Consider the following 72,089-nt stretch of genomic DNA (forward strand, 5'->3'; position numbering starts at 1 on the left):
GATCTCGGTTCGATGGTGCTGCTCCAGGTTCTGTGTGGAAAAGAAATGAAAAACATTACCACAAAACAATAACAATTGTAAAAGTGCCAACATATCCTGTGGAATAGAAAAATTCAGATTATGGAGTACAACACAATGGAATACAAGACAAAAATACTTACGTTCGCTGAGCAAGCACAGGCCTCAGGAAATACAGCATCCTATGGTGCTTGTATTTCCTGATCTTTTGAGCAGCACCACTTCGAACTTGGATCTCCCGTCTCAGGTCCTTATTGAAGCAATCCTTCATCGAACGTCAACAGGTTCTGACTTTGTTCACTGTGAAGGGGGGAAAAAAGAAATTGTTAAACAATGCACTTTAGGCCAGGATCACAAAACCGTGTGTAATACGAGAAACTGGCAGCAGTTTCTCACATCACACATGGTTGTGTGATCCCGGCCTTACGGGTTCACTGCCGCGTTAGACCACATTGCAATACTTACAAAAATGCTTTCGGACTTGTGACGTGGCGTTGTCCCAGTCATCCATCAGTGATTGGGCCACTTCATTCCACATCCGCCGAATCACCACAGCATCCGAGTGCTGCTGATCCCAGGTGTCCCACAACGGAACTCCCTCCTCCACCAATGTGATGAGGAGGTCATTGTCAGTGGCTTCTTCCTCCCGTTATGGAACCTAGAAATAAAAGAAAGACATTAATGTTGTAAAGATAAAACACTTAAACCAAAAACAGTCAAAAATAGCCAAAAACAGTCAAGAATACTTACACGCCGTCTTGCCACCGGAACTTGGGCCTGAGTCTGCTGCTCCTGCTCATCTGCACTGAAATGGTTCTGTAAGGAAAATACATGATTTTACCACATGTGTCATATTGACAGTCAATACTTACCAATCAGTAGCATATGTACTCACTTCAGTCTCCTGTCCACTCTGTGAGGTCTGCTCTGCACTGGAGGACATGATGAGGAATGCTGCAAGAGAGACAGAAGTGATTACAGATTGCATTGAGATAAACAGACAGACATTAGCTTGTATAGTCACATTTTGATAATTCAGAGTCTTCAAAGAAGATGCAATGGCTTCTAATCACGGGGACTTAAATTACGGGGACTCCCTGCAGCCTCAGTGACGTCAGCGGGAGTCTCCGCAATTTAATACCTCGAATTAACCCCTTAAATGAACCCCTACAAGCCCAAAATTTAACCCACAAGCCCTCATATAATTAATAGTGATAGACATAAAAAAAAACAAACATGAAATGAAATGGTTAACTATATGTAACCCATGTGTCATTTCATGTCGGGCAGGAGAATGTTATCCAAAAGCCGGCAAATGTGTCAGTGGCTATTCTGCAATTAAGAACTGTATGAACTAGAAATATATATATTAATGTGTCTCTATAACATGTATATAATATATATATATATTTATTTAATGTGTCTATATCTATTAATTAGTTTGTGTGGGGAGACCTGTCATTGGGCTCCATTATATGTCCATTTTGCTTTCCTGCGAGAAAATCTCGCCAGACGGATGTCAAAAGGATGCTTACATGTGATTAAAATCGCATCAATGAAGATAAATCGCATCAAAAATGCATCACTGGTTAAGATAACTTTGTGCGATTTCGGACCGTTAAAATGGGACCGATTTTTTATTCGTTGTGTGTGACTCCAGCCTTAGATTAATATTTGCCTTCACATTCTGATTGGTTTTTTTTGCCAATATGTTGAGAATGGTAGGTCCTACCTTTGGAAGCTCTTGATTTACCCTTATTCTGTGTTTCTTTTTTTACCAATATTTTGAGAACGCTTTTGCATTTAGTTTTTTGGGATATCCAAGAAGTAACATTTCTCCTTGCGGAGAATGACATGCTAAGCATGTCGAGATGAGGAGACTTAAAGCCGCAATGCTCCTCTGGGAAATATGCTAATTATGCAAATTGTCTCTTCAGAGAGGAAGAGGACTAGAACTCTAGTGCCACCTATTGGAAGTAGCAATCCTAAAAGTCAATGTCGACCCTTTAACGAGCCTTGTTACATGACTTAGGATAAAAGCCAAGCCAGAATCTCAGTTCTAGCCCTCTTCCTCTCTGGAGACAATTTGCATAATTTGCATATTTCCCAGAGGAGCATTGCGGCTTTAAGTCTCCTCATCTTGGCATGCTTAGCATGTCATTCTCCGCAAGGAGAAACGATACTTCTTGGATATCGGTCAGAGGCCTCTCTCACAGCCAAACCAGATCTCACACTTTGCACTGACGAGGGGCAGTACCCCGAAACACAGCGTCTGCAAATTGAGATTCTGGCTTGGCTTTTATCCTAAGTCATGTAATAAGGCTCGATAAAGGGTTGACATTGACTTCTAGGATTGCTACTTCCAATAGGTGGCACTAGAGTTGTAGTCCTCTTCCTCTCTGAAGAGACAACTTGCATAATTAGCATTTTTTTTGATGAATGTATTGATAATGATAGGTACTACAAAGCAGAAACGCATCGTAAAACCTTCGGAAGTGCAACATTTGGGTAAAACTGGTTCAGCTTAATATTTGCTTTTGAGTTCCGCTTTTTGACGAATAATTGGAGGATGTTAGGTCCTAGAGAGCTAAAACCCGGTGGCTTTTGTAAAATGTGAAGCAGCTGAGTCCATTTGTTCAGTCTTTTGGCCATGCATAAAGAACAGAGAACATAAATTCATATATATATATATATATATATATATATATATAGGTTCACACAAGTTTATCAAAAAAACATTCGGCGATTCATTCAGCGTGGGATGATTTTTTTTCCTCATTTGTCACCCGTGTGCAATCCGTTTTTGTAATTATTTGCATGACCATTTCCAGTTTTACAAAGTGTCTCTAAAGTTACAATGTATCCATAAAGTTACAATGTATCCATAAAAATCGGATGCTTCACTCTGGCTGTGTTTGGCATCTGATTTATTTTCTACGCACCCATAGACTTGAATGGGTGAGTCTCATCCGATTTACAAAAGAAACTAGCGCAGGTTGCAATATTTATTCACACATTAATTCAGTGAAAAAAAAAATGCTCATCTACTCTGCCCCATTGAATAACAATGGTCCTAGTGGGTTCCTTTTTTTTTATTTTGACGTAGACAGAACTCAGACTGAAAATGTAGTTGCGTGAAAGAGCCCTCAAGAAGAGAAGGCGCCTCAACTTCTCAACTTGCAAGTGACATGCTAGGAGAGTAGTAGATTATTTGCTACTATATCCTATATCCTGAGCCTGACCAAAATAAATGGAATTGACAAAATAATTTCCTGCGACAGTTTTAACATTTTTCAAAAAAAATAATAAATACATTCCACTAATAATCTGATTTTGTTTCCCGCTCTGGGGCGGATTGTGCCTGCGGGGCAGATTGCGCCTGTGGGGTGGATTTCGTCTGTGGGGCGGATTGTGTCTGCGGAGCGGATTGTGTCTGCGGGGAGGATTGTGTCTGCGTGACGGATTGTGCCTGCGGGGCGGATTGCGCCTGCGGGGCGGATTTCGTCTGCGGGGCGGATTGTGCCTGCGGAGCGGATTGTGTCTGCGGAGCGGATTGTGTCTGCGGGGAGGATTGTGTCTGCGTGACGGATTGTGCCTGCAGGGAGGATTGTGTCTGCGTGGCGGATTGTGCCTGTGGGGCGGATTGTGCCTGCGGGGCGGATTGTGCCTGTGGGGCGGATTGTGCCTGCGGGGCGGATTGTGTCTGCGGGGCGGATTGTGTCTGCGGGGCGGATTGTGTCTGCGTGACGGATTGTGCCTGCAGGGAGGATTGTGTCTGCGTGGCGGATTGTGCCTGTGGGGCGGATTGTGCCTGCGGGGCGGATTGTGCCTGCGGGGCGGATTGTGTCTGTGGGGCGGATTGTGTCTGCGTGGCGGATTGTGCCTGCGGGGCGGATTGTGCCTGCGGGGCGGATTGTGCCTGCGGGGCGGATTGTGCCTGCGGGGCAGATTGTGCCTGCGGGGCGGATTGTGCCTGCGGGGCGGATTGTGCCTGCGGGGCGGATTGTGCCTGCGGGGCGGATTGTGCCTGCGGGGCGGATTGTGTCTGCGGAGCGGATTGTGTCTGCGGAGCGGATTGTGTCTGCGTGGCGGATTGTGTCTGCGGGCGGATTGTGTCTGCGTGGCGGATTGTGTCTGCGGGGCGGATTGTGTCTGCGGGGCGGATTGTGTCTGCGGGGCGGATTGTGCCTGCGAGGCGGATTGTGTCTGTGAGGTGGGTCTCCTCTTGCAGGGTCCCTCTATAAATGTAGAGGATGTTATACCCTGGTGGTACAAAGACCTCAGTTTCTTCCAATTTTGAAGCTCGCGCAGGTCTGAGGTTTTCTCTCCTTCCTGCATTAGGGACCCAGATGAAATATTTATTTATCAGAGATGTCATAAACATCACTACAAATGCATCAAGTCACTTCGAGTCAGCAGCTTATAATTATTTCAGATCCTATCCAAGGACTCAATATTCCCTCTCTCGCCTGAGATCACTCAGCCCCAGCAGATGCTAGATAGTTGTTTTTTTCCCTATTCACTTGCTTAGGAGAAGGAAGAAGAAGCAGCAGAATCAATTGCAGCTGAGAGTTAAAGATGCTTCTATGCTAAGATCCTACAAAAAAAATACAGTGTCCTCCTATCACTGACCATAAGGTGGAACAATGTGCAACAATCAGTTCCACCATAATAAAGCCTCCTCCCTACAGAAAATGAAGAGGTAGCACCAAGGTCCCATTCTTTGCAGTCCTTCACAAGGTCTGTAGGCAATAGGTGATGAGATCCTGCTTCCAAGTGCCCAGACAAACACATGACACCTCCTCACCATCATAAACTGTGCCATCCAGGAGCCAGGTGATTATCCTAATTAATGCCTATCTAATTAAATTACTGTCAGCAGTTAACCAATGGCAGGAGCTGTTTCATCAGGTCTTCATGCAGCAGGATCATAATGTTGTCTTTACTGCTCCATTGGAGTCAATTGGCCAATCTGTGAGCCCCCCAGAAAAAAAAAGTAGATGTGAGAGGCTGCAACCAAGGGTTGGAGACTAGGAGGCATGAATTGTTCCCCTGGATGGGTGCTCTCTGTGTCAGGGCTGAGGGGTTAGTGTGGTGCCAGCAATGCAGTTGGATCATTGCATCTCTCCCTCTATGATGCTCTCCAAGAAATTCCTGAGTGTGAACAGCAGCTACCCCCATCCAGGAGCCTCAGATCTTGCTTTGCATGAACATCCCATTATCTCCACTTCTGACAACCTGGAGAGAAGTTCACCTCTGAAAAAAACTACCAGGGGGATGACGAATCAGTCAGATCCAGACAATTTCCCTGACTCCAAGGAGGCACCAGGGGATGGACAGAGGAGTAAGCTGTCTCCTGTCTTGGATGGGGTCTCTGAGATTCGTCATAATTTCGATGGATCTGCAGCAGATCGCTATCTCCTCCCTCAGTCCAGTCAGTCCCAGGCTTCTGCAGCTCCAACTACAATGTTCCCTTACCCAAGTCAGCATGGACCGGCTCACCCAGCCTTCTCCATCGGGAGCCCCGGCCGCTACATGGCTCACCACCCAGTCATCACCAATGGAGCCTACAACAGCCTCCTGGGCAACTCGGCCCCTGGCAGCGGATACCCTGGCAGCGGCTACCCCTACCCGCAGCAGTACGGGCACTCCTACCAGGCGGCCCCCTTCTACCAGTTCTCCGCCTCGCAGCCTGCACTGGTCCCGGGCAAGGCGCAGGTCTACCTGTGCAACCGACCACTGTGGCTAAAGTTCCACCGGCACCAGACCGAAATGATCATCACCAAGCAGGGCAGGTGGGTAGTGCCAGCCGGCATGGGGACGCTGAGCCTGCAACTGCCGCTCTGCAGGATGCTGCTGCTGCCACCACTGCTATTATTATTATTATTATATTATTATTATTTTTTTTTATTATCATTCTTCTTATTACTATTATTATTATTATTATTATTATCATGATTCTTATTACTATTATTATAATTATCATGATTCTTATTACTATTATTATCATTCTTCTTCTTCTTATAATTATTATTATTATTATTATCATCATCATCATTCTTCTTTTTCTTGATATAATTATTATTTAATTTGTTTTTTTGTTTTTGTTATTACTACTATTGTGTTTTTTTTCAATAGCAGCATTATTAATATTAAAGAATATTACCTATCATACATCTAGACATGAAAAAAATAAATCTTTAAATATTGTGACACAGGCAGTACTATATAATAATAATAGTGATTAAATATATATATATATATATTCCTCATACCTATATTATTGTATCATCCGTATATCTATCTGCCTGCTTTACACACTTTTATATTGTATATTTTTTTATATATTTTCTGTTTTTGTTTTTTTTTATTTTCATTTTTTAACTTCTGTGTTGTTGTTTTGTTTTTTTTTGTTTTCTTCCCATAAATAAAGAGGATTAAAATTAATAATTTTAAATATACCCATCTGGTTGGACCTATTCATATCTCCCTTGTTTCATTCACTTTTTTTTATATTATTTTTAATTACAATACATATGCAGCTTTACCTGTCCACCTTTTTATATAAATAGTTAAACAGTGTTTACTAAGCACCCTATGTTAGTTATATGCCCTATTACTATTGGCTGACTTAGAGCAGGGTATAGGCTCATTTTGTTTCTATCTTGGGTTATTAGTAGTTTGAAAAAAAGTTAATATATATTATAATAATAAAGTAATATACAAAATGTTATTATTATATTTCAGTTATTAAAGTTAATAAAAAATAACTATGTATATGTACACTCAAAAACACACAGATATATATATATATATACACATATACACACGAACACACATATATATACACATATATATATATATATATATATATATATACACACACCACAGACTCATACACATCATACATATATATACCCAGACACAAGCACACATGCACATCACATATATATATATACACACACACACATCACATGCACAGACTTTTTTGTGTGCCTTCCTCCCTCTCCTCACTGAGCCTCTGCCCCCTGTTTCCTCTGTGCATTAGGCGAATGTTCCCCTTCCTCAGCTTTAACATCTCCGGTTTGGACCCCACTGCACATTATAATATTTTTGTGGATGTGATTCTTGCTGATCCCAATCACTGGAGATTTCAAGGGGGCAAGTGGGTTCCTTGTGGCAAAGCGGACACCAATGTACAAGGCAAGTCCCAATTAACACTTTCCCTGTATAATCTCTGACACTCTTTTAGGTGAGAAACCTTAATTAGAAGCTTTTGTAATCTAGAGAACCAGGGCTGGGATTTTATGAGCAGATGATAGAGGAAAAGGAGCTGGAGGAATAATATGCAAATGCCGGGATTCATGTCGCTGTAATGAAGGCGCAGACATCACACCATGTATATATATATACACCTTATGCTTTTGGAACAGGTAACAGGGTCTACATGCACCCGGACTCCCCCAACACCGGAGCGCACTGGATGCGGCAGGAGATCTCATTCGGGAAGATGAAACTTACTAACAATAAAGGGGCCTCCAACAATAATGGACAGGTCAGTGCGATCCTCCTCATTAAAGTGGTGCTGAGCAGCAGCACTGATCCCATCCTGCTATCATCACCCAGCATGGGTTATATTTAGAGCATGTGTGTCATTGTACACCATCTGCAAGAGCCATTCCAAGCACTGCAGATACACAAATTAGCCTGGAATAAATTACTGTGCATGTGTGCATCGTGCAGGATCTGCTGCAATTATATCCTCTCTTCACATAGGGGATATTATTTGTGAGTAATGTGAAATAGATTTATAGAGAATGCTATGCACCCAAACATATCTATCTATCTATCTATCTTATCTAGCTATCTAATCTATCTATCTATCTATTATCTATTATATATCTATCATCTATTTATTATCTATCTATGTATCTATCTATCTATCTAGAAATAAAAAAAGATGGAGGCAGCACACCATATGAAATTTTAGAAAGAAGTGTTATTTAATAGCCCATATGGCGACGTTTCGGTCTTGAATGCAGACCTTTCTGCACTCAAGACCGAAACGTCGCCATATGGGCTATTAAATAACACTTCTTTCTAAAATTTCATATGGTGTGCTGCCTCCATCTTTTTTTATTTCTATTTACAAGAACTGGTACGTGCCTGGGAGGCTCTGCACCCTATTTTTTCCTGTGCTGTTGTTTCTTATTTTTTTTATCTATCTATCTATCTATCTATCTATCTATCTATCTATCTATCTATCTATATTATCTATCTATCATCTATCTATCTATCTATCTATCTATCTATCTATCTATCTATCTATCTATCTATCTATCTATCCTCTATCTATTATCTATCTATCTATCCTCTATCTATCTATCTATCTATCTATCTATCTATCTATCTATCTCTTTACCTATCTCTCTATCTAACAGTGTAATGTGTATTGCTATCACAGAGTTATTCCATTGTCTCTCTATATACTGCTTTCCTATGGTATGTTGGTAGATGGTTGTGTTGCAATCCTTACACAAGTACCAGCCCAGACTGCATGTGGTGGAGGTGAATGAGGATGGCACAGAGGACACCAGTCAGCCTGGCAGAGTGCAGACCTTTACCTTCCCGGAGACTCAATTTATTGCCGTCACTGCCTACCAGAACACTGATGTAAGTACACCCTTATGTCATTTACCTCCTAAAACAGGAATGATAAATGAGATTTGTGATAAACCAATGTAATAATATATGTAAAAGTATTATTATCTGTCTCTGTAGTAGTAGACGTAGTGCTGGAGGTAGAAGCAACAGTAGTAATATCATCATCATCATCATCATCATAAACAATGGAAATACATCAAGGTCCATTAGAAAGAAAAGCACTGTTTAGTATAAATCATATTATATAGGGATCCTGCTAAGTCAAAAAGAATGTGTAATGAATGGAACTTATACTCACCATCCATTATTATTATTATTTTGTAAAAATTTGCATGAAGATTTTGTTAATTCTCCTTGTTTGAATGATGTTGAATTGTGGCAAAGGAAAAACAACCATAATAATAATAATAATAATAATAATAATAACAATAATAATAATAATAAATGTATACTATATTAATAGATAGATGATAGATAGATATTAGATAGATGATAGATGCAAAAAAAGGCAGACAGCACACTATGTAGACATAAAAAATTTAAACAAAGTTTTATTTTGCCATGCAAAGCAACGTTTCGACTCCCCAGACCCTTTATCCAGCGGTAATTTATTAGACAGATATATAGATTAGAGAGATAGACAAACGATATAGATAAATAAAGAGATAGATAATTGATAGCTACATGACATTCTTAGTAGAATAGATTTAGATTTATTACCATATATTCCATATATATATATAATTATAGGTGTCCAGTTTTATTCACATAAAAAAAAATTGAAGAAAACAATGGGCCAATTTACCTTATCAGTCCACTTCATTAGTTAACTCCTGTTTTGTTTTAGACCCTAAACAATTTTTAAAAAATGTTGCAGTTTATTTTTTCATATTTGTAGATATTTTGGAAATACGTTTGTTTTAATAAACAGGTGATTTTGCCTTTATAGATAACCCAACTAAAAATTGACCACAATCCATTTGCCAAAGGATTTCGGGACAATTATGACACGTAAGTAAAAGTATAATATATACTACTGATAGTGATAAAACATGAATAATCTGATATACCGAAAGAATGGGGAGGAAAGCATCTATCATCACAGTGTGCAGGGGAGTCTCTCTCTGCAGGATAGAGTAGTCATCAATAATTTTGAATATTGGATATAATAGAGTGTAAATCAACATGGATCGTGAATGTAATATGTTCATATAGAAGATCATGGAAGATAGTTATTAAAAACATCTACAATAGCCATAAAAGGAAAGGTCTCTATATTAACAGTTTGAAGAATGTGGTTCATAATCTATAAAATGTTAAGCAAATTAATGTATTATATATATATATAACATATTATTATAGGTTTTTACAAATGATCTCGTTCTTTGTAGCAATATCTCACCTTAGTAAGTTAGAAGTTAAAGAACGTTATTTCAAAAGAGAAGAATGAGCGAAAAATAGCATCGTCCTCAAAAAACTCCTTACTGTACAACTGTATCACTGTGCTGACAGTAAAATTATTATTACTATTATTATTTTTTTTTACACACTGGGTATTTTTGAATATGAATCTGTTGGAACTTTCTCTCTATATGTAAATCTGCAGAGGTCCAAATTTTTGGTTAGGTTCTTTATAAAACGTTATGTGCAATACAGACTGCCATAGGGGCAAAATGTAGTAATAGAAGATAATAATAATAATAATAATAATAATAATAATAATAATAATAATAATAATAATAGTAAAACTGCGCAGTACCCTAATGAAGGATAGGGGATCTTAAATAGATAAATAGGGGATCTTTGGCTTCATCAGACGTAGAATTCCTTCCTACTGGAATATTATATGGTATTATTATCTGTGTTTGTTATCCTTCTAAACAGTATGTGTCTATCTATCTATCTATCTATCTATCTTTCTATCCATCTATCTATCTAGCCGTCTATCGATCTATTATCTATCTATCTATCTATCTATCCAATATCTATCTATCTATCTATCCATCTATCTATCTAGCCGTCTATCGATCTATAATCTATCTATCTATCTATCTATCTATCTATTGAAAAGTAAGTGCAGCACCAGAAGTAGAAAAATACAGTGCCAGTCCTCACATGCATGACCAGAGAAAGGTCCTCAGTTGGACCGAAACATTTCTATTTCCACTACAGGCTATTAAATATTTTCCTACCTCCCTATATTGGAGTGCTGCGTCTATTTTTTTTCTATCTATCTATCTATCTATCTATCTATCTATCTATCTATCTATCTAATTTATTCATCCATACAACAGATCAGTCAATCAATCAATCAATCAATCTCTCTGTCTTACAGGATCTACACAGGTTGTGATCTGGATCGCTTAACTCCATCACCCAATGACTCCCCTCGATCTCAGATCGTCCCCGGTGCCCGGTACTCTATGGCGACCTCCTTTCTCCAGGACCAGTTCGTCAGTAACTACGCTAAGTCTCGCTTCCATCACCCGGGATCTGTGCCTGGACCTGGTACAGATCGCAGTGTTCCTCATACCAACGGGCTCCTTTCCCCTCAGCAGGGTGAGGACCCCGGGGCCCCTTCTCCTCAGCGCTGGTTTGTAACTCCGGCCAATAACAGACTGGACTTCACAGCCTCATCTGCCTATGACACTGCCACAGACTTTGCCGGAAACGCGGCCACTTTACTGTCTTACGCGGCTGCGGGAGTGAAGGCTCTTCCTTTGCCTACGGCCGCCTGCGCGGGGCGCTCCTTGGGTTATTACAGTGATCCGACTGGTTGGGGAGCGCGGAGCCCACCCCAGTACTGCACCAAAACTGGATCTGTGTTGTCTTGCTGGGCCCCAGGAGCCAGAGTTGGGTCTTCAAACCTCTACTTATCTGGTACAGACGAAACCGACACTCTAGCTGCAGATAGGTCCCCCTTGGGAGAGGACACAAAACCCAAAGACCTATCTGACTCCAGCTGGATCGAAACACCTCCATCAATAAAATCTATGGACTCCTCCGACTCGGGAATTTATGAACAAGCAAAGAGAAGGCGACTTTCCCCCTCTGACCCAGCTGTGTCTGGTAGCTCCTCACCTCTCAAAAGTGAAGTTCTGCCCTCTAGAGACTGTGAGAAGAACTGTGCCAAAGATCTTGGTTATTATGGCTTCTACACCCATACCTAAATTTGCCACTGCTTAAAGTTAGCCTATCAGCCAAGGTTTGCCACCATGAGTACAGTTCATGATCAAGTCCTTTGCAGTGGTCTTTAGAACTTCACCTATGTTTTCTGAAGGAAAAAAAACAGAACCTGCACATATCAAGAATTGAGTGCTAAATGGTGTTGAAGACGACCAACCATTTATGTTTTGCTGCCAAGTTAGGAACAGGTCCTAAAAACTCTTTCAAAATTTTTAATCCTAATTTGGGTTTAACTCTCCACTCTTTAGTTATCTACCTTGAATCTTATTCCAAACCTCAATTGAAAGTGGCTCAGCACCATGGTCATTATTAGGTTCCAGCACCATGAGCAATGGGTTCCTGCACCATGGACATGGTTAGATTCCAGCACCATGAGCAATGGGTTCCAGCACCATGGACATTGTTAGGTTCCATCACCATGGACACCAGAGGTTCCAGCACCATGGACATTGTTAGGTTCCAGTACCATGGACACCAGAGGTTTCAGCACCATCAACATTGTTAGGTTCCAGCACCATGGACACCAAAGGTTCCAGCACCATCAACATTGTTAGGTTCCAGCACCATGGACACCAAAGGGTCCAGCACCATCAACATTGTTAGGTTCCAGCACCATGGACACCCAAGGTTCCAGCACCATCAACATTGTTAGGTTCCAGCATCATGGACCCCAGAGGGTCCAGCACCAACAACATTGTTAGGTTCCAGTACCAAGGACACCAGAGGTTTCAGCACCATCAACATTGTTAGGTTCCAGTACCATGGACACCAGAGGTTCCAGCACCATGGATGGTGGTTGGGTCAGCACAAAGGAATGCATCTCAATGGAGGCTCAATCTAATTTGGAGGAATAGGACCTGGTAGTACCTTCAGCTGTCTTCTTATGGCAGGTTTAATTTGTAGCAAGTCTTGGAGATACTGTCTGCTCCCAACGTTTAATCATATGGCGCTTCCTTTCGTGGTAAATATCATTTATGATAGGGATGTTGAATAAACTGTTAATGATCCACTGATATTACTCCTTTTTTTTGTTAATTTGTGAAGTCACCAGCAAAATACTTATCTTCCTGATTAATGAACGAATTCATTGACTACATTGATGAATTGGATTCTTTCCTTCTTGTATGTATGTGTGTATGCGTCTCCTGCAGCAATCCTGGTGTATTGACCACTCGCAAAGAATAATGTTTACATAGTGGAGATCACCGAAGTCTTGTATTCCACCGTTATATATGGAACTTGCACATATTTGTGTCATAATTTTCTTCCCCCATCACCCTTTTCATACTGCAAATTTGTGTCATAATTTTCTTCCCCCATCACCCTTTTCATACTGCAATATTTATACTTGATTTATTGTGCCAAACGCAAGAGTTTGCCAAACACAGACCCACATGCAATCATTTCTTTTTCTTTTTTTTTTTTTTATTTTAATACACCATCATAACTTCATTTTTTAAATATTTTTATTATATCTCTTAAATCTTTCATGTTGCTTTTATTTTATTGATTAACTTTACATTCCTATAAGTTAATTTTTTGCTTAATGATTTTTTTTTAGACAAAAACACAATTTTTCTCTCAACTGCTGGTGACATAGTGTAGTGGAAATAAAATGTGAATTGTATATTAATACATTCTAGGGACATTTTGTCTTTTTTTTTCTATTTAATTGGTGTCGGGAAAGAATAGTCTAATTGTATTTATTTTTTATGATTAATTTGAATATTTTAATTATTTTTCTTATTTCTGTCATTTGTTTAAAGGTGTATTCAATAAATAGCACAATCATCATTTACCCCAAATCACACTCATTTCATTATATACAGCTATAAGTGGTTACACTGGCGAGAATGATGATTGTTATTATAATATCCATAAAACAACCAGTGGAAGACAAACGTCATTCTCTCTGTACAGATCCGCCTGCTGGAGCGACTCATGATTAGTATTGCTATTTTTTATTTTTGATGTCAGTTTGTAAATATCTGCTTTTCTGTTGTTGTCTGTATGATCGGTACGTGGAATAGATGTGCTTCTCTGGTTTGTATTGTCTGTATCTCGACTCCTGAAATAAAATCAGAAAACACCTGGGGAAATGGCTTATTATAAGCTGCAGCTGTATGCGGAGCTCTTATCTATTGTAATGGCAGAATGGTGGCGACAAGAACGAATTTACTGAGATAAGAACAGGTGAAAGAATCTGCTCCTTTCCATATGTATAGAGCAGAATGGATTGTAAAAGGCAGAATAGCTACACGTAGAAACACTGATTTAGGGAAAGAAGTTTATCTATCTATCTATCTATCTATCTATCTATCTATAATTTATGTATCTATCTACCTATCCAATATCTTATCTATATATCTATTTATAATCTATCTATTCAATATCTATCTATCTATCTATCTATCAATCTATCTATCTATCTATCTATCTATCTATCTAATACACTATGTCTGTAATCTCATAGCTAATTTCTATCATATATCTATCTATCTATAATTTATCTACCTATCCAATATCTTATCTATATATCTATTATCTATATATAATCTATCTATTCAATATCTATCTATCTATCTATCTATCTATCCATCCATATCTATCTGTTTATCTATCTATCCATCAATCCATATCTATCTGTTTATCTATCTATCTATCTATCCAATATCTATCTATCTATCTATCTATCTATCTATCCAATATCTATCTATCTATCTATCTATCTATCTATCTATTTATCTATCTATCTATCTATCTATCTATCTATCCAATATCTATCTATCTATCTATCTATCCATTATTTATCTATCTGTCCAATATTTATCTGTCTATCTATCTATCATTTATCTATCTATTATCTATCATCTATTTATTTATCAGTCTACCTAATCTTACCTATTGACTGTAGGTCAATTTCAGCATTTTTTTTTATTTATTTATTTTTTCCTTTTATAAAGATATAGGTTTAGATATTTTTTTTTAATTTGAAATTTGAAATTATTTGCTGTACTAATTTATTTTATTGAACATCATTACTTTTTTTTCCCAGTTTCTGTACATTTTTTACTTTTCTGCCTATGTCAGGATATAATAACCCCACAGACCAATGTATACAATGGTGTGTAGATTTTTTGTGCTTTGCAGCTCAGCACTATGAGTGTAATTTTTTTTCTTTTTTGTGTGTGTGTTTTGGAGCAGTATAAGCTAATGCTAAGGTGATGCAGAAAAGAAAAATGCGACTCTGTTATGGATAAAGAATATTTTCCATTTTCACCTCTGGCTTCCAATGTGTTGGCGATTTATGATTAGGGGGTGTGATACGTGGAGTCACTTGCTTTCTGGATGGGACCTCTTCATTGGGAGGCCGAGGGTGCAGGTGATGTTGAGTGAGCGCCCAATGTTCCATTTCCAGGTGAGACTGATGGCTGAGCTGCTGATAATGACATCTGCTGCTCAATACTAGATCTTCCAGTGTGCAGCTTGTGAGGTGCTGCTGACATCTTACATGGGGCTTCTGCAGAGCTGCTGACATCTTACATGGGGCTTCTGCAGAGCTCTCTCTGCTTTTACATTTCAAGCAGTCAGGGAAGAAGGGATCAGGCCACAGAGACCATCGAGTTGCCCCACAGCTGTGCCCAGGAGTGGGGTGAAGGAGGGAGGAGGCCAGGCTGTGTGACTGCCAACATTCATGGAGGAGACCTGCACAGAAAGTCCACACCAAGGGCAGCTCTCCCTGACATCCATTGTACAAGTAACAGGAGGACTTTTAAAAAAAAAATTACTTTAACTTTATGGTCATTCCATATCTTACCTCAGTCACATTATTTTGGGAGTAATTTTATTTATAGGAAGAATAAAATAGAATGTTATTTCTTTCAATTTCACTGATGTGAAGCCCAAACGTCAAAGATATATATCTATATATATATGTAAACATGTATGTGTGTGTGTATATATATTTATATGTGTGTGTGTTTATGTGTGTATAGTTATATACAATGTATGTTTATGTGTACATAAGTGTAATATATACGTGTGCGTACATATACATGTATTTACACATACATTTATATAAATATGCACACACACATATATATACATACATTTATAGATATAGATATATACACATACACATATATACACACACATACATACACACATATATATATATACACGTATATATATATACACACTTATATGCACATACACACATATATAGAGAGGCTCAGACTGGCCCACAGGGTAACAGGGGAATCCCCCGGTGGGCTCCTGTGCAATGTGGGCCCCCAACCCCACTATATGGGCAGTACTTGGCATAATTCACATGATTTACTCTGTATGGAAAAAAACTGCATCTTATTCATTAACCAAACTACCAAGTTCATTATTATATAGAGATATGGATAAATTTGTGAAGGAGGGTAGTGTAACATTTGTATGCAGGTGAAAAGTGGTTCCCCCCAGAGTCAATGTTACTGGTGGGCCCTTAGTGCCCCAGTCCAACATTGTATAAAGATATATACATATATATATATATATATATATATACTGTACACACACATGTATACTGTATACACACACATATATATATACACACACACACAAATATATACTGTACATACACACACATATATACATACACACATATACTGTATACACACACACATATATATACATACACACACATATATACATACACACATACTGTATACACACACATATATACATACACATATGCTATATACATACACACACATATATACATACACACATATACTGTATACACACACACATATATATATACATACACATACTGTATACACACACATATATACATACACACACATATATACATACACACATATACTGTATACACACACATATATACATACACACACATATACTGTATACACACACACATATATATACATACACACATATATACATACACACATATACTGTATGCACACATACATATATATATATACATACACAAATATATACATACACACATATACTGTATACACACACACATATATATATACATACACACATATACTGTATACACAAACACACACATATATATATATATACACACATATACTGTATACACACACACATATATACATACACACATATACTGTATACACACACATATGTATATACATACACACACATATATACATACACACATATACTGTATACACACACACATATATATATACATACACACACATATATACATACACACATATACTGTATACACACACACATATATATATATATATATATATATATACATACACACACATATATACATACACACATATACTGTATACACACACATATATATATACATACACACATATACTGTATACACACACACACATATATATACATACACACACATATATACATACACACATATACTGTATATACACACACACACACACATATATATATATACATACACATATATACATACACACATATGCTGTATACACACACATATATATATATATACATACACATATACTGTATACACACATATATACACATACACACATATACTGTATACACACACATATATACATACACACACATATATATATATACATACACACATATACTGTATACACACACTTATATACATACACACACATATATATATACATACACACATGTACTGTATACACACACACACATATATATATATACGCACACATATACATACACACATATACTGTATACACACACATATATATATACATACACACACATATATACAGACACTCATATATATTATGAAATAAAATTAGAAAATCCATGGGAATGATAAGTGAGAATGATGGTTCACTGTGAAGCTCAGCCTTCTCAGCTGTGATGTATTGTCACTGGGTAACTAAATATGTACAAATAAGCGTTGTTGAATTTATTAATGACTTTTTTGTTGTTTATTACTGTTACTTGGTTATTCTAAAATAATTATGGAGAAACAAAATCTGATTTTTCAAAAATTAAAATTTTCCATCCTGCGCGATTGTACCGGTGACAGCGATGCAATGGAAGAACTTTCCCTCGGTAATCATTTTTAATTACAAATATAATATATTGCTAAGTCAGAAGTAAAAAAAAAATGTATTCCTATTATTTAGTATTTAAGTTGTTAAATTTGACCTGCGCACTTCCTAATATCATTTTAGACTTGGTGGTGAATTTATATGCTTGATATTTAAACATATGAACTCTAGGTTCCTGCTTTATGGAGAAGTATGTGAATTGTTTTCATCTTATTCTTTTATATCTTGTGGATGTGTAATTTGCTATTTTTTTTTTGCAGTAGCATTTTGTTTTGACATTTTTAAGTATAACATGGCTGTTAATAGTTTTTTTTTACTACTATAATAGACTTCTGGGCCATGGCTACAAAATATTCTTCTATCCGGAATGTAGATTTAATCATACGCTGTGATGCATTATTTATTTATTTATTTAATCATGGAAACAAAAGGACAAATATGTTTGATACATTTCGCTCTAATAAGAAACCGTCCTCTATCCATACATCCTATTCCTGCATAGAGATGTCATAGAGGTGCTTGACCAATGGGGATCCCCTCTGCATGCTAGATTAGAGAGCCATTTATTGTGATCTTACATGTCATTACATTTTAAAAGATGGAGAAAAAGAAGCAGGGTCTTTGTCCTGGGCTCAGATTCCACCAACGACCACATCTGCAAAGGGTTTGTATGTTCTCTCCGTGTTTTCAAAGGTTTTGTCCGGGTTCTCTAAAGGCAAACTGATAGAGAATGTACATTGTGAGCCCCAATGGGGACAGTGATGATGATGATGTCTGTAAAGCGCTGTGGAAATTAATGGTGCTATATAAGCGAATACAAAAAAAAATCTACATGAGAGTAAGGAGCTATATATTAGAAGCCAAAATGCACCAATAAATTCAAGAATACCTATATAGAAAAGTGCAAAACTCAACATCAATAAAACATATATTTATTTATTGGATAACAATTATTACAAATATTAACGTAAACGTACAAATACTAAAAGCAATGATAAAACTTCCTTGTGTGAATACTACAAATCATTGCAGAATTATATTGGATACTCAAAAGTTACAAGCCAAAATAGCCAGTGCTGTATAAGTTAAGACCCTTTAATGTAGATACAGATAAACAGGGAGAGAGTGATAACATATGAAGGTACACATAATGATAGTAATGCACAGTGGCATGGAGTTCACTTTACCTATCAAAGAAACCGCACTTGACGCGCGTTTCGCATTAAGCTTTGTCAGGAGGTGTGCAAAGAATATACATTTTACTGATTTTGAGCCTTGCAAAATTCTATATAGGGCCAACTAATATTCCAATAACCAAAAAGTATCTGGCTGTATAAGAGAGATGCCCTTAAATATCACAAGCTAAACCAAAATAAAAATGGTGCTACAATTTATCTAAAAAATATATCAACTTTATTAAATACTAGCGTTGCCCGGACATAGTAACTAACTGTGGTTAGTTATATCAAATTATAATGATTATATTGCACATACTACTTCTTCTGCAGCACCACACTTTTCTCGTTTAGACCTTGTTCACACATTATTTGGTCAGTATTTTTACCTCAGTATTTGTAAGCTAAAACTTGGAGTAAAACAATCAGAGGAAAAGTATAATAGAAAGACGTCTCCACGTCTGTATTTTTCTCCCACTTGTGGTTTTGGCTTACAGATACTGAGGTAAAATACTGACCACATACTGAACGTGTGAATGTGGCCTTATACACAGCCTCCCCCTGCAGCGCCTCACTCTTCTCTATACACAGCCTCATACTGCAGCAGCACCTCACTTCTCTCATTTTCCCATCATGCCTCTCATTCCCCCCCCCACATATCTGATTTTCCTCTGAATCCTGGCAGCTAAAGGTCCGGTGATGATGTCAAGACCATGTGACCAGTCCTGTGCTTGAGAGGAGGAGTCAGATGCAGGGCTGTGCTGGTGCTGGAGTAGAAATGTCAGCTCACATGCCACAGAGCAGAGTCTTATAGCACATCACTGGGGGAAGTATAGTAACCCCGTCCATATACATGAGATCAGAGGGTCCCTGCAGCAGAGCTGTGTGTCACAACTGTTGCCAGGTGTCCCTGGACCAGGATCTCTTTCCCTGTGGCTATGTGGAGTGGGCGTTGCTCGATACATACACACACACACACATACACTCACTGGCCACTTTATTAGGTACACCTGTCCAACTGTGTGTTAAGACTTAATTTCTAATCAGCCAATCACATGGCGGCAACTCAGTGCATTTAGGCATGTAGACATGGTCAAGACAATCTCCTGCAGTTCAAACCGAGCATCAGTATGGGGAAGAAAGGTGATTTGAGTGCCTTTGAACGTGGCATGATTGTTGGTGCCAGAAGGGCTGGTCTGAGAATTTCAGAAACTGCTGATCTACTGGGATTTTCACGCACAACCATCTCTAGGGTTTACAGAGAATGGTCCGAAAAAGAAAAAAAATCCAGTGAGCGGCAGTTCTGTGGCCGGAAATGCCATGTTGATGCCAGAGGTCAGAGGAGAATGGGCAGACTGGTTCGAGCTGATAGAAAGGCAACAGTGACTCAAATTGCCACCCGTTACAACCAAGGTAGGCAGAAGAGCATCTCTGAACGCACAGTGCGTCGAACTTTGAGGCAGATGGGCTACAGCAGCAGAAGACCACACTGGGTACCACTCCTCTCAGCTAAGAACAGGAAACTGAGGCTACAATTTGCACAAGCTCATCGAAATTGGACAGTAGAAGATTGGAAAAACGTTGCCTGGTCTGATGAGTCTCGATTTCTGCTGTGACATTCGGATGGTAGGGTCAGAATTTGGCGTAAACAACATGAAAGCATGGATCCATCCTGCCTTGTATCAACGGTTCAGGCTGGTGGTGGTGGTGTCATGGTGTGGGGAATTTTTTCTGGGCACTCTTTGGGCCCCTTGGTACCAATTGAGCATCGTTGCAACGCCACAGCCTACCTGAGTATTGTTGCTGACCATGTCCATCCCTTTATGACCACAATGTACCCAACATCTGATGGCTACTTTCAGCAGGATAATGCGCCATGTCATAAAGCTCGAATCATCTCAGATTGGTTTCTTGAACATGACAATGAGTTTACTGTACTCAAATGGCCTCCTCAGTCACCAGATCTCAATCCAATAGAGCATCTTTGGGATGTGGTGGAACGGGAGATTCGCATCAGGGATGTGCAGCCGACAAATCTGCGCCAACTGTGTGATGCCATCATGTCAATATGGTCCAAAATCTCTGAGGAATGCTTCCAGCACCTTGTTGAATCTCTGCCACGAAGAATTGAGGCAGTTCTGAAGGCAAAAGGGGGTCCAACCCCTTACTAGCATGGTGTACCTAATAAAGTGGCCAGTGAGTGTACACTCAACTTTATATATATAGATTGATATTTTTTTCTTCCATGACCTCTAAACATAAATAGAAAGGGATTATTTTACCATAAAAACAATTTACAAATGACATAGGGATCCTTTTCTAGGAACCATAGCAAATCACTCTTAAAGACTAGGCATCCAGTCCTTCCATCTATGACATAATGCCATTTGTTTGAATATACAACATGTAATATTATATTTCCCCTTCAGAAGGCACTACAGAGAAAATGTCTAGCCATCTGTAACCCTATGAACAGCTGGTTACTGGACCAGCATCAATGGAAAAAAGGGGTTCCATGGGTGGAACTTGGCATTCTGCTCATTTTAGTCATTTTAATGTAAAAGTTATAAAAATAAATCTAATATTAGTTTATGATCATGATTACTTAAGACCATCCTCCTGCACTTATAAATAAAGCAAAAATAAAAGAGTAAATGTTTTAAGATATGCAATTATCCAGAAAACTGAAGGTTGTGCTGAGAAGGAATGGGGTGAGTTATTTACATGTTTCATCCATAATGCAACTTATACATCCATAAAGATCTATACATGCATCCAGTCCATAAGTTCACTCGATGGACATACTTACAATTACTTCTGCATAGAGAAATAAGGCTGGTTTCACACTTGCGTTTTTTTTCGCGGTATTTTAGCGCTAAATAGCGCATGCGTTTTTTTTTCCTATACTTTGCATGGGATGCGCTTATGTGTGCATACACATGCGTTTGTACGCGTTTTACCGCGCATGCGTTTTTTTGCGGTATGCGCTCGGGCGCACAAAATGCATCCTGTTGCATTTTTTGGTGCGTCCGACTTGCCTCAAAAAAACGCATGCGCGCGCAATGCGTTTTTTTACAGCAAGACACCCATTATAGTCTATGGGTGCGCATATGTGCGCATTGGCATGCTTTTTTTGTTAACCATGGAATTTAGGGGTTTGGGTTAGAGTTAGGGTTAGTTTAGGGGGTTTAGGGTTAGGGTTAGGGTCAGGGTCAGGGTTAGGGTTAGGTTTAGGGTCAGGGTTAGTTAGGGTTTAGGGTTTGGGTTAGGGTTAAGTATGGTTTGGTTAAGGGTTAGGGTCAGGGTTAGGGTTAGGGTCAGGGTTAGGGTTAGGGTTAGTTAGGGTTTAGGGTTTGGGTTAGGGTTAAGTATGGTTTGGTTAAGGGTTAGTGTCAGGGTTAGGGTCAGGGTTAGGGTTAGGGTTAGGGTCAGGGTTAGGGTTAGTAAAGTCATGGTTTGGGTTAGTGTGAGGGGCCACCTAATGTTTGGAAAAAACGCAAACACGGTAAAAACGCACTAAAAACGCATACAAACGCATAAAAACGCTGCGTTTTTTCATGCATGCTCATAAAAATGCTTGAAAAAAACGCAGCAGTTGTATGCTTTTGTATGCGTTTTTTCAATGCGTTTTTTTGCGGGAAAAACGCGCTGCAAAAAAAAGCAAGTGTGAAACCAGCCTAAAGTCACTAAAAAGAACATTTTAGATTTTGTTGTTAATGAAATAAAAATGTAAATACGACTATGCAAATATGCACTTTCAGATTTTTTTTTTATAAATCTTGTGTGTCTCCGAAATAAGCAGTGATAATTAAATCCTGTAGAGGACAAGGACATAGCAATGGAGGTGGAGATTAATTCTCAGTGTGTCCTACTGCACATACAGGAGGGAGAGGCTCCTGCTGCAGCCAGTTTACTTACAGCCAACTAGAGAAGGAGGGGGAAGCACCTGTTGCAGTCAGTTCACTTACAGCCAGATAGAGGAGTGGGAGGCACCTGCTGCAGCAAATTCACTTACAGCCAGCTAGAGGAGAGGGAGACTCCTGCTGTAGCCAGGTTACTTACAGCCAGATAGAGGAGGGGGGAGACTCCTGCTGCAACCAGTTCACTTACAGTCAGATAGAGGAGGGGGAGACTCCTGCTGCAACCAGTTCACTTACAGCCAGATAGAGATGGTGAATCTCCTTATGCAGCCAGGTTACTTACAGCCAGATAGAGGGGGAGGCTCCTGCTGCAGCCAGTTCACTTACAGCCAGATAGAGGAGTGGGAGGCACCTGCTGCAGCAAATTCACTTACAGCCAGCTAGAGGAGAGGGAGACTCCTGCTGTAGCCAGGTTACTTACAGCCAGATAGAGGAGGGGGGAGACTCCTGCTGCAACCAGTTCACTTACAGCCAGATAGAGAGGGTGAATCTCCTTCTGCAGCCAGGTTACTTACAGCCAGATAGAGGAGGAGGCTCCTGCTGCAACAAGTTCCATTAAAGCCAGATAGAGGGGGAGGCTCCTGCTGCAGCCAGTTCACTTACAGCCAGATAGAGGAGGGGGAGGCTCCTGCTGCATTCATTTCACTTACAGCCATATAGTGGAGTGGGAGGCTCTTGCTGCAGCCAGTTCACTTACAGTCAGATAGAGGAGGAGGGGGAAACCTGTTGCAGTCAGTTCACTTACAGCCAGATAGAGGAGGGGGAGGCTCCTTCTGTAGCCAGATTACTTACAGCCAGATAGAGGAGTGGGAGACTCCTGCTGCAGCCAGGTTACTTACAGCCAGCTAGAGGAGAGGGAGACTCCTGCTGTAGCCAGGTTACTTACAGCCAGCTAGAGGAGAGGGAGACTCCTGCTGCAGCCAGGTTACTTACAGCCAGCTAGAGGAGAGGGAGACTCCTGCTGCAGCCAGGTTACTTACAGCCAGATAGTGGAGTGGGGAGACTCCTGCTGCAACCAGTTCACATACAGCCAAATAGAGGGTGAATCTCCTTCTGCAGCCAGGTCACTTACAGCCAAATAGAGGAGGAGGCTCCTGTTGCAACCAGTTCACTTACAGCCAGATAGAGGGGGAGGCTCCTTCTGCAGCCAGGTTACTTACAGCCAGATAGAGGAGTGGGGAGTCTCCTGCAGCAAATTCACTGACAGCCAGCTAGAGGAGAGGGAGACTCCTGCTGTAGCCAGGTTACTTACAGCCAGATAGTGGAGTGGGGAGACTCCTGCTGCAACCAGTTCACTTACAGCCAGATAGAAGAGGGGGAAGCTCCTTCTGCAGCCTGTTCACTTACAGCCATATATTGGGGGCGTGGGGTCCTGCTGTAGCCAGTTCACTTACAGCCAGATAGAGGAGGGGGAGACTCCTGCTGCAGCCAGATAGAGGAGGTGGAGGAGGCTCCTACTGCAGCCAGTTCACTTACAGCCATATATTGGAGGGGGGGGGTTCCTGCTGTAGCCATTCACTTACAGCCAGATAGAGGAGGGAGAGGCTCCTACTGCAGCCAGTTCACTTATAGCCAGAGACAGTATAGAGAGTGTGAAAAATAGAGAACATTGGTTATTTTTCTGGGACGCTTAGAATTTTTTAATATATATTTTTCAGTTTTAATTATAGTATACAAAATATGATTAAAAGAAATTTAAGGTTAAGAGGAGAATTTTGGGAATATTTTTTTGTGATTTTTTTAGTGTCACAAATGTATGGCTAACTCCGGATTACAGCATTTATTATAACAAGAGGGTTAAACTGCATTAATCTATAAATATATTCCAGGAAAATGGATTTATTTGACCAAACACTTGCAAAAAAGGTCAGTGGTGCACAGAGTAGAGAGGGGGTGCCAGAGCAAACAATAAAATTGGTTTTATTTACGGCACCTAGTGTTACTACTAAAATCTAAGATGCCTGGTACCATTTGCTGCCTGGTACCATTTGCTTGAACCATGGCCCATTTGTCCATCCTTTGTTAACAATGTCACTCCTCTGGGAAGAAAGAAAGGAGATTCCTACATAGGCTTTTATCACCCAATAGCAAAAGGGATGCAACAGTCAGGGTTGGCAACCCTCTCTCCAGAGGTTTCAGAAAAGTAAAAAGGAGAGCAAAAAGTAAAAAAAAAAGCACAAAAAATGGAAGAGTAAAATGATAAGAGCAGGAAGAAGGAAAAGAAACAAGAGTAAGAAAAAAAGAAGTGAAAGTCAGATGAAAAATAGCAGAAGAAACATATAAGGTTCTAAAATGGTCTTTTTGGATTAATTCTAAAATTCCAGTTGGACATCCAAAAGGCTGTTGATTTTGCTATGGTTGGCCGCCCCTAAACTGAGACATAATTGTCTTAATTTTTATGTATTTTAGTCAAGTTTACAAAAGATATTTTGAAAAAACAAAATAACAAAAAAAATCAACTCTTTAAAGATGTAAAAGGGTGATCAATGAATGGAACAGGCTGGCATGAGAAGTGGTGAGTTCTCCTTCAATGGAAGTCTTCAAACAGAGGCTGGACAGACATCTGTCTGAGATGGGTTAGTGAATCCGGCATTGAGCAGGGGGATTGGTCACAAGGACCCTGGAGGTCCCTTCCAACTCTAACATACTATGATTCCATGATTCAAAGCAGAAATCAAACAAATCTTAGGCTTATTCCAGTGCAGATATAATGTTCTACTGTAATGTGTCATGTATAGCACTGGTAGCAGAATGACATTTTTGGCCACAAGTGTGACTTCTGCTATGTTCCTGAAGAAGCACACCAGAGCCTTGCGGACTGCTAATGACTCCCTAGTAGGACCATAGGGACCACGTGTGCCTCTATACAGGCTCTGGGCACACTGCGCTGACACCTAACACTCTTTACCTGTCTCCGATAGTCAACTTGGCCCCAAAGTTCAAAAACCAAAATGCTTATTTTATTTTCCGTCTCATTCTACATCAACATTTTCATGGAATCGCTATTTAACCTTTTCATACACTGATCATAAAGAAGAAATGAAAAGGCCCTATAAGTAATTCTGTACCAAGTCGTCTACACCTCCACATTACTTACCATCTGGTTAACGTAAGATGAGGGGGTTTGACAAGCAGCCATAGCTGGCTTTATTTATTTATTTATTTATTTTTTTTTTCTCTTTTCACTTTTACTGTGTTGTACGTGGTTTGAATTATCTTGGAATGAAATCTTATTTTAGACAACGAAAACAAATACATTCTTACATTATTTTCAATTTGTTTACTTATTAAAATATTAATCTCAATATGGTAATATTTTTTTCTTGTAAACATGTGTTGCTTAAATATGTCTTTGTGTATTGTTGTTGGGTGGAGGGATAAGATGTGAGGGATGAGATGCTGGATACAGAGTCTTACATTCGCCTCTGCCAGACCGGTACCAGGTACCAGGGAACGTGACTGTTTACATTTTGATTCCTGCCATATTGTTTCCAGCCTACTTAATGTAATGTATTCGGTTTTCTTCATCTGCAAAAATGCTGCTGAAGCGGCAAAATCTGTTTTCATGCTCGTGCTCCAGAAGGATCGACTACAGAACCGTGCAAATAAGCAAACCATGTTTATTTCCAGAGCTCTCGACATGTGTGATGTTAACATCTTATTATCTGCAGTATTTGTATATGGCGCATAAAGGGGTCGTCCACTTCTTCCACTTCCGATCAGCTGTTACTCCCTCTGGCGGAGGTCACCGCAGCTATGTGTACTGTGTAGTGGCTGCTACCAGGTGCTGCAGATCAGCTCCCATTCACTTCAATGGGAGCTAACCTGCAGTTTCATTGATTTTTTTTTTTTTTCAAAATCACTGGGTTGTTGGTAGAAAGGAGTTTCCAGTTGTCATTTTTTTTTTTTTGCAACGGAATCGCCTGTTAAAAAAACAAAAAAAAACTGTAGGGCAACTTTAGTGTTGCCAATGCACCTCGACTTTGGAGTGAAAATATGTTCACAATAAATTATAGCATCTAATGTTAGAGATGGCGCACAACGATTTTCAGGAACCGTCAGTAAACTGTGGCTACCAGATGGAAGCCTAACGATCCATCTCCTACCTGCCAGCATTGACGAAGCTTGGTGCGAAACGCGCGTCGCGTGCGGCATTCTTCATGGTCTTGGTGAGATCCCTCCTCCTTTGCCACTGTGCTTGCATACATTTTCTATCGATGCTTTTCTTTTACATCTGTTATTTTATGATACCTTAGCCTAATTATAGCCTTTATGCATGAACTCTTTTTTCTTGATCCTCCTTTTACACTGGTATCTGTCCGTAATATTTGGACTATATATTGTATGGCATACTATTGTATCTGCCTTTGTGTTCATTGTTTTATATTTTGCTCATTGTTTTACCCAGAAAATCTGTATCATGCCACCCATTGTTTTCTTAGGTATCCATGCTTACGATAACTGATATAGTAACAGCTAGTTGCTATTAGTCGTAAGCATGGATACCTAAGGTCCCATAGTTCCTGCACATTAGGAAAGAGACATAACGAGTCAGAAGAACTATACTACATTTCTAATTGGGGGGATTTGCTAATATTACTATTATTATTACACCTACTACATATTGGGATAGCATCGTGGAGATGGGAATACTCCTTTTAAAACTTTATTCCAAAGCCTACATAAGGCTAAAAACATTTTACAATTTTGCGCCCCCTAAGGTGATGTGTTACACACAGTGTTCTTTATCAATCTTGTTAAAGAACATTATGTTTGAAACATGTCACCTTAGGGGGCGCAAAAGTGGAAAATCTTTTCAATCGTGAATTGGATTTAGAATCAGGTTTCAAGTCTTTCTTCATCTGCTCGGAAAAGCTGATGTTCTTTTGACCATTTGGACCACCGGGCACCCAGGGGATGGTTGTGGGCAGATTTGGTGACCTTGAAATGTCATCTTACAGTAAGAAACTTGGACAATTTTACACAGTCAGGTCTACGTTTGTGCTGCCTACGTTTTTCACAGAATTTGAATTAAAAGGGATTGGACATTTAAAGGGCCATTTTTTTAATTAGATGCACGAAGCCAGAGCTGAAAATACTTTTTGCAATTGGTTTTAATACAATTTTTGGAACCACTTGTCTATTACAAGCTGCTGAATGAGTTAACTGAGAATCCATCAGTCAACCCATCCTGCCAGTCTGATGGGGAGTTAGTAACTCTTTTATCTGTCTTTTCTGAGCTCCTCTCTGCCGATCTATCACTTTAAAGTTGAATGTTCCGGGAAACAAAGACCTTGTAAAAGCCAAACCGTGGAACATTTTTAAAGAAATCCAACTGCAAAAATTATTTTTAGCCCCTAATACATGAATTTATGAGAAAAAAAAGGTGTGAAAACTTCTTTGGCTTCCTAACTTACTTTATCTGGCCACAGCTTAAATCATTGTTGGCTAGGTGACATCAAAATCAAGTCATGCTATTATAAGCCGAAATTTCTGCAGACATTTTGTAAGAAATATCCAGGTGCTACGGCTGGGGGCCGCAAACTCTGGGTATTATTACAGCTTTTATTTGCAAACTTTGCTACTTAATACAGAAAATCAATAAAAACTGTACAAAGGCACAAGAAAGTGATAAAAATGGGTCTCAGTGGTAAATGAAAAGCAGTAGTGTACAAAGTGTTTAAAATATATTTATGCCCGTTGCATATGTCCGATATATTTTATATAGAAGAATGTCGGAATTGTGGAAGCAGATGTATCCAATGTGCAGATGCGTTTATAGCCACAATATTTAGCTAGTCGTAGCACAGCAGTCCAAGTATTGAATGTGACCCCGCCGGGCATCGTACACATGACAGTTTGTTGCTGTTGCCTTAGCAGCTGTAAGTATCCACAGAGCCCACCTATATAGAGAGCTCTCATGTCACTTATAGACCCCAGAATGAAGCTAGAAGCCGCCAGGTTACGGACCAGATGTTGATTTCACATGTACCTGACTGTAGTGTAGAGAAGGGAGAGAATCCGGGGCCGGTGCGGGGGAAGAAAGATGGTGTCAGAACTAGTGATGAGCGAGCGTGCTGGGATAAGGTGTTGTCTGAGCATGCTCGGGTGCTAACTGAGCGTATTCGGCGTGCTCGAAAAATATGTTCGAGTCCCCGCGGCTGCATGTCTCGACAGTCGCAACACATGCAGGGATTGCCTAACAAACAGGCAATCCCTACAACACTGCAGCTGTCAAACATCAGCGGGGACTCAAACATATTATTCGAGCACGCCGAATACGCTCAGCACCCAAGCATGCTCAGATTACACCTTATCCCAGCACGCTCACTAATCAGAATTAGTTACACACCTGGAAACCTATGAATATTTGATGCAGCGCCTACAAAATGTCTCCATCGTCTTAGGGCAACAGCTCTGCAAAGTTATGTTTGGAAAATTGCAAAAATACAGCAAGTGTTTGGTTTTGATACAGGCCATTTATTGGGGCCCAGGAGCTTACGTCCGTTTTGTTTTGGCTCACAGGGTTTGTCCAGAAGATGCAGCATTGGGTTTTTCACCTTTGGGAACAATTTGATTGTTACTTAGGTACATGTAATTGGGACTAAAATTCACTTTTTGAGATTTTGTTTCATTAAAAATTTAGAATTTGTTACCGCCTGTGGCCTCTGTGTTCCTCTGTCTATTGCTAGCTGCAGTATGAATTAAATGAGAATCCATCTCTCAGCCGCTATGATGGCCTCAGGGGGGAGATTGTAACTTTTATCTGCCAACAGTCACAGATAAATCCACCAAACGCCTTCTCAAATAGCAGACCCCAACCAACAACCTTCAGCCATGCAGCATAAGCTACTCTAACAATGAGTGCTAGCCAGAGCCCAGATTATATAGGAGATGGGAGTGGCTAACAGTGAACAGCTGAGAGCCTTAATGCAGGAAAGCTTCCAGGAGATCTCAACTGAGCAGCTTAAACCCTGCACAGCTAAAATAAGCCTGCACCGTTTAATATGAAGGTGAAGTGCTTTTAATCTGTGGAGGAATAGCAGTAATAAGACACTGCTACTACTGGCTCATCTCTGTTGTGGTAAACCCGTTACATTACTTTATTAAAAGTATATTAGTTTGTTTTAAAATACTGACTTATAACAAGAGTTATTTGTAATGCAGGCCATTGACTTTTGAGGGGGAGGGATTGAATACTTTTGCAAAGCACCGTATAAGTCATTGAATTGTCCACAGTCAATTAAGCCTAATTCAGCCCTTTTTGTTCATGATGTAAAAAAAAAACATTTTACACATTAAAGTGTATCTGTCATTTCAGGTGACTTTCAGAGTGATCTGTTTTGTGCATAAAGGAAGAGTAAAACTATTTCTGGCTATTTTATGGCTTGAATCCTACATTTTCCTTAGAAAATGCAGGATTCACGTTTTCCTCTCTGCAGGTTCTATGTCTAATTTTCTGCTCTCTCTGAGCTACTGAGTAGAGACCAGCTGCTATGATGTCTCTCATACACACTAAACACACTGAGAGATGGATTCTTGCACTTCTTTCTTCTGCACACAGGCAGAAACAACATAGAACATACTATACAGCACCACTCAGCTGTGTGACTGTGAATACAGCACTGAGGTCAAATAAATATGCTAGAAACTTCAGTATGATGTGTTTGTGTCTGCCTGGTTTCTGACTGTGCTGACTCTTTTTCTTCCCTCCTCTCTCCATAGACTTTAATCTATTCTATTATTTCTAAACACTGTTTTCGGTGATTACTTTGTATCTCCGTTCATACTGCACCAACACACACATATGATACACCATTTGCCCCCTTTAGCAAGAAAATAGCCAAACAAACTACACATCCACGATTTGATCATAAAATAGTTTAAACATTAATTTTCATAAACCTGCAGTGAGGAAAAATGACCTGCAGGTGGCACCACACTACCCCAAAGCACACTACCACAAAGCTTCTTACAGACATCACAAAAAATCCAAACATTTGACTTGGGGGCTTTCCAGCTTGCCAAAATGCTTGCACAGCCTATTTCAGCCAAATTGAGGGATTGCACACTTCAGTGCAGGTGAATCACAAATGCAAACACATTTGTAAACATGCACTGCCTATTGAATTGCACACTTGCTCTGTTCATACTCCACCCAAACAAACAAATGATACACCATTTGAAAGGTCAAGTGACCTGCAGGTGGCAGCACACTACCCCAAAGCACACTACTACAAAGCTGCTTACAGACATCACAAACAAATCCAAACATTTGCCTTGGGGTCTTTCCAGGTTGCCTAAGTGCTTGCCCAGCCTATTTCAGGCACATTTGAGGATTGCACACTTCACTGCAGGAGAGTCACATATGCAAACACATTTGTAATCATGCACTTCTTTTTCAGTGATTACTTCACCCCACACACACGGTGAGTCACATATGCAAACACATTTGTAAACATGCACTGCTTTTTCACTGATTACTTCGCCCCACCTACACAAATGATACACCATTTGAAAGGTAAACTTGCTCCATTCAGCAAGAAAAGAGCCAAACAAACCACACATCCACGAGTTTATCACTACATACAGTTTAAACATTCATTATGATAAACCTGCAGAAAGAAACAATGACTTGCAGGCGGCACCTCAACCGGAAAACATTTTTTGGTTTCTACTAATCAAACCAATTTATTGTATTACCAATCTACATATATAAATACCTGTCTGTGTTCATCATCTCATGAAATACATTTACATTTAACCAGCTTGCTTTTTCTGAAATTGCCTGTGCCTCCGACGACCAATGTGCGAAAATTTTGCACGGGCCAAGCTAGTATAATCTGTAACCTGATCCTTCAGTGAACTTTTGGTTCATTTTATTTTGACCAAGATTGATTTGAGTTGTTCCTGTGAATGATGAGTTCAGGATGGCAGTGAAGCCATAGAAATGGATGATAAATGGATGATAAGTGGAGAAAGATGCATACAAAATTTCCTTTGTTTGATTATATAATTTATTTATTCAAAATTTGTTAAAACGACAGTAACCAATTAATTGAACTGGAAATGAGGACAGTAAAGAATTTATCACCGGTCAGTAAAAGCTGGAATATTCTGCTGGGACGGCATCTTGAGACCTGGACTCATGCCCTTTCATGTAAAACAATATACAATGAGCTTCAAAGCTCCCTCTAGTGGGATCCCGATAGCTGATATATGCTGCCTGATCCATATATCAGACAACGGCTGCATGATTTCAGCCATATATGTTTCAGTCTGAAACATTACAGGGTTGTGGAATGGTCAGACTTCCCATGAGGAAGACAGAGCTGGTTTATTACTATTTCTGCCTTCTTGATCATGTAATGTTCAATGTGCATCAAAAATTGGTAATTTACGTGATCGTCACAAGACTGGTAGCTACAGGTTTACAGGTTAGTCTTAGTAGACCTACCACAGCTCTGCAATCTTTTTGTATTTCTCTTGAACCTGGGACTAATATGTCATGCCTAGTTACAGGGGAAAGCAGAAATAAGTTCACATGCCTAATATAAAAATAGCAGTAAAAGAAAGAGGGGGATAAAACTTAAACATCAGAGATCAGCAAATTGATTTTCAGGAATATGATTCAGCAGCCAGATAAGTATTTCATGACTGCTGTACAGATGCCCTGGGAACCGCCTCCAACCTGCCGCCATCCTCAGCTTCTGTTTTCATCGGCAGGCCAAGCACATCATCATTTTTACAGCATGACACACACACAAGACATTGTACCAGGTCGTTAATGAAAAGAAGAGTCGGGGATGCCAGCAGGTAGGAGGCGGTTCATTGTGCACCCGTCTAGCGGCTATGGACTACTAAACTAACTACTGGACAAGTGTCCTGCAAAATTTATTCACTCACCTCTATTAAATATGTATTTTAGAAACATTTTAATGTTAAACGGACGCTTTTTATTTTTTATATTCACCCCTGATTTAATTTAAAAAACAAAAACCCAAAACACTTCTATAAACAAAAAAGTGTTCTTGTTTTCAATCCTTCATGTATTGTAAAAGTTATGCCTGGTTATTAACAGGGGAATATTGCTTAGTCCTTAAGTGATAATTTGTACCTTCTATTAAAACCGAATTTTATGATCTGGAAACATGGAAAGAGTTAAATGCCAACAGTGGGAATACAATGCTGGAGGCCAATTCTCAATTCAGCAACAAATGTGTGTTATTGGAGAGAAAAAGATGCCGCTATCTGTTTAGCATTGCAAAGGAAGACAGATGCTAAGCTGACCTCTTCTCGCTTGTATGTAGCAGCCAGTTAGCTTTTTGTTTTATGTCCAAAAATAGGGAAATAGAGAATGCTAAGCTGATTTTGATAGATGCCTGGTGGCAGTTTTTCCTGCACAGTATGCTTGGCTTGAACATTTGAAGCAACAATAAAAAAGAAAAAAAAAAAAATAGATGCGCCAGAAAGAAAAAAAATATATAAGACTGTGAATAGAGGATTAGTATCTGCAAAACATGAAATAAATATCTTACAAAGCGAGGCATAATGGGAACCAAATGTAACTGTTATGATCCCCTTGGAGTGTGGGACCCCCTGTCTTGGTTGGTTTCACCCCTTTTACTATTAGGTGGCAAGAATTTGAGCAGGATTCACCTCCAGAGAAGAACTACATTGTTATCCCAGGGAGATGATAGACTGACCTAAGGGATTCATGTAAAGAGTATAACGGGTCAAGAAGCAGGCAATACAATGGAGGCCCAACTTAATTATTTGTCATAGGGCTACCTTAATAGATTACAGATTTACTCAAAGAGCAACCGTCATTTTAATTTTGATTTAAAAAATTTAAATAATTAAATTCAGATTACAGTAGATTTGGATACATGGAAACTATTGCTGGAGCATTACAAGTTCTAAGGACTCTAAGCAGGGTCAGACTGTCGGACTGGCCTGGAGGGGTATTGGGGAAATACCTGGTGGGCCCTTGCTGTGAACGAGCGATAGAAGAGATAGGAAAAAAAAGCCTGTGGTTTTTAGGTGCACAGCCACTTTAAAAGCACAAGCAGAATATGTGCAGGGTTGCGTGCACGCAGCGTTCATTACTTGAACCACCTTGTCGCATGTCACGATGAACACTGGGAATTGTGCGTGTGACGTCGCTGGAGTATGACGCCACTGTCAAGCACCGCCAGCGACTGGCGCACTTGTAAGGGGGTAAGATGTGATGTCTCTTATGCTTCCCTTCCCTCTGACTGTCTTCCAGTTCCTAATGTTTACAGACGTGTTTTTATTATTGCCTGTGGTACTGCTACATGTATAACTATGTATTACAGCTCATTACTTATGGTATTGCCACTTGAATGTGTTACCATTGTATAAATACTGTAACTGTATATATTCCCTCATGTTCTTGTAAGATAATACTGCATGCATATTATGTGTCATTTGTGTATGTACAGTTAGGGAAAGTTAGTGCATTCTTTATTGGGACATTAGAGGAGGGCGCTCTTAGTATATAGTTTCCCCATAGGCTGGGTAGTTGTAATTATGTTGGGGGCCACTAAGTGGGGGTATACTAGTGGGGCCTGATAGTAGGTCCTTAGAGGGTTAATTGTAGGATGGGCTGCCGAGTGTAAGGTTAGTGAGGAAGGGCGGTATAGTCAGATGAGGCCAGGGTGCCCAGGAGTCCACATGGGCTATAGGCCCAAACATTTTGGCAGTCACGTAATGTTAAGTCGTTATTGCCCATGTTACCCATGGCCACTGCAGGTCTTAGCAGTGGGTCAGAACAGGAAAAGGAAGATGTGGCGTCTTACCGCCTGGGTCAATGCTTTTAGGGCAGAAGTTGGCTGGACTAAAGAGATGAAAGAAGTTGGCACTTTGACGAGATCGGTACAGACGGGCCGAATGCTTCACCGGGGGTCACCAAATGTAGTGATTGATTCATGTCTGGTGCGAAACAGGCTTAAGGAAATGTAGTTGTAGTGAGTCTAGTACGGTCCAGTCCAGGCGTGTACAGCACAGAAGTGACAGCAAGCAAGGGAAAGATCAGAAAGCAAGTAAATGTGATGATGTACCAACTGTGGATGTAACGTGCGAAATCCTAAGTAAAGAAAGTGTTAAAGTTGTCTCGGACTGTGTCTCCCTTGATGTGAATTGCCTAGAAGAGGGACCGATATGGCCAGGGAAGTGCCCGAGTGAAGATGTATCTGGAGACGCAGGTATGCCAAGGAGCATAATATTGTTTTATGTAGGTGAAGGGCTGGGCGCAGTTGCCACCAGGGTACAGGTCATGACTACGGTCCTGGCCCACCTTACACTTGGCGTAGTGGGCAGGATGTCGACACCGTGCAGCGAGGAAGTGCTACAAGTGATAAGCTTGAGAAAGATGAAGTTTGGCAGGATGTAGTTGCTTTGCCATGTGAAGAATTTGCTGAAAAAGATGATGAAAAAGCATGTGCAATGGCTGCCTCCCTGGAAGTTGACCAGCAGAAGGGGCCAAAAATTTCTGATGATGTAGAAAAGCTGAAATTGTCTACTGTTAATTGTTTGACCATACAGACCTGATCATTGCATCGGATGTGACTGATTGGAGAAGAAAAACTAACACTTTCACAGTAACTAAGATGGCGGCAGTGAGAATGGCGGGAAAAGATAGAGAAGAAGAAACAACGAGAACCGCATCCTTCTTGGGCGTTGCCACACTCTGGCATCAAACTGGGCCTATCAATATGGCCGGGTCCGTCCCTGGTGGGAGCGACTGAAGAGAATGAGACTACGCTCCTTACTACTGAACTGTGATGGAGTGAAGAAGCGGCTGGAGGCGGACCCCCTGGAAACGGGAAGGCACCGAAGTAGCATGCCAGGTATAACCATGTTTATCAGAACTGGCTGCAGAAGGCTAATGCAATGGAGAAGCGAAAACATGTCAGCCAGAAGGAAGCTGAGTTTGTCCCGGCGGAACTTGCACATCCTCAGTCCCCAGAGCCAAGGGTTGAGGTGCTGCACCTTTTGGAATCATGGCATACGGCTGATGGTGCGGAGGAAGAATGTGGTCGTGGGACTGGAATCTGTAAAATGTACTACAGAAAAATGGTGAGAGTGGCCCGGGTGCTTTGGCTCCAACCCCGCAGGGTCTGGAGCACTCCTCCTTCGTCTGCTCCGGAAGATGGCTCTCAGGATGCACCACCCAGGTGATGGGCGTGGGGGACCACATCTGGGGTCAACATTGGGATACCAGTGGACGTCCCTAGTGCCGTTCAGGCAGAAGAGCAACCTCTCTCATCTAGGTCTCTCCTTCGTGACGTTGCCTCTGTTACTTTGCCACGCGGTCAGATCTCGGAGTCCACGGTTGCGGAGATGTCTTCGACCCATACCAGGGTATGGAAAAAGGGAAGATTGACTAGTACCCTGAGACCTGGCGGTGCTGCGGTGGCACCATCCACATCCTCTGCGGCTGCGGAGATGCTGACTGACGAAGTGGTACACAGTGCGTGCCGTTGATTGTTGTCTAATGTGCTGAAAAGTAAAAAAAAAAGTTGTGCACGTTGCACCCTGTTCACGGTGGGACTGTTCTGCGTCCCCATAGGGCAGGGAAGCCCTGTCATGCTCTCCGGAGTGAAGAGCCACATGGTCGTCGCGGCCTTTAACAGCGCTGAAGGTAAGCGTTGCAAGTGGAACATAGTTTTGGCCTAGAGGACTGTGAGCTAGGCATTATACCTGGAGCCTATGGACTCTTTTTGTCAACCCCATTTGCTGTATAGCTATAATGCAGGCATATCCTCACTGCTGCACCATGTCTCCTCCTGTTACCAAGCTTCAGTGTCTGTGCCTCTACTGATGCGTAAATCTCATATGCTCTCTTAAGACTGGAGGGGGAAATGGAGGCATTTATGACGAAATGTCACCCAAATGTGTTGCATTTTTTTTAGTTCTGTCACAAAACATATTAAACTACAACATTATTTCATACTCAAAAATAGTCTAATCCTAAGAGGGCATTATACTATCTAGCAATAATAATAGGTTTGTGGGATATAGACCATATGCAGGTGCTTCTCACAAAATTAGAATATCATCAAGAAGTTAATTTATTTCAGATCTTCAATACAAAAAGTGAAACTCATATATTATATAGAGTCATTACAAACAGTGATCTATTTCACGTGTTTATTTCTGTTAATGTTGATGATTATGGCTTACAGCCAATGAAAGCCCAAAAGTCATTATCTCAGTAAATTAGAATACATTATAACATAAACTTGAAAAATAATTTTAAAATCCAAAATGTTGGCCTACTGAAATGTGTGTTCAGTAAATGCACTCAATATTTGGTGCGTGACTCTTCTTGCCTAAATTACTGCATCAATGCGGCGTGGCATGGAGGCGATCAGCCTGTGGCACTGCTGAGGGGTTATGGAAGCCCAGGTTGCTTTGATAGCAGCCTTCAGCTCGTCTGCATTGTTAGGTCTGGTGTCTCTCATCTTCCTCTTGACAATACCCCATAGGTTGTCTATAGGGTTAAGTTCAGGCGAGTTTTCTGGCCAATCAAGCACAGTGATACTGATGTTTTTAAACCAGATATTGGTAGTTTTGACAGTGTGGACAGGTGCCAAGCCTGCTGGAGAATGAAATTTCCATCTCCAAAAAGCTTGTCGGCAGAGGGAAACATGAAGTGCTAAAATTTCCTAATAGATGGCTGTGCTGACTTTGGTCTTGGTAAAACACAGTGGACCTACACCAGCAGATGACATGGCTCCCCAAACCATCACTGATTGTGGAAACTTCACACTAGACCTCCAGCAGCTTGGATTGTCACCTTTCCACTCTTCCTCCAGACGCTGGAGCCTTGATTTCCAAATGAAAGGCAAAATTTACTTTAATTTGAAAACAACACCTTGGACAACTGAGCAACAGTCCAGTTCTTCTCCTTGGCACAGGTAAGACGCTTCTGTCGTTGTCTATTGGTCATGAATTTCTTGACACAAGGAATGCGACACTTGTGGCCCATGTCCTTAACAGCCTGTGTGTGGTGGCTCTTGAAGCAATGACTCCAGCAGCAGTTCATTCCTTGTGAATCTCCCCCAAATTTTTGAATGGCCTTTTCTTAACAATCCTTTCAAGGCTGCGGTTATCCCGGTTGCTTGTGCACCTTTTTCTACCACACTTTTTCCTTACATTCAATTTTCTATTATTAGGTCGGAGTCACACTAACCTGCGCAAAATACGGTCCGTAGTTTACAGGCGTAATACGGATGAATGACCCCTAAATATTGCTCCGTAGGTCATCCGTAAGCAATCCGTATGTCAGCATCCGTATGTAATCCGTATGGCGAGATTTTCTCGCAGCCTTGCAAAATGGACATTTAACGGTTTTGAGGCCTACTAACTATTTAAATCATTAGCCTGCACTGTATTTATTGGCTCAGGAACAGGTGGCAGCCTCCATTCTGTCCATTTGTCACCTTGCCTTCACTAGGTGTGTTGCTGTGGTAAGTGCAACATGGCAGACAGTCTGACTTTCAGCACAACTGAGCAGGTTCTCTTCAACTGGCTTTTGTCATGGTGCTTTGGCCAACCATACCCAGTGATAGTGGATCCGCGGAGGAGGAGACGCATGTGGGTACATCCACTTTTGAGGCAACGACTCACAAGAGGTAATTTTCACCGCCTCTATTATTCTCTGCGGGAGCATCCTGTCAAATTCTACCAATACTGTCGCATGAGCCTTGCCACATTTGATCGACTCTTGGAGACAGTGCGCCCTTGGATAACCTTTCAGGACACAAGGATGCGCAAAGCTATATCTGCAGAGGAGTGACTTCTACTCACAATACGGTATGTACTACACAACCACATTCTCTATGTTCATGATGTGTTGGGCAAAGTTTGATTTTTTCCCTTCTTGGAGTAAGTTTTAGGCCCTCATCTTAGTCCACATATGTTTCAACTTACAGACCCGAATGTTGTGTGGAATATGTACTGAACATCACTTACTCATTGTGCAAAGCAAGATGTGTGTGTTATTTGCTCTAAAATCTTACCAAGTTTGGTATGTATGGACCTGTTTGTTTTGTAAATATGTGCATTCGACAATCATCCTTTTCTGTTGTTCTTCAGCTTCCTGGCCACTGGCCTGTCTTATGCTGCCCTCCACCATGAGTTTCTGATTGGAAGATCAACCATATCTGGCATACTCAGGTCAACATGTATTGAAATATGGACAAGACTATATCAAGTCATCATGCCCGAGGCCAGGATGGAAGACTGGTTGAGGATATCAAGGGACTTTGAGGAAGAATGCCAGTTTCCAAATTGTATTGGGGCCCTTGATGGCAAACATATCCGGGGGCGTAATACACCGAACTCTGGCTCCCAATTCTTCTATTATAAACAATACTTTTCTGTTGTATTGTTGGCTCTGGCCGACCCTCAATACAAGTTTATAATTGTTCACATTGGGGCCTATGGAAGGACGGGAGACTCTAGAGTCTTCAATACTTCCATTATGGCTCGGCGGCTACGCACCAACCAGTTGGATCTACCACCACCACGCCAGCTACCAGGCTCCACTCAAGAATATGTCCCTTATGTTCTTGTGGCAGATGAGGCCTTTCAGTTAACGTGCAATGTCATGAGGCCATATCCCCGGCGCAACCTTCACCACAGGCGCAGGATATTTAACTTGCGCCTATCACGTGCTCGGCGACTGGTGGAGTGTTCCTTTGGCATTCTTTGTGCCAAATGGCGGGTACTCCAGTCTGCCATTCAGCTGAGTGAACAAAATGTTAATGAAGTTGTGAAAGCCTGTGTGGTACTTCATAACTTCACCAGGATACATGATTGTTCCTCCTCTGCTGGTGTTGTGCGTAGGCCGGACAATGTGCGTAGGGTGAGACCACCTATCAACCATCAACGTAGACCGATCTCTGGCCTCAATGTGCGTGATCATTTCACTAATTACTTTATGGCACCTCAGGGGGAACCTTCTTGGCAAGAGCATGCTGGATCTATGTTGGCAATGTTGGTTTGATGTGTGTCAAAATATATATATTTCTACCCCTTCTGAATCTATGACTGTTGCTTTGATTTGGTAAGCGTATTTTGATATGGGTTTGGACAATTAAGACAGAGACGTAAAGTGTAGTTGGCCAATTTTTACTTTTGGCTTTTTTGTGGGTTTTTTTTTTTAGTTTGTAAGGCAAACATATTCTTGCCCTATGAAAAACTTGGGCAGTGGCCCAAATTGGGCTTTTGGCATATTTCAACATTGTTGTTCAAAAAAAATTAAAAACATATCCTACAACATACATAGTGCAATAACAACATTGCAACTTTACACATTTGTAATCCAAAGTGAAAAAGAGGAGTTATCCATCATCAAAATGAGCTACACAAGATAATACTAACATTTATTCTGAAGGTTTTCAAATCATATTAATAAGCCACCATGACAGGCAAGGCTACCTTACGCGTTTCTGACACATATTACATGTCTGTAATAAACACAATATTTCACCGCACTATACTGGGAAAGTCAAAGGATCAAATTAGAAGACTGACTTGATAATACATAGAGAGAGAGTGATGTTCTTGAGGCTGTTTGCCTTGATTTTGGAATATAGTTAGCTGGCCTAAATTGGACTAAGAGAATATGGACAGCACGCCTTTTCTATGCATTATCAAGTGAGTACTCTATTTTGATCCTTTGACTTTGCCAGTATAGCCCCGTGAAATATTGTATTTTTTACAGACATGTAATATGTCTCAGAAACGCGTAAGGTAGCCTTGCCTGTCATGATGTCTTAATCATATGATTTGAAAACCGTCATAAGAAATGTTAGTATTATCTGTTTTAGCTCATTTTGATGATGGAGAAAACCTCTTTTTTACTTTGGATTGGGATTTTAACCACCAGTTCAAACACACTGGACATCACCTCACATCAAACCGCTTAAGAACAGTCATGTACAGTATGGGTTTACTAATTCCATGTTTTAAGACACTTATAAATTGTGGAATGTTGGGAAGGAGAAGGCGGAGGAGCAGCCTATGGTTGCTGCTGACTACTTTGAGCAACATCGCCCTGTGTGGGTGCATACTGTTGCCCATGCTGTTGGTACTGACCTTCCTCCTATGATTGTTGGGGGTAGTGGCCATAGTAATACTGCTGAGGGGCATCTTGTTGGGGCGGGTAGGCCCGTGTCTCATACCCACCAATATAGCCATGTCGACCCCAACCTGGTTGGGACCAGCCTCCAACACTTGGTGGGAATAAGTGGCCATATTGGTGGGGTTGGCTAGAGCCAGAAATCTGTTGCAGCTGTTGGGAAGGTTGGGTAGGGGGAGGAAGGGGGTGAGGTGTAGGCCCACGTATTAGAGGATGTTCAGACCCTGCTTGAGCAAGCATCTGTGTGGGTGGTCTCATGCGCATTCGATTTCGGGGGGAAAGCTGCCACCTCTCCAGATATTCTAAAAGCTCATATGGGGTATTGAGGGGGATGCTTGCATCAAGCAGGATCTGAAAACATCCCCTAATACGGAGCCTGACCTCACGGGAAAGGGCACGGAGATAAAGGGTCAGGCTACGTGAGTAGGCCTCCTCCCCATCATCTGTAGTGACTCTAGATAAATAATTTAGCACCCCTGTGTCCACATTGGTCCTGCTCTCTTGATCAGCGACCTGGCGCCTTCTTCGGCCTCGCCGGGATGTAACAGCAGCCTGTGGGGATCCCCTGATCCGGCCAGTTGGGCTGCTGCTCAAGTTGCCCGGCTCATCCAGGATGGGTGATGGGGCAGCAGCAGACCGTCCTGGTGGTGTGGTTTGTTGGGCAGCCAATGGGTTCTCCTGTGATGACTCATCTTCTGCCATGCTTCTTGTAGGGGGAGAAGATAGGCCAGCCACCTCATCCCCTACAGGTTCAATTATGGGCTCTGTCTCTCAACCCGTTCCTCGATCCGTAAGGTTGGATTGAGTTCTGTTATGAAATAGAACAGAGGCAAAAATACATCAATATTTATGGCCCTGTAAAGTATCTGTGTAATGTGGTGTGAGGTATCTACTTACGGTCTCAGATCCAGAATTGGGGCGAGGAAGGAGAGGCGGTCGTAATAGATATATTTTCGTTTTACGTATCCCGCATCCCCACTCCTGGACCACTGCTGGCGTTCCCGGCGGTATTGGTCCCGGATGCTTGGCCAGCGTTTCATCACATCTTCCACTGCAATGTGACAGGAAATATTGTCAAATTCACATATTTGATAGGTCACATTTGCTACCAGTAGTCTAGGCATGGGGCCTTCTGGGGTGTGCTTTCTACCCATGGTGGCATATCTAATTGGGCAGATACACAGGGTCTCTTTAGCTACACTTAATAATTGGTTTGTCTAGGAGGATGAGGAGCTTGTGGCCTAAACCCAAATTATGGCTGTGTGAATCCACGTGTCACATCCAAATCTAACGGCCTCATGAGGAAAAAAGTACATGCACAGGAAGGGGGGTGCTGATTCTATATGCCTTTTTTGTTGTGTGCTAAGGTTACTCATGTTTTGGCTTGTACTTACGAATTTTATGCTGCTCCTCACGTGGTCGATCACCAAAGTCATGGTACATCTGGCAACAGATGCACCTCCATGACGCCTCCTTTCTTGCCCGGTTGGAATAATTGGCATTGCGTTGGTCCCAGATTTCGGGATGCTCCTGCACCAGGACTATTAACATCTCCACATTTATGTAAGTGGACGCCATGATGCTGCTGTACTCCGTTGAGGCGTACTTCCTGGATGTCTGGAGTGCTTTTTGAGCTCATTTGCATGTCTAGGCTTCCTGATGATGGATTGGCCCATTTCTTGTCACCAGCCAAAAGACCTGTGTATTGCTTATTGCTCGCAGGTCACACGTCTGGTCCGTGTGTAATCCGTGTTTTTTGCGCACCCATAGACTTGCATTGGCGTACTACGGCCATAGTACGCTGACAATCGCAGCATGCTGCGATTGGCACGGAGCGTAGAATACGGATGAGAAATATACGGCTGGTGCGAGGGACCCCATAGAGAATCATTGGTCCGTGTCTAATGCGTGCTTTTCGCGCCTCTCACTCGGCTGTATTCCTCGCCAGTGTGACCCCGGCCTTATGCTTGGATACAGCACTCTGTGAACAGCCAGCTTCTTTAGTAATGACCTTTTGTGGCTTACCCTCCTTGTGGAGTGTGTCAGTGATTGCCTTCTGGACATCTGTCCAGTCAGCAGTCTTCCCCATGATTGTGGAGCTACTGAAACAGACTAAGAGACCTTTTCTTTTAAATGCTTAGGAAGCCTTTGTAGATGTTTTTTGTTAATTATTCCAATTTACTGAGATAATGACTTTTGGGTTTTCATTGGCTGTAAGCCATAATCATCAACATTAACAGAAGTAAACACTAGAAATAGATCACTCTGTTTGTAATGACTCTGCATAACATAAGAGTTTCACTTTTTGTACTGAAGAACTGAAATAAATTGATTTTTGCTGATATTCTAATTTTGCGAGAAGCACCTGTAGCATGACACAGCTTTGCATGACCATTATATGACATTTGCATGACAATAAAGTAACTTCTATAACCAGGTAATATAATAATAACAGGTTAAATCATAATAACTCATAGGAACAAACAAAAAACAGCCAAATAGTAATGTGTTGCATAACTGCAGTCCGATGATTCACATGCACCCATAGAGTTGTATGAGTGCGCATGATCCAACTCTTGGATGCACTCTTAGCATACTGCAATTGTTTTAGCATGCCAAATCGGTATGAGAAAACAATCCCAGATCTGTACTGACTCACAGTATGGAATTGGGCAGAGTGCTATCCAATAAAACATTGGATAGCACTTGGCAATGTTTATGCACTAGTGTGAGCACACCCTTATAAAGACAGTCAATTGATATTGGAAGAGAGAGATAGGAGAGGTGTCAGGAGCAGTGCCAGTGTGGTTAATCAGTGATGTGCTGTAGCTGGCATCTGTTCTACCACATTTTAATTTCAATTACAATTTTTTTCTTCTTTTTTAATGCACTAGAAAGCAGCAGCAAGACAGCACAGTATTTTCACAGGAAAAAAAAATCTGAAATCAGTTTCAGTTAGAGACGATGATATTTCTTGTCACAAATGACTGTACCGAGTTTTTGTATTGTTGGTGCAATGCTTTTTGTGAAGGTGGGGCTAATAGTTTTTTTAAAAATGCAAAAGACATGTCACGTTGCCGTCAGAATCAGGGGCTGGTGTTCCGGCCTCGGCCACTGGGAGGCACTGGATTGTCACGTCACCGTCAGACTCGGGGGCTGGTGTTCCTGCCTCAGTCACTGGGAGGTGCCGGACTGTCACGTCGCCATCGGACTCGGGGGCTGCTGTTCCTGCCTCGGCCACTGGGAGGCGCCGGACTCCTTTGACTGGTGGCGCTGGCAATAGGGCTATGTCCTCATGTGGGTCCGCTCCTTTGACGCATGCCTCTGTCATTGGGCATCGCCGTGGTTCTCCCGTGGGTGATCGTGGTGACAGAGAGGGGGCACCTGCGCAGGCATCTGGTGGGCGCAGGCTCCGCTCCTCTGTCAGAGGTGAAGGGGTTGGTGCATCACCTTCTGGCCTGGTTCTGGGGGCGGTCTAGATGAGGTCACCAGACTATGAGCCTGTGAGGCCATGTGCAGACGTTGCATATTTTTGGTCAGATTTTTCTGCACAAAAACTGCATCTGCTGCCAGAAACCGCATGGTGGAAGGCTTGCGGTTTTGATGCGGTTTTTTGAAGGCGGTTTTCTGAATGCGGTTTTCTTGCGGTTTTCAAACACTTTTCCATGCAGTTTCTATGCTGATTTCATGCATTTTTTGTGCTATTTTGCTTGCGTTTTTCAGCCTGATTTGTCTGCCTTTTTTGTAAGCATAAATAAAGAGAAGAAACTTCAAAAAAGAAAAAAAAATTTGATGTCATTTCCTAGTCCAACCTCTTTCTCCATTTTGGAATCTGCACACTTTCGTAATCATGAGTGCTAACCTTGAAAATGAGTGGAGTGAACAACGAAGCACACAGCATGGCGAAGAACATGGTGAAGCTAATGTATGGCTACGCAGGCTACAACGCCTCCAGTCTTTGGGAGTATTGCTCGATTATCTCAATCAGCAAAGACTCCAGGTAAGCAACACTGTATGTAAAAATATTGCTTTTGAGTCCTCATCATACATAGTGAGATGGCTAGCCAGATCGCTGAAACATCACAGCTGTTGTGACGCAACAGCGACCTCGCCAGCAATCTTGCTACATGTGACGGATATGGGCGACGTCCCCCTGCTGGATATCGCTGATTGTGCTTGAATGTCCTGTCCATTTTTTGATCGCTGGTGTCCCGCTGGCCTCATGCATTGCTATGTTTGCTGCCAATGAGCGACTGCGATGGTGACGCAGAATTCAGGGACGCAGGCGGGAGTCGTCAGAATAGCTGCTGTGTGACAAGGTCCCAATGACCGCTGAGGTTGTTACGGCTTGCCGAATAGTTGCTGTGTAATTGAATAGATCTGCCTGTTTGACAGCTTAATAGTGACCATGTAGCGACGTACACCCATCTTTAGGTCACATCGTTTTCGTCAGTGCTGTAACGTCGCTGACTGTAATGGGACCTTAACCCAAATTTTTTTTTCTTACTTGCAGGCCAGAAAGAGAACCAGAGGAATGTGGGTACACCCCATTGTGGCAGAACGTACAGGAAAGGGTCACTTTCGTGTGCTATACCAAGATTTGAGATGGTAAGTTAACCATATGTGAAGAGATTTTGTTATGTAAAAATTTTGTCAGTAAAATAAATCTGTATCTGATGTAAGGCTAGTTTCACATTAGCGTTTACGGCCACAGCGTCGGGCTGCGCACGGGCGCCGCTAAGCCCCGCCCCCTGCCACGCGTCCGCTGGTAGCTCCGCCTACGGACGCATGACGCTGCATGCGTCCTGCGTTCCCTATCTTTAGCACTGAGGACGCGGGCCGTGCGCAGGTATGCGGGAGCCCACGCCATTTTGTTCCAGTCCAGAACGGGAAATCAAGTAACTGGGGCCTGATTTTTGGTATCCTGGGAAGGGGATAATCTTCCCAGGCTATGAATATCAACCCGCAGCTGTCTGAACAAAAAGCATCCATCGAGATCAAATTTGTAAACCAATGGAGGCCTGTATTTGGAGAGACACCCCAAATGAATGTGGAATCTAGTTCAAATTCCGCTTAGTATTGTGTGTGGCCTCCATGTGCCTGTATGACTTCACTACAACGCCTGGCCCTCAAAATAAATACCACCCCACACCATTATTACTGACCCACTGCTAAAACGGTCATGCTGAAGGATGGTGCAGGCAGCAGGCTCACACTCAGCACATGTGACATACATGACAGAGTGTGGAGACAACATACAGAGTGATCTGTTGCCTGCAGCATCATAAAGCATGACATGTTTGGCAGTGGGTCAGTAATGGTGTGGGGTGGATTTTCTTGGTAGGGCCACACAGCCCTCCAGGTGCTTGTCAGAGGTAGCCTGACTGCCAGTAGGTACCGAGATGAGATCCTCAGACTTCTAGTGAGACCATATGCTGGTGCAGTTGGCCCTAGATTCCACAATGCCAGACCTCATGTGGCTGGCATGTGTCAGCAGTTCCTGCTAGATGAAGGCATTAAAGCCATGGCCTGGACCGTCCATTCCCCATAATCCGATTGACACCATCTGGGACATCATGTCTTGCTCCATCCACCAATATTACGTTGCAACTTAGTCTGTCCAGGAGTTGACGGATGCTGTAGTCCATGTCTGGGAGGAGATCCCTTAGGAGAACATCCGCAACATCATCAGGCCAAAGGGCAGGCATTGTCGGGAGGTCAAACTGGCTCATGGAGGCCACGCACAAGACTAAGCCTCATTTTTTCATTTTTATAGTTTAATTTGTTATGTGTCTCCAAATCCAGGCCTCCATTGGTTCAAAAATTGGATATCCATTGATGATTTTTATGTGATTACGGTTACAGCACAATCAACCTTGTAACAAACAAAATATTCAATTAGAATATTTCATTCATTGACATATAGGATGTGTTATTTGGGTTCCCTTTATTATTCGGAGCTGTGTTTACATAACATATAGAGATGTGTGTGTGTCTCTCTCTCTATATATATAATATAGGTGTGCCCGATGCTATCACATCATGAGGGAAGTGTGTGTACATGTGTGTATGTGAGTGTGTATGTCAGTACAGGTGGCGGTGAGGGGGGTCAGCGGCGGCAGGTCCAGCGGTGGGGGGGTCTGGTGGCAGGCAGCAGGCAAGCTGCAGTCTGACGGAGGTGGGTGTGCTGGTACCATGACTGCGTTATTTTGATATGGCGGTGGGCGTACTTACGGCCTGCAGAGTATATATTTTTTTAATTCATTTTCTGTATGCTAACAAACTAAATATGAAGATATTAATAACATATTGTTATCCATTACAGATAAGGGACATGCCAGCTATCTGGAACCCGGCCGATGAGGCCTACAAAGACAAATATACACGGGATATGTGTTGGTCCAGAATCTGCCGTCAGCTGTATCAAGATTTTGATGCGTACACCGGTGCCCTGCAGCAGAAAATTAGTAAGTAATTTTTGGAATGTTTATACAGAACGACTCTTCATTTTAAAACGTATTGCAAGGATCATAATGTGTTGTGATTTTAGCTCATGATGTGAAGCAACGCTGGAGATCGGTGAGAGATAGATTTCAAAAAATCCAAGCCAAGATTGGTACAAGTGGGTAATCACCGGCCAAAATCAAATTCAGTCTGTATCAAGATATGTGTTTCTTGCTAACCAACAGGACTTTGAGGAGGTGATTTGTTAGATATAATTTGAATGTAGTTATGATGACTAAAATTTGAATTATCACTGAAAACTCGGTTATCTTTTTTTTATTACAGCACTGATGGAAACATTTCATCTCCTGATGAAGATGCCAGCCAAGAGCCCGCAGGATCCACTGATTCCATGGATGGGTCTTCATTGTGTGGACCTGAGTCTCCATGTACTTCAGGTGTAGCGTCGGCTGCGTCATCTTCGGCGCGGCATCTTCTTCTGAGCCCCAAAATACTCCTGTCCCAAACACTGAAAGAGCTGCCAATCCATTGTCAGTAACCGAGTCACTGGCCAAAAAAAGCAAAGCCAAAACCAAAAAAAAATGGATGAGACAACTAAAAGGGTAAATGACACCATCGATCTCAACAAATCTTCAAGGGAAGATCACTTAGATTTCTTTGGTGCCAACATAGCCAGCAAAGCTCGGTTACTGTCAGCGGAAAGGCAGACAAAGTTCATGACAACTGTGAATGCTATATTTTCAGAATTCGAGGACCCTTCCCCTATCGCACCATTAGCAGACATTGTTATGGGGGCCACACAAAGTGTGTGGGCAAGGCGTCCACCACCACCATTGCCGCCTCCACAACCACCACTGCCACCACCACCACAACAGCGTGATGACCAACGCTATCAGCGGCCTCCAATGAACTATTCATACAATGGTGATGTTAACTCTGAACACATGAGTTACAACCCAGAATACATCATGTTAAATTAGTTTAGGGCATAAGGCAGGTCCTGGATGATAAAGTTTTCCATTAACTTCAAAAGTTCTTCGTTGCCGACACCAGACCTGCTATCACCTGTTTGTGATGCCATATTCCGGCAACAGTCGTGTTTGTTGCACCTATTCTTTGTTGTGGAAACATTATATATTTAAAAAAAAAAAAAAAGACTATGTTGGTCATAAAGTCTTTATTGGTTTTGAAATAAATTAATATTTTCAACATTTTTTACTATTATTTGTGGAAAAATAACATAAGGGGTATACTGTATGCCATTGTTTTTTGGATAAAAAACATCTAATTTGTCGAAATTGTCTTTGTCTTCACATCAGTTTTCTTCCCTCCTCTGCTCGTCCGGCTGCTCTTCACCGACACAGGAGTATTGCCAGTGCACGGCGCCTTCAGGACTCATGAAGTATTCAGTGAAGGCTTCTCTCACACTCACACCGTTGTTTGATGGCCTTCCCTGACAGACGTTGGTCACTGGATTAATTACTGGCTGCTGGTACTCCACATCTATGTCAGTGCTGTACTCCCGAGCATAGTTGTGGAGTACACAGCATGCCTTAATCACAGCGTCAACGGTGTCAGTATCCAACTGGATGGCAGTGTGAAAGATCCTCCACTGACTACACATGATCCCGAAGGTGCATTCCACATATCTGCGTGCACGACTCAGCCGATAATTAAAAATCCTCCGCCGGGCATTCAGTCCCCTCCATGGGTATGGGCGCCGCAGGGTGATCATTAAGGGAATGGCCTCATCCGATACCATCACAAAGGGCACTGGATGTGTGGAACCCGGCAAAGGTCTTGGGGCTGGGAGCGTTCCGCCATCTCGAAGAATTTGCTGACCAATCTGTGACGTTCGCAACACCCAAGAATCCCCAGTACTACCATAGGCACCAACGTCGATGGCAACAAATTTGTAATGTGCATCAGCCACCGCCATCAGGACCATCGAAAAATACTTTTTATAATTAAAGAAGCGTGATCCTGATAGTGGTGGCTTCTGCACTCTTACATGTTTACCATCAACTGCACCTATGCAGTTTGGGAAATTGGCCACAGACTGAAAGCCTGCTGCGACCTGCAGCCAAGTCTCCTCGGTTGGGGAAGGCATCACCATGGGCTGCTATTTCTGCCAGATCACGTTACATGTGCACCTCACAATTTGAGAGATGGTGGATTTACCAACTCTAAATTGGAGGTGTAGGGATGTATAGCTCTCTCCTGTGGCCAAAAATCTGAAAATGAAAAAAAAAAAAGATTATTAGAAATGATTGCCGCTATAAGATGCGGACACCGCCATTCATGGTTTTGTACAACATTCAGAAATGGTGTTGTAAACTCCCAAGTCCAACAATACCAATAATAATTTTGGGTGGACTTAAATGGAGGGGGCCCAGTCTAGTAATATGGGTTCGCCGCAGCAGGTGCAAAAGACGTCTCTCTTATGACCTGTTTGCGCCTATTGGCAGCTGAGCTGGGGAGAGAGCATCTTCAGCACCTGCCGCCAGGGACAGCACTGTTGCGTTTTTCCAGCGGCGTCAATTTGTGTCACAGAGAGTACATCCATGTTTGTTTTCTGGCCCGTGCTACCATTAAAAAAAAAAAAGGCACACGTACACACATTCCATGAGACCACACTGACATGTGCATAGACCCAATCATGGAATTGGATGTATATGCGGCAGTGCCTCCAGGACATGTGAAAAGTGTGACCACATGTACCAGAGACACTGACAGGTGAAAAGGCCTTATGATGCAAAAAAACCCCCAAAAATGAAACAATATACTTACCGCAAGGTGAGAAGCAGCCTTTCCTCAGCAGAGATGGACATCCTCATCACTGTGTCCATATACGTAAGGTCTTCTCCCATTATGCTCAGAAGCCGGTCAAATGCCGGGATGGTGAGCCGGCAAAATTCTAAAAGTCAATGTCGACCCTTTAATGTGCCTTGTTACATGACTTAGGATAAAAGCCAACGACATTGACTTTTAGGATTGCTACTTCCAATAGGTGGCACTAGAGTTCTACTCCTCTTCCTCTCTGAAGAGACAATGTGCATAATTCCCAGAGGAGCATTGCGGCTTTAAGTCTCCTCATCTTGGCATGCTTAGCATGTCAGTCTCCACAAGGAGAAACAATGCTTCTTGGATATCAGTCAGACGCCTCTCACACAGCCAAACCAGATCTCACACTTTGCACTGATGAGGGGCAGTACCCTGAAACACAGTGTCTGCAAATTGAGATTCTGACTTTGGCTTTTATCCTAAGTCATTTAACAAGGCTCGCTAAAGGGTCGACATTAACTTTTAGGATTGCTACTTTCAATAGGTGGCACTAGAGTTCTAGTCCTCTTTCTCTCTGAAGAGACAATTTGCATAATTCCGAAAGGAAAATTGCGGATTTAAGTCTCCTCATCTCGGCATGCTTAGCATGCCATTCTCCGCAAGGAGAAACAATACTTCTTGGATATTTTCAGAAAATGCATAGAATTTTGTTGGAAAAACAGAGTGTAACAAGTGACTTTTCAGGGAAATTGGAGACTCAAATTGAGAATCAAATGTTTTTGAAGAATTTGTTGGACCTTGGGACTTAGTATTTCAAAAGATTTGATAATCTCTAAGGCTTCGTTCACACATAGCGGAACTCTCGCGGAAGTTACCGTGAGAATTCCGTAATTCCATTCTGCGGGAAAATCGCATTTTAAATTCCCGCAATTTTCTGGCGGAAAAACTAGTGATTTGCAAGCATAATTAGTTTGCAGAATGCTAGCGTTTTCCAAGCGATCTGGAGCATCGCTTGGAGAACTGATTGACAGGTTGGTCACACTTGTCAAACATAGTGTTTGACAAGTCTGACCAACTTTTTACTACTGATGCTGCCATTTTAGATAAAATGTAAAAAATATTAAAAAAAAATAAAAAAAATTGTTATTCTCACCTTCCGGCGTGCCACGCTCCCGATCCCAGTAATCCTTTGCGCGAATGACCGCGAGATGTCGGGCTCCCGCGACGTCATCGCGAATAACCGCGAGACGTCGCACTCCCGCGAGATCGCGACGTCATCGCGGTCATTCTCGCAAAGGATTACTGGGACCGGGAGCGTGGAGAGAGGTGGGAAGGCTTCGCGGGACGCCGGAAGGTGAGAATAACAATATTTTTTATTTTAATTCTATTTTTTTACAAGGATATGGTACCCAAAGCCCGGAGGACAGCCTCCTCTCCTCCGGACCGTGGGTACCATCTGCAAATGTTCTTCTTACTTCTGGCATGGTGGGCACAGCCACATGCGGAAAGTAAGCAGAACAATGCATTCCTATGTGGGTGGAATCGCCGCAATTCCGCTAAATTAAAGAGCATGCTGCGTTTTTTACCGCAAAGCGATTCCGCCGGGGAAACAAACACAGCATTAGCACAGCATTGAGGAATCCCATAGGATTGCATGGGATGCTTATTTTTCGCTGCAAAATTGCGCGTTTAAAACCGCCGCTAAAACGCGAAAAGACCGCGACGTGTGAACTCAGCCTAACTGTTATCACATTACAACACATCTAGGAATGCTTACCAATCCAGACACAAGGCGTCCGCATTGGCTGTCATATGATAACAAATCAATGACTTTTTTCTGTTCTTACAGGTAAAAATTCATATTGTGTCTTTACAATAATGCAGGTTCACAGGTGCATAAATAAGACATTTTACATGACACCTCGATGCATTTTATGAATGATGTCTATTATGTATTGAAAGAAGAAAAAAAAACATTTGGAGAACATATGGTCACTCACCATAAATTACTCAGTCACCAACTGTTCTTGACGATTCGGTGCTTTGATTTTCATCTCTTTTCTGCTACATCTCTCATAAAGCATTTTCCCCATCAAATAACAAGTGAGAAGACGGAAGTTTATTCCACTATTCAACCATTTCAGAAGAATCTTTTTATTATTTTTTTATGTTTACAAGTTACAAAAAAAGTCAGAGAAGAAAAGAAGCAGAATGTTCCAAAATTAGAATCATTGTGGTTTTGTTACTTAAAAGAAGTGTTGAGCGATGAAATTGGCCAAATGTTTGAGCGCGCGTCGGGGTGTATGAAGTTAGCACCTCTCACAATGTTGATCATAATAATAGTGCTGTCAATGTGTTACACACTTTTTCTTTGCTTGCTAATTTATTTTCTTCTGCATAGACGTGTTGCTATTAACTTATGGGCAACACCTTTTTGGGGGGGTCTTGTTCTCTTGGCATTACTTTTTACTTAAGTTCATGTATTTTTGTCTAATAAAAATGTTATTTGAAAAAATTTAGACTTCTGCAACCTTGATGTATCATAGCAAATAACAGACTGCAGAATGATGTAACAGTGCATCTGTCAGTGAGTTTGTCTAATGGCAGTGACTGTACCAGTCCTTCTAAGCTGATTTATAACTAGAAATAAGCAAATCAATTCTAAACAAATCGATTTCACTAAGAATTTCCCAAGACACTCTGTTTCTAAGGAATCTGATTTTTTTTCTGTGATTTGGTTTATGCAAATCCATTATAATGGTGGCCAGCTGCCTGTCATTTTACTGGATTCTGAGCACCTGAAAGGAGTTAATTTCTTACTGACATATGACGTACTGGTTCGTCATATGCCGGGTCCCCCTGATGAAGGTTCACATGCTGAGCCTGCATCTTTCACAGCAGATGATGGCTGATTTAATCAGCCATCATGTGCCTCTAACAGCCATGAGGAAGCGGAGATTCATCTGTGGTTGTTAACCTGTTAAATATTGTTCTCTGACAGCGGAATTTAGCATGGGCTGGCAGGGGGACGCATTATTCCACGCTCCCACTGACGTGCCCATGACATGATCACCGGGCACTGATACGTTGCCAGTGCCGAAGCCCTGCTATGTATAAAACAATTGATCAGATGATCGCAACTAGAGATGAGCGAATTTGTTCGGGTTTGGTTCCGAATATGATCGGAATCGAATATTGTTTTTGCAATATTCGTCGAACACAGCGGAACTTCATTAGAGTCAATGGGATTAGAAATTACAGAATATGTTCGGAACTGAACATTAGACAAGCATTGAGCCCAAATACTGTTCGAATATGGCCCGATTATGTCAAAATCAGATTCGGGGCCAAAATCCGAACAAATTTACTCATCTCTAATCGCAACTTCAAGTCCCCTAAGGGAACTATTACATACAGTAAAAAGTAAAAAAAAAAAAATTAACAATAAAAAAAAAGACACAAAAGTTCAAGTCATCTCCCTTTTGTCCCAGGAAAAATAAAACAATTCTAAAAATTAAAAATACATAGCTTTGGTATCACTGCATTTATAAAAGTCCAATCCATCAAAATATAAAATAAATTAATCCGACTGGCAAGTGGCATGATGAGAAAAAAAAAAAATCTAAACGCCATAATCACATTTTTGGGGCCGCCACAACATTGCAATAAAATGCAGTAACAGGCGATCAAACCATCGTACTTACCTCCAAATGGTATCAGTAAGAACGTCTGCTCAGGGCGCAAAAAATAAGCCCTTATACAGCGCCATTTCCCGAAAAATGAAAACGTTACCGGTGTTTGAACATGGCAACAAAAGCAAAATTTTATTTTATTTTTTTTTACAATTTTTGGAATTTATTTTGAGTATTTGTTCTTTTTATTTTATAAGGGTAACTACTTCATTCAAACAGGGGTTGTCAAAGGAATGAACAACCTGCTTAAGATAAATTAAGGCAAGACTAAACATTTCTGCACGGTTTACTGCCAATGGCGAGGCGCCAGTAGAAAAACCATCTTGGTCCTCATTTTTTGTGTTTTTTATTTTTACGTTACTTTTTTGGTCTTGTGACCTTGCCTTTTCTGTTGCACTAAATTCTTCAAAATGACACACACTGTTCATGAAATTTTCTCAAAGTAACAAGAAGCATAAAATTGGCTTTATTTTTGTCTTTGATCTATTTTGCGCGAAAAGTTGCACGCTTCACAGAATGGTGCAGAAAAAATTCTGGCGTACATAAAAATCATTCCAGAGGTGGGACTGGAGTAGGTTTGTGGAAGAATTTAGAAACTTTTCAAAAAGTGAATCAGACGAAAGCATCTAGAAAGCCGAAACCTTGCCCACAATGGTAAACTACTAAAAAAAAAAAAAAATCAGAGAAGAATTGGCAGTCAGAAGGAAAATCGTAGAAAAAATAAAAAAATAAGGTTAGCAAGTGTAAGGCAATATAAGAAACAAAAAATCAATATGAAAAATGCTCACTTTACTTAGCATAAAATAGGAATGGATAATATTGATCTTAGGCTGGTTTCACACTTGCGTTTTTTTGCGCTGGATTTTAGCGCTAAAAAACGCATGAGGTTTTTTTCCTATATTTTGCATGGGATGCACTTATGTGCGTATACACATGCGTTTGTATGCGTTTTTCCGCGCATGCGTTTTTTTGTGGTGTGCGCTCGGGCGCACAAAATGCATCCTGTTGCATTTTTTGGGCGTCCGACTTGCCTCAAAAAAACGCATGCGCGCGCAATGTGTTTTTTTACAGCAAGACACCCATTATAAGTCTATGGGTGCGCATATGTGCGCATTGCCATGCTCATGTATGCGTTTTTTTGCGCATGCGTTTTTTTGTTGACCATTAGTTAGACAATGGAATTTAGGGGTTTGGGTTATAGTTAGGGTTAGTTAAGGGGGTTTAGGGTTAGGGTTTGGGTTAGGGTTAGTATGGTTTGGTTAAGGGTTAGGGTTTAGGGTTAGTTAGGGTTTAGGGTTAGGGTTAGGGTTAGTATGGTTTGGTTAAGGGTTAGGGTTAGGGTTAGGGTATGGTTTCGTTAAGGGTTAGGGTTAGGGTTAGGGTCAGGGTTAGGCTTAGGGTTAGTAAAGTCATGGTTTGGGTTAGGGTGAGGGGCCAACTAATGTTGGAAAAAAACGCAAACGCGGTAAAAACGCACACAAACGCATAAAAACGCTGCGTTTTTTTCATGCATGCTCATAAAAATGCTTGAAAAAAAATGCAGCATTTGTATGCGTTTGTATGCATTTTTTCCATGCGTTTTTTTGCGGGAAAAACGCGCTGCAAAAAAAAGCAAGTGTGAAAGTAGCCTTACAGGTGATTTTTCCAAATCCCTAGACACCAATCGTCAGCCATGCCCGGGGTACACAGATACAAAAAAGAGCAAAAAAAAGATGGAAAAAAACAATAAACAGTGCAATTAATCCAACATTCTACACTGTATTAATAAAAAGGGAATTTATTTGCAACTTTACAAAAACATTTTAAAATTATATTGATAATAAAACTAAGGATAGAATTTGTATAAATATTAATAGAACCTAGAATACAAATGTGGCTTCTAAAAAGGCAACGCGTTTCAGGGATCTAAATTTCCTTTATCAAGCCAGCAGGAGTTACATCTAACTAGATAAAGGGGACTAAGATCATCCAAAATGTGCTGCCCCTTTTGAAGTCATATTGATATCCTATGTTTTATTAATGCTTAAAGTATATCTTTATTTTTATTATCAATATTTAAAAATATTTTTTAACGTTACAAATAAATTCCATTTATTTAATACAGAATGGACAGATGGATTGATTGCGCTGTCTTCAGTTTCCAGTTATCTTGTCTTCCTTTTCACGTTATGTACACTAGGTGGCACCAAATGACATGACTTCCAAAATATAAGAAGCAACATTTACGCTATCATACCATACTACTGCAAGTGTTAAAGAGGAAGGACCATCACCAAATCAAAAGTGACCTTTTTTGCTATTATTTTATTCCCACTGCTCTCCTGAAGATTTCACTTTTTCGTTTTTTTTAAAATCCGCCATACGGTTCCAGAGTTATGGCTCTTGTTGTTTAGTGCTAATTTTTATGGTCTAAGTGGGTGTGACTAACAGTGGCAATAATGCAGAGCAGCCTAAAGGCACGCCCCTGAGGATCCTACAAGCCACGCCGCATAAAAATCTGCACCATATAAAAAATCTAATATCTCTGGAACCATATGGCGGATTTTAAAAAAGCAAAAAAGAGGAATACTCAGGGGAGCAGAGGGGATAAAATGAAAACAATAACTAGCCGCTTTTGATCTAATAACAGGTCCTCTTTAAAAAGGTGAATAAAGTGATGAGAAACCGCTTGTATATGTCACTACTTTATAATCAGCTGGCGCCCGACCCGTGGGGCCTGAGATTGACTGGGCTGCAGCATGGATTTAGTGCTGTGTCTTCTTCGCTGCTTTTTCTGCGCAGCGTCCTAACCTGCAGATACTTCAGAACACAGGGAAGCTCCTCCAAATATCATCATTACATTGAATTTAAAGCTTCGATTTTCGGAGAAAACTTTTTTTTTTTACAGGTATATAATAAATAATAATAAAAAAATGTATGCAAGGTGAAAAATTCCAGCAAGCAGAGGATCAGTTTAAGAAAGTCTGCTTGGATGGGATAAAATAAATGTGCTGTGAAGCTTTTGTGAATGTGGCGAAAGTTGGATAATTTTTACTGGGTTGGAGCAATTATTTTTTACTGAAAGGAAGCTGCCTCCAAACTCATAATTGTGCCCCAATATGTGAAATATTAATGCCACCGCCTCCTGATTCATAAATCAGTTTATCAGATCAATAATGTCTGTAAAAAGCTGTCGAATTAATGGCATTATGTAAGTGAGTAAAAGCAATAAATAAATAAATCAGATCTGCTTGCAGATTCATCCTGCAACACAGGGATTAACCAGCAGAGGGCACATCTTGCATACTAATGATCACACACTCTAGAGAGGCTGTAGCTACATCTATTTATGTATGTGTGTAGGTATCTATTATCTATCTATCTATCATATCTATCTATCTATCATCTATTTATTATCTGTCTGTCTATCTATATGTACCTAATGTATCTATCTTCTATTTGTCTATTATCTATCATTTATCAATCTATCTATCATATATTTATATCTACCTAATGTATATATCTTCTATCTATCATCATCATCAATCTATATCTACCTAATGTATCTATTTTTTATCTATCTGTCTATTATCTATCATTTATCTATGTATCTATCTATCTATACCTATCTTTCCATCTAAAACTCTGTCAACGTAATAAGACAATAAAAACTGTATAAATTGCTGTAATCATAACACAAGGACTAAAATTATCAAGTTACGTATAGCATACAATAAATGCTGTAAAAACAGAATATAAAAAGAAACTCAGTTCTATAAAATAATACTGTCCGACCATGACCATATATTACCACCACATAGTGACAAATTAATATCACCATACCAAACAATAACAAAAAACGCTTTACTAACACAAACATTACCAATAGTATCATGTTAAAGGGGCCAAGTATAATACCACCAGACCATGCCCATACTTAACCACCACATAGTGACCAAATAATATTATCAAATCGATCACTAACAAAATGTCACTGTTCTGAGATCAATATCATTACTATACAGTGACCATATAGTGATAGACACCTCTTCTACACCGATGCCTATAAGTGAATACAGTACAGATAAATCCAGTAATTCATAAGTGATGTTATCTCTGGTTGTAGTTGCCCACTTTCCTATTTTTCCTCTATTCGGCCCAAACCGCCATGAAAAATACTTCTATCCGTGATGACTCTTCCCTGCAGAATGTAACACACAGATATCTTTGGCTCATCGCTTTTCCAGCACCCTGCTCAGGTTTCCCCACCTCTAAAAACACCATAGCGCTATGACCATCCATAGTGTCCTAAACAGTAATAGCTCCCCTCCTTGGTGCCCTTTACCATAGCACTGACCTCTTTTTTACAGCAAACAAAAATAGTCAGGCTGCGTTCACACGTGGCGTTTTTTTCGTGTTTCCGCGGCTGTTTTAACCGCGCGATTTTGCCGCGAAAACGCGAAAAATGAGCATCCCATGCATTCCTATGGGATTCCGCAATGCTGTGCTAATGCTGCGGTTTTTACCGCGGCGGAATCGCTTCGCGGTAAAAACCGCAGCATGCTCATTAATTTGCGGAATCGCGGCGATCTCGCACCCATAGAAATGCATTGTTCCGCTTACTTCCCGCATGTGGCTGTGCACACCATGCGGAAAGTAAGCAGAACAATGGCGGATGGTACCCACGGTCCGGAGGAGAGGAGGCTGGGTACCAAATCCCTGTAAAAAATAGAATTTAAAATAAAAAATATTGTTATTCTCACCCTCCGACGTCCCGCGCAGTCTTTCCGCTTCTCTTCACGCTCTCGTTCCCAGTAGTCCTTTGCGAAAATGCCCGCGATGGCGCCCATTCTCGCGGGTTCGCGAAGTCTCGCGGTCATTCGCGCGACGTCATCGCGAATTACCGCGAGACATCGCGATCCCGCGAGAACGGACGTCATCGCGGGCATTTTCGCAAAGGATTACTGGGAACGGATGCGCGGGACGTCGGAGGTTGAGAATAACACCATTTTTTATTTTTTTTACATTTTATCTTTTACTACTGATGCTGCATAGGCGGCCTCAGTAGTAAAAAGTTGGTCACACTTGTCAAACACTATGTTTGACGAGTGTGACCAATCTGTCAATCAGTTCTCCCAGCGATGCTACAGATCGCTTGGAGAACGCTAGCATTTTGCAAGCTAAATACGCTTGCAAAATGCTAGTTTTTCCGCGGGAATTTAAAATGCGATTTTCCCGCGGACTGGAATTCCGGAATTCTCACGGTAGTTTCCGCGAGAGTTCTGGTACGTGTGCACTTAGCCTTACCCTCTTTCCTATCACCCAGTAATTATGCGCCCTTCATGTCCCCACAAAGTAATAATGCCCCATCTGTGTCTCCACATGATAATAGTGCCCCCATTGTGCCTCTACATAACAACACTGCTCCACTCTGTGCCTTAACATTGTTACAATGCTCCCATTGTGCCTATACCTATCTTAATAGTGCGCCCCCTGAGTAACAACATAGTAATAATGACCCATTGTGCCTATAAATCTTAATATTGCAGCCGCTGGGCAGCTATTCAGTAATAATGACCCCTCTGTAGCCCAACGCAATAATATTTCAATGTGAAGCGAAAAAAAGGAGAAATATGCAGCACTCACCGATATAGCTGAAAAACTGTGCGTCTTTATTTCACATAAATTCCATCAATGGATATGTGGACATGCAGGACATAAGGCCTGTTTCACATTTGCGCTTTATAGCGCAGCGACGGCCTGCGCACGGCCGCCGCTAAGCCCCGCCCCCTGCCGGCTCCCTGCCCGCCCCTTCCGGTCATCGCCGCCTACTAGCGCACATGGACGCTTGCGATCTGTGCACCCTATCTTTAGCATAGGGTGTGCAGATCGTGCGCTGGCCGTGCGCTAGCAGGATTTTGCCGTGCGCTGTGCACTTTTGAAGGTGCGCCCGTGTGTGCCGACCCAGCATGTTGCATTTCGGCGCGCACGGCGCACCTTCAAAAGTGCGCAGCGCGCGACAAAATCCTGCTAGCACACGGCCAGTGCACGATCTGCTCACCCTATGCTAAAGATAGGGTGCGCAGATCGCAAGCGACCATGTGCGCTAGTAGGCGGCGATGACCGGAAGGGACGGGCAGGGAGACGGCAGGGGGCGGGGCTTAGCGGCAGCCGTGCGCAGGCCATCGCAGCGCTATAAAGCGCAAATGTGAAACCAGCCTTAGAGGAATGCTAGGGGAAGGAGGTGCTGGACAATGGCCGTTTCGCGATTACTCGCTTCTACGGGTCCAGGACCCGTAGAAGCGAGTAATCGCGAAACGGCCGTTGTCCGGCACCTCCCTCCCCTAGCATTCCTCTAATGTCCTGAATGTCCACATATCTATTGATGGAATTCATGTGAAATAAAGGCGCACAGTTTTTCAGCTATATCGGTGAGTGCTGCATATTTCTCTTTTTTTCGCTTCACATTGAAATATTCATGTTTTTTCATGCAAGCACCTCCGTTTTTTGACTGAAATATATACCGCAATACTTCAGATAAATTGCTCCGTCTGTTAATGTGGTGATTTGTGTGCCCTAGCATGCCGTTCATCTGTTTTCTCTTTGCTGGGAGCAATAATATTGACCCACTGTGCTTCCACAAGGTAATAACGCCTTTTTTGTGCCTACACATATCAACAGTGCTCCTTCTGTATCCCACAAGGTATTAGTGCCCCCATGCTACCTCCACACAGTATTAGTGCTCCCATGCTACCTCCACATAGTAATAGCGTCTTCATTGTAACTTCACGCAGTAATAATATCACATTGTGCCTACACATAATACTGCTCACTGTGTGCACCAACACAGTAATAGTCCCTCCTTTTTGGCCCCCAATTATTAATAGCGCCCCTATGTGATTCCAGGCTGCATAGTGCCCCTCGCTGCTTCTATATAATAATAGTGCTCGCTCCTGTGCCTTCAGATTCAAATAGTTTCCCCTTCTGCGCCTCCACATATAGAGTGCAGCCTTCTGTTCTCATAGAAATAGAGCCCCCCATACCCACACATAGATATATTGCCCCATCTGTGCATTTTCATAAAGACAGTACCACCATAAAATTGTAATGCCTCCCCCACTTGAGTCCTCTTGTACCCGGTTTTCTGCAATAAAAACATTGTAAAAGATTGATCTCATCTATCCTTGCTCCCACTATGTGCAGTTGTGACTCTGAGTCACTTCTCATTGACAAGCTGTGAGTCAGGGCAGTCAATGAGTCAGAGGTCAAGAGCCAGGATGAAATATCATGAACAGAGGGAAGAGACAAAGGCGTAGTCAGGTAACGGTCTGAGGTCAGAATACCAGGAGGATAGAGGATCATAGAATCATAGAATCATAGAATTGTAGAGTTGGAAGGGACCTCCTGGGCCATCTGGTCCAACCCCCTGCTCAAAGCAGGATTCCCTAAATCATCCCAGTCAGATGTCTGTCCAGCCTCTGTTTGAAGACTTCCATTGAAGGAGAATTCACCACTTCTCGTGGCAGCCTGTTCCACTCATTGATCACTCTAACTGTCAAAAAGTTTTTTCTAATATCTAATCTGTGTCTCCTCCCATTCAGTTTCATCCCATTGCTTCTAGTCTTTCCTTGTGCAAATGAGAATAAAGTTGATCCTTCTACAATGTGACAGCCCTTTAGATATTTGTAGACAGCTATTAAGTCTCCTCTCAGTCTTCTCTTTTGCAAACTAAACATTCCCAAATCCTGCAACCTTTCCTCATAAGACAGGGTTTGCAGACCGGTCACCATTCTGGTCGCTCTTTTCTGAACTTGCTCCAGTTTGTTGATGTCTTTTTTAAAATGTGGTGCCCAAAACTGGACACAATATTCCAGATGAGGTCTGACCAAAGAGGAGTAGAGGGAAATAATGACTTCACGTGATCTAGACTGTATGCTTCTGTTAATACATCCTAGAATTGCATTTGCCTTTTTTGCTGCTGCATCACACTGTTGACTCATATTCAGTCTGTGATCTATTAGTGTACCCAAGTCTTTTTCACATGTGCTGTCACTTAGCCCTATTCCTCCCATTCTGTATATGCTTTTTTCATTTTTATTGCCCAGATGTAGTACTTTGCATTTCTCCCTGTTAAAAACCATTCTGTTAGTTGCTGCCCACTTCTCCAGTTTATTTAAATCTTTTTGAATCCTCTCTCTCTCTTCTCTAGTATTAGCTATCCCTCCTAGCTTTGTGTCATCAGCAAATTTAATTAGTTTACCCTCAATTCCTTCATCTAAATCGTTGATAAAGATGTTGAACAATACAGGGCCCAGGATAGAGCCCTGTGGTACCCCACTTGAAACATTCTTCCAACTGGATGTGCAGCCATTTACGACCACTCTTTGGGTCCGATCACTAAGCCAGTTGTGAATCTACCTAACAGTTGCCTTGTCCATTCCATACTTAGTCATTTTTTCAATAAGGATTGTATGAGAGACTTTGTCAAATGCTTTGCTGAAGTCAAGATATACTATATCTACAGCATTTCCTTGATCCACCCAATCAGTGATACCGTCATAGAAGGAAATTAAGTTAGTCTGACATGACTTATTAGTTACAAACCCATGCTGACTCTGTTTAATCACTTCATTCTTATCCAGGTATTGACATACATGTTGTTTAATAATTTGTTCAAAGATCTTTCCTGGTATAGAAGTCAGACTCACCGGCCTATAGTTGCCTGGGTCCACCTTCTTCCCCTTTTTGAAGATAGGAACAACATTTGCTCTTCTCCAGTCTTCTGGCACTTCTCCTGTTCTCCAAGAATTTTCAAAGATTATGGAGAGGGGTTCAAAAATTTCTTCTGCTATCTCCTTCAGTACTCTGGGGTGTAATTCATCTGGACCTGGAGACTTGAATTCATTTAGGTTAGCTAAGTGTTTCCTCACTATCTTTCTGTTTATAGATATCCTGGATTCTTCTATTCCCTTAATAGGACAGTGAATAACAGTTGATGTTACATTTCCTTTCTGAGAGAAAACAGATGCAAAATAGGAATTTAAAAGTTCAGCCTTCTCAACATCCTGTCTTACCATTTCATCATTTTCATCCTGTAAAAATCCTATAGCATCTTTGACTTTTCTTTTACTTTTGACATATCCCCAAAATCCTTTATTATTGCTTTTGACATCTCTTGCAAGCCTCAATTCATTTTCAGCTTTAGATAATCTGATTTGTGCCCTGCAGGTTCTGCAGACAGCATTATATTCTTCTTTAGATATGCCTCCCTCTTTCCATTTTATAAACATTTTTTTCTTCCTTTTTAGCAAGTGCTTAAGTTCTGTGTTCATCCATCCTGGTTTCCTTAAATGCTTCCTATTCTTCCCTCTTTTTGGAATTGATAACAACTGTGCTTTGAGAATTTCATTTTTCAAGATTTCCCATCCTTCCTGGACATTTTTGTCTTTAAGGATATCCAGCCATTGGATCCCTCCAATTCTCTTTCTGAATCCCTGAAAATCTGCGTTTCTGAAATCTAACCTTGACGTCTGAGTCTTCACAGGTCTTCCGCCTCTAGTTATCCAAAATTCTAATATAGCATGGTCGCTACCTCCTAGGGTCCCAGCCACTTTTACCTCCTCAACCATTTCCTCCCTGTTTATAAGGATTAGATCCAAGGTAGCCTTCCCCTTGTTTTCTCCCCTACCTTTTGGAAGATAAAGTTGTCAGCAAGAGAGGATAAGAATTTCCTTGACCTGTTAGTTTTGCCTGAGAGAGATTCCCAACAAATGTCTGGATAGTTGAAATCTCCCATGACAACTATGTCATATTTTTTGGAGAACTTGGCCATTTGATGCCTAAAGAGTTCATCCATATCTTCAGCTTGCACGGCCGGCCTATAGTAAATGCCTACAATGGTGTCCTTTCCATTGTTCTGTCCTTGTATTCTTACCCAAACAGTTTCCACAGAACTCCCAGTCTCTGAAGCTTCAATCTCTGTGCAGATATACGCGTTTCTAACATACAATGCGACACCCCCTCCTCATTTATCAAGTCTGTTTCTTGCAAATAAGTTGTATCCTTCTAGTCTTGTATTCCAATCATGTGTATTGTCCCACCAAGTTTCAGTGATTCCAATGACATCATATTTCTTTTCCTGTGTTAGTAGTTCCAATTCTCCTTGTTTGTTGCCCATGCTTTGTGCATTAGTATAGAAACATTTTAGTTTGTGATTGGTTTCTCTTTCTCCAATATTTTTATTAATTGGATTATTTTGTCTTTGTTCTTCCTTTCCACTTCTAATAGCAGAGTTCTTAATAGCATTTGTCAGGTGTATGGCTTTTTCTGGTCTTTTGCTTCCCTTCCCATGTTGTTCTAGTTTAAAGCTCTCCTTACAAGTGTAGCAAGGCGACTTCCAAATACATGCTTTCCAGTCTTCGTAAGGTGCACCCCATCTCTAGCAAGTAGTCCATCGTATAAGTAGTTCACTCCGTGATCCAGAAATCCAAATCGTTGCTGACGGCACCATCGACGTAGCCAGTTGTTCACCTGCAGAATCTTATTCCACCTCCTTGTTCCATGGCCATCCACTGGGAGGATGGAAGAGAAGACCACCTGCGCTCCCAGTTCTTTCACTTTCTTGCCTAAGTCTTCAAAGTCTCTGCAGATGGTTTCCAGGTCGTTTCTTGCGGTGTCATTTGTCCCCACATGTAGTAGCAGGAATGGGTAGTCATCTGTAGGTCTGAAGAGTCCTGATATCCTGTCAGACACATCTTTAATTTTTGCACCTGGAAGACAACACATTTCTCTTGAAGTTATATCCGGTCTGCAGATAGCGGCCTCTGTTCCTCTCAACAGGGAATCCCCCATGACCACCACTCTCCGTTTCTTCTTCACAACATTTTTCTTTCTCCATCCAGGAGGACTCTGAAGGCGTACAAGGTTGCTGTTTGTTGGCAAAGTCTTATCCTGATGTATTTCTTCATCGTTTTCCTGCGTGAGAGCCTGGTACTGGTTTCTGAGCAGTATGGGTGCTGACTGCCTCCTGATCCTCCTGCTTCTCTGGGTCACATGTCTCCATTCCTCTGTTTCTTCAGGTGCACTTTGAATTTCTTCTCTTTCTGTAACATGAAGAGATAATTCTGCTCTGTCCAAGAACTCTTCACCTTCCTTAATGATCTTCAATGTAGCTAACCTCTCTTCGAGATTTTGCAACTTTTCTTCCAACAGGGACACAAGCTTGCATTTGTGGCATGTGAAGTTTGGCTTTTCCACTGGTAAGTCTGTGAACATGTAGCAAGAAATGCAGCTCACCAAATGGCTCCTGGCCTCTTCCATCTTGAGATTTCTTAAAAACGATGAAAGATGAGCCAAAATATCGGCACGCGGTTTTCCGATTTCCTCTTTTCAGCTGCAACGGCCAAAACCCAGTGATCGTTGAGCTTGCGGAGACTCTTCACTTATCCCAGAAGGCACTGGGAATATGCAAATGATCTCCTTAAGACTCTTCCCCTGGTTTTCAGAGCAAAGGGAGCAGGCAAAATGGATGGTCAGAACGAGGTCCAAGGTCAGGCAGCAAAAAGATCATCAAGCAAAGCACAAGTCACAGAGAAACAAATCACATAGAGCTGAATCTACATCTGATAGAGATCTGGGACCGACAGCTCAGTTATGTAGGTAGCTATTCAGGGAACATCTGAAGACAGCCCAGCATCAAATGTCAGAAGTTCAGAACTACTGAAACCCAATGAGGGAAAACTATTACTATTGCCATCTTAGTAAGGGATGATAAATACCATTATTCATTATCGCTGTCCATCAAACCTAAAGGACTCCGTCTGTTTCTGATAATACAGGGACCGCAAATGGACATGGTTGTCTGCAGTTCACTGTTCAGCTAGCTGACCTTAAAGGGAATCTGACAGCAGGTATTTGCTATTATTTTTCTGAGGGCAGCATAATGTAGAGGCAGAGAACCTGATTTCAGGGATGTCTTACTTGCTCATCAGCTCGCTGTAGTTTCAATACAATCAGTGTTTTATTCTCAGGAGATAATGACTGCTGGACTAGGTGTCAAGTGTAAGGCAGTCCAGCTAATCTGTGTAATCACGCCCCCACCACTGATCGACAGCTTGCTGCCAATCAGTAGTGTGGCGGAGTTATACACAGCTCAGCATTCAGAGAACTGCTAGATCTGCAGCAGAGAAAACAAGAATTCTATCAAAACTACAGCAAGCAGTCCAATAAGTGATACATTGCTGGAATCAGGGTCTCTGCCCCCACATCATGCTGCTCTCAGATTACATACCAAAAAAACAGGCAGACTGGCTTTATGTGCTAATATCTTAAACCTCTCCACTTCAATCTAACTTACAAAATGGAGACTAGGATGGACAGCGCCGAAGTCCAAACCAAGCAATTGGAGGCAGCAAACCAACTTTCATGAAACTCACATGTTGTTACATTTTGTGATAATCTGACGTCTAGGTGACACTTTGCAGTTGATGTTGGATCCTATCTTAATTGCACATTGACATAGGTGTGACTTAAAGGTTCATTTTTTAATACTAGTATTTTTTATTTCCCAAAGGTTCTTTTGGGTCCTTACAAGTACCCCATAAATGGAAAACTACACTGGAATGTATCCAGCACATGATGTGTCAAGGTCTTACACTTGTCTGCATATTCCTCATCATTTACGGTGCACTTTTGCCCTTTTAAAAATACCCATTTAGCCTCTTTACTGACATTAAAGCCTTTCTGGGATTTAGTCAGATGATGTGTTACAGATGGAAGGAGGATTTACTATTTAAAAGAATATTTTCCATAAAACATGAGCAGGCTGGTAGCGCTACTAGTGGAGGTGACCAAATTATGCATGGCTGGAACAAAAAAAGACAAATGTAACTAATCATAGAATCATAGAATCATAGAATCGTAGAGTTGGAAGGGACCTCCTGGGCCATCTGGTCCAACCCCCTGCTCAAAGCAGGATTCGCTAAATCATCCCAGTCAGATGTCTGTCCAGCCTCTGTTTGAAGACTTCCATTGAAGGAGAACTCACCACTTCTCGTGGCAGCTTGTTCCACTCATTGATCACTCTAACTGTCAAAAAGTTTTTTCTAATATCTAATCTGTGTCTCCTCCCATTCAGATTCATCCCATTGCTTCTAGTCTTTCCTTGTGCAAATGAGAATAAAGTTGATCCTTCTACAATGTGACAGCCCTTTAGATATTTGTAGACAGCTATTAAGTCTCCTCTCAGTCTTCTCTTTTGCAAACTAAACATTCCCAAATCCTGCAACCTTTCCTCATAAGACAGGGTTTGCAGACCGGTCACCATTCTGGTCGCTCTAATATTCTAAGAGGTGAGACCGTCCTCGCCCACAGTCTTATATCTCTTCCTCCTTATGATTTAGAATCCCCCCCGCTACTCCACAAATAGCTGAGGAAGTTTCATATCATGTGATTAGATCATGAAGATACCATAACCTCTCTCCATCAAAGCCCTTGGATATCAAAGATGGGGACCCCCAGAATGAAGAGGTGCTCTGTATGAGTCTATCGTTTTCCAGCAAACTCCAGCTATCTTTGTATAACATTCATTTAGTAAGCAGCCATGTAACACGTTCCCCTTGTAGAGACTAAATGAGCAGTTTTCTGGGAGCACAGGGAGCTACATTTGGTAGAGGTTGTCTCTATTGATTACATACCGTATTACTAGTGACATTAGCGCCGGTTATTATTATGATCATCTCAGAATCTGGCACCTGTAGTAAAAAGTTACATTTTGCACCTAAATAATAAAAACTATTTTCTTAGAAACATATTTGTACACAGGCTATGTATGGTACTGCAGCTAATCAGAGAACTGCTATCCCCTGCTATCCCCTATTGATACACTAGAGCACACGTCAAACTCTGTCCCGCAGGGTGAGTATATTTAGGCTGCAGCGCCAGGTGTGGCACACACTTTCAACTATATTGGAATGCTGGATACTGATACAGTTGAAAGCATTAATGTAGGAGGGATCGTCAGCTGATGTTCCCTCTGCCATAATTCTCCCTCTGCATCTGACGTCTCAGCTCAGTGGGTGAAATTATTTCATTACAACAAGCCGAGCAATGCAGAGTATCAGAAGATGCGTTGCAGAGACAAGAGCAGTGGGGGGGAAATGATGAGAAGGGATTTTTTTTGTGGGGCTCATTATACTGTATGGAGCACTGTATGGGGCCCATTATACTGTATGGAGCAGTATGTGGGCCCATTATACGGTATGGAGCATTATGTGGGGCCATTATACAGCATGGAATGCAATGCAGGGCTACATTATACTGTATGGACCACTATGTGGGGTCCATTATACTGTATGGAGCATTATGTGAGGCACATTATACTATATGGAGCACTATGTGGGGCCATTATACTGTATGGAGCACTATGTGGGGTCCATTGTACTGTATGGAGCTTTATATGGGGCCCATTATTCTGTATGGAGCACTCTGTGGGGCCATTATACTGTATGGAGCACTATGTGGACCCATTATATGGTATGGAGCACTATGTAGGGCCATTATACAGTATTAGACAGTATGGAAGGCAATGCAGGGCCACATTATACTGTATGGACCACTATGTGGGGCCCATTATACTGTATGGAGCACTATGTGATGCACATTTATACTGTATGGAGGACTATGTGGGGCTATTATACTGTATGGAGCACTATGTGGGGTCCATTGTACTGTATGGAGCCCTATCTGGGGCCATTATACTGTATGAAGCATTATGTGGGCTGTTATTCTGTATGGAGCACTGTGTGGAGCCTATTATATATGAGGCCCGTTATACTGTATGGAGCACTATGTGGGGTCTATTGTACTGTATGGAACAGTATTTGAGGCCATTATACTGTATGGAGCACTATGTGGGGTCCATTGTACTGTATGGAGCACTCTGTGGGGTCATTATACTGTATGGAGCACTATGTGGGGTCCATTGTACTGTATGGAGCACTATGTGGGGCCATTATACTATATGGAGCACTATGTGGGGCTATTATACTGTATGGAGCACTATGTGCGGTCTATTGTACTGTATGGAGCCCTATGTGGGGCCATTAAACTGTTTGGAGCATTATGTGGGCTGTTATTCTGTATGGAACACTGTGTGGAGCCTATTAAACTGTATGGTGCACTATGTGAGGCCCGTTATACTGTATGGAGCACTATGTGGGGTCTATTGTACTGTATGGAACAGTATTTGAGGCCATTATACTGTATGGAGCACTATGTGGGGTCTATTGTACTGTATGGAGCAGTATTTGAGGCCATTATACTCTATGGAGCCCTATGTGGAGCCATTATACTGTATGGAAGGCAATGCAGGACACAGTTTCTCAATTTATTGATACTAAAATAATTTAAAAAACTATTCAAGTTTAATATTGGCTGTTTTGAAATTTTAAATTGCCAAGTCATTTTTACCATCCAATGAACGCCATAAAAATGAAACTCAAAAAACAATGGCGGGATTACATTGTTGATGGTTGGTGTAGCGATTCCCACTATTGTGCAGGCTAGCCAATAAAAATCAGAAGTAGAAGCAGCATCTTCTCACCAGCACTGGACACAGGAGGACATTCTGAGAAAGAATCAAAAGAACTCGAGGGGGCGCCAAAACAAGTATGTAACAGATATATCTTGACTCTAGACAAGAATTTGAAAATCATTCCAATTAAACAATTCTTTTTTCTTTTTTTCTTGGGGGGGGGAATAACAGGATAAATGTAAAATTTACTTGAGGGACAAACGCTTGAAATTAATGATACAGTTTGGTTGGTGGATTATTTATAACTTGCACCACTAGAGAGCATCAGCACATTGTTGGAAAGTTCTGTTTTGTTACACTTACCAGTGTAGATCTAGAAATTCATCTATTGGAGACGTATAGTTTAGGATAAAATATCCAATTTTATCTCTCATCTTCCTAAATGAACTGTAAATGCAATTTTTGCCAAATCGGAATAATTAATTCAAATCTTTAGTGATGTGTGAACACTAGTGTTGAGCGAAACCTTCCGATATCGGGAAATATCGGATCGGATTGGATCGGACCGATACCCCAAAAATATCGGATATCGCTGATTCCGATACCGGAAAGCAATGCAAGTCAATGGGACTCAAATATCGGAATGAAAATAAACCCTTACTTTCCTTGTAGGTTAATTCTACTTGAAGGAAAACAACTAAGAATAATGTAGAATGTATTGGGGGAGGTGGAGGAGACATTAAAGGCATAGAGGTTTAGCCCAATCAAATGGAATAGCAGGAATTAATTTTTTTTTTAAGACGTTCGGAGTTACAAAGATATTGACTATGATAAGCTTTTTTTTTTATATTTTGTCAGATATTTATGTTTCACTACTTCCATGCTCTTCAACTTCTTTTTTACTTCTCCCACACTTTCTCCTTCATCATCCTCAGCAGCAGCATCTTTTTCATCAACTTCTTCTTCACCTTATTCATCTTCTTCTTCTTCACCTTCTTCCTATTATTCTTTTTTTTTACATTCTTCATATTCTTCTTATTCAACTATTATTCTTCTTCATATTCTACTTCTTCATCTTCTTCCTAGTCTTCTTCTTCATCATATTCTTATTTGTGACAGGCATTCCTGTAGTTGTTATCTATAAAAGTTTGAAGATTACACCTTCCGTTCTGCCTGTCACAAAAGATTTACAACAGGATTTGTCCGTGTTCAGTTTGGCCTGCAGCAGCAGGCATTTTCCAGGGGCACCACGAGGAGGAACGGACTCACCCCCATACACTGCTTAGTCTTCTTCTGCTTATAATTTAGATAATATCTTTTGCTCTGATTTTTAGTCTTATGCTTAATGTTCTTCTGCTTTTTGTTCTGCAGCTTCTTGTTCTTCTGCTTCTTGGTCTTCTGTCTCTTGTTCTTCTGTATCTTGGTGGTTGTCTTCTTGTTCTTTGTCCTCTTGGTCATCTTCTTCAGGGTCATCTTCTTGGTCTTCTTCGGGGTGGTCTTCAGGGTCGTCTTCGGGGTCGTCGTCGTCTTCTTCAGGGTTGTCTTCAGGGTCGTCGTCTTTAGGGTCGTCGTCAGGGAGATCCAGAGTGATTACCAAAAACCATTTCAAAAAGCTTGAACTTGGAAATGTAGCAGAAGGTACAAGAAGGCTGAGGAACTGCTGACAACCAGCTGACGGTACTGGAACCTGGATGGGTAGCCGAAGGTACAAGAGCCAATGGAACTACCGAGGAACAGCTGATGGTACTAGAACCCGGTTACTAAGCAGGAGGTACCTGTGCCAGAAAGCACTACCAAGGACCTGCAGACGTTGGTGGAACTCGGATACCGAGAAGGAGGCACCTAAGCCAAAGGCTCTGCCTGGATCCAGTTGCCGTTACTGGAACCCAGGGGGACATATTCAAGATTGACTTCCAAAGAACCAGCTAATGGTACTGGAACTCAGATAAGCAGCAGAAGGTACACATGAAAAAAAAAGTTGCAAGGCCACGAGCCAGCCGGAGTTACCGAAACCTACAGTCCTACAGGGGGAGCTTGTCGTATTGGCACTACGGAACCAGCCTTCATTGCCAGATCCCACAGCCCACATAGGAAGCACCTAAACAGCACGCACCATATAGTCGGCTAACCCGACCGCAACACGACAGGACAACGTATTGGAGGCAAAGTGATGTTGACACTACCCGGAAACAGCTGGCGTGCTGGAACCAGGCTGGGCAGGAGGGAGTACCTGTGCCAAAGACACTTCTGAGCAGCAACTGGCGTTGTTGGAGCCCAGGGATTACAGTAGAAACAGAGTGTAGCCAGAGGCCTAATTGGAGCAAGTTTAATATCTGTAGTAGTGTGAATTTGGACAGAGCAGGCGAAATTGCCGGACACACAGCAGGGGATCAGCTGACGTTACTGAACCCCA

The 72,089-nt window shown here is 41.5% G+C and overlaps 1 protein-coding gene across 1 annotated transcript; it reads left to right on the forward strand.

Moving 5' to 3' along the window:
• The first annotated feature begins 4,806 nt into the window (after nucleotides 1–4,806).
• Nucleotides 4,807–12,964, forward strand: TBR1 (T-box brain transcription factor 1). The gene is made up of 6 exons (XM_073545732.1): nucleotides 4,807–5,813; nucleotides 7,067–7,221; nucleotides 7,452–7,573; nucleotides 8,533–8,691; nucleotides 9,632–9,693; nucleotides 11,018–12,964. Exons 1-6 carry the CDS (start codon nucleotides 5,122–5,124, stop codon nucleotides 11,850–11,852), a joined length of 2,025 nt encoding a protein of 674 aa, XP_073401833.1. The 5' UTR covers nucleotides 4,807–5,121; the 3' UTR covers nucleotides 11,853–12,964.
• Nucleotides 12,965–72,089: the final 59,125 nt, after the last annotated feature.

Source organism: Dendrobates tinctorius, unplaced genomic scaffold, assembly GCF_039654945.1.
Source record: "Dendrobates tinctorius isolate UK_male_01 unplaced genomic scaffold, ASM3965494v1 ptg000143l, whole genome shotgun sequence".
NCBI classification, from domain to species: domain Eukaryota; kingdom Metazoa; phylum Chordata; class Amphibia; order Anura; family Dendrobatidae; genus Dendrobates; species Dendrobates tinctorius.

Coding starts and splice junctions, on each gene's coding strand:
- TBR1 (XM_073545732.1), top strand. CDS start 5,122: ATGCAGTTGGATCATTGCATCTCTCCCTCTATGATGCTCTCCAAGAAA. Junction 5,814..7,066: donor ATCATCACCAAGCAGGGCAG/GTGGGTAGTGCC, acceptor TCTGTGCATTAG/GCGAATGTTCCCCTTCCTCA. Junction 9,694..11,017: donor TTTCGGGACAATTATGACAC/GTAAGTAAAAGT, acceptor TCTGTCTTACAG/GATCTACACAGGTTGTGATC.